General features: G+C 44.4%; 1 protein-coding gene across 1 annotated transcript; it reads left to right on the top strand.

Annotated features, from left to right (window-relative positions):
* Window positions 1–9,236: 9,236 nt before the first annotated feature.
* On the top strand, window positions 9,237–24,300 carry SSTR2 (somatostatin receptor 2). Its single transcript, XM_069750720.1, has 2 exons — window positions 9,237–9,479; window positions 18,388–24,300. Exon 2 carries the CDS (start codon window positions 18,475–18,477, stop codon window positions 19,588–19,590), a length of 1,116 nt encoding a protein of 371 aa, XP_069606821.1. The 5' UTR covers window positions 9,237–9,479; window positions 18,388–18,474; the 3' UTR covers window positions 19,591–24,300.
* Window positions 24,301–72,089: the final 47,789 nt, after the last annotated feature.

Below are 72,089 nucleotides of genomic sequence, written 5' to 3' on the forward strand. Positions count from 1 at the left end.
TGCTCTAAATAGTTTTCACTTCTAGAAATTTCAATCCTATTATACTAATGAGCGTTATATAGTATGATTAGTTTTTTTGGTAGGGGAAGAGAAAGATTGAGCTTGTAAAGCGACAACCATATTTCTGGATTGGAAATGCGCTTCAAGCAGTTGTCACTTTCATTCTCCTAGATCAGGATAAAGACACTGAAATATGTGCTCTGTTATAGAATTGTTGATGGTGACTTTTTGTTATATAAAAAGCTATTTTCCAAACCATTTATAATTGTTGACCACCTCTTTTAAGTATTATGTTTTTTTTAATAAACTAGAGGCCCTACACATACAATTTTGTGCATTTGTAATGATTAATAGATAATACATGTCCCTTTTACAGCAGCTGCCTGGAACTAGTTACTACAATTCACTTTACTTTCTCCTAATATCTCTTGAGTCAATTATTATATCAGTTTCACCCACTTAAAATGTAATTAGGACATTTGTTATCACATTCTAAGTACTAAACCACACTGAATTTCATTTGCAGTTTCTTGTACTATCCTTCCAATTTCTCTAAATCCCTCTGTAGAAAAATAATATCCTCCGGGTAATTAAACTACATAGTTTAGCCTCTTCATCTGTAGATATGGAATTGTGAGTTCAAAAGGTAGTCATCAGGACATTAATAAATACATAAAAAGGACATGGAAGCAATAGGGATTAAGAGGCTATCTGAGAGAGGGGCCGAGGTACACTCACCACGTCCTGCTCCAGCATCCTGGCCGCGCCTGTCCCGTCACCGTTGGATTCCTCCGACAATACAGCTGAGCACTCCAGCTCACGGCACAGCCTGCATTTCCGGCGCAGGCTCCTTTGGGGCAGTTGCTGTTTCCTGCTCGCCGGCCTCCAACTCTTGATGATGTTGTTCCTAGTCCCGAGAAAGAGGTTCCGGCTCTGGCTCCTTTACAGGTACAAGGGAACCCTGTGGGCCACTACTTATCCACCACCATTCCACCCAGTCTTCTTGGTTGGATCTTCTCCTCCGTCTGACGCCATCTCCATTTAATGCGGCCTATGCAGCAGCACTGTGTGCATGAGTGGTCCATCGCTGCAGATGCCGTGCCTCGCAATGGCACCACGCTGCTTCTTCTGGACCTAACCCGTTCCAAGGTGGGGTCACTTCTGGCCGCTTCACCCATTTCTCTGTAATCTGTAATAAGGGGCGAGGCCTTATTCTTCTCAAACGCGCACACCATGGGCAGACCGGGCTAAGCACATGAAAACAATGTCCCTTTGTCAGCGTGCAGCGCCCCAGAGTCCTGGTCGTTGCAGTAATGTCGCTCTGCCACTAAGGGGAGTGATGTTATGTCTGATTGCACTAAAGGAGTTCACCTGACCAGGTATCACAGTCACACATTATACTTCACACTCCGGCCACCAGGGGGAGCAAAAGGCACTATGTATTAGGCCACTCCTCACACTCTGGTAAAACTGGGGGTTGGATAGGAAGTTAGGAGAAAGCAGCCTGGGAGAGCTCCAGGGAGGACCTGACAGGGGTGGGTTCCTGGCAGGTACCTAGCAGAAAGGACAGAACATTACGGAGCCGCGCCTGCACTACCTTGCGGCGGCATCCTAAGAAAGGACAAGAAGAGAAGGATATTGTGGAGAAGTGAGAAACGAGATCAAAGCACAAAGGAGAGCCAGTAGGAGTCGTGCCCCGAGAACGGCAACATCCTACTGAGGCACGTAGCCGGTGGCCGGAACGCCAAGGAAGTAACAGACTTCACGCATTACTTCAAACAGTGGCAGGACAGTTGATTATAGGTTGGCTGTCTAACTTAAATCACCTAAGCAGACATTGGGGGCAAACGTGGAGAGGGGCATCTCTAGGGTCCCAGAATAGCTCCAAGCCTACCCGTCATACGGGTGCATCCTAGCCAGATAAACTGGGGGACGGAGAAGAGAAAGAACTTATACGAGAGTTGTGAGGACTATCCCGTGGAGCTCAGCAGGGAAGGACTACAACACACAGGCGCTAGTTGGTAGGCACTGATTTCCACCTGGAAAGGGAACTCTGGATGTGCCTTCGGACCGGCCGGTCTCAGCCAGCCCTGTTAACAGTGTTCTGGATTGTGGATCCCGAAGTCTTCAGTAAAAAGGTAAAGAGACTGCAACCCTGTGTCCTCGTTATTATCTGCGTCTCTCATCATCACCACCTACACTACTGGGAAGCCCTGGGGAAGCACTTCACCTGTGGGAAGGTATACCATCTAGCTGCCATAACATCACCCCAGTGGACCCCAAAGCAGCATCGGTCACCCTCACCGAATACCACAGGTGGCGTCACGAACCCTTGACAGACTTTCATCACCTTTCATTGGACGCCCCTTAGCAGGGTCATGGACCGGGTCTAGCCACCGTGACAACCCCAGGACCGAGACAGAGAGGACCGGTACTGAGTACCCCATGGCCCTGCATCTGGGGGCGCTCCAAGCGTACCTGTCTCTCCATTCCCTGAGCCATCAGAGTCACCTTTGGATTGTTGCAGGCTCACTCCCGACGATTGCACACAAATAGAGACAGAGTCCAGTTCCAACTTTAAGTGAGTAACTTTACTGGTTTCCTTCCTCAGCCCGTCCAAATCAATTATAGCATTGACATAGGGTTCCACACAGTTTATATCCTTCACTTTCCGTCATGTCCTTCAGCACGTTCCCAGGTCATGCCATCTTGTCCGGTACCGCAGCATCCTCCCTGTACAGCTTCACTACTTTTAGGTGTTCCCCTGTCCGTTTCACACCGGACATAAGGGTATCTGCCCATGTAGTAAGCTGCCACATGATAGAGCCATCTGCGTTCCTGTGCTGCTGCAATTTCTGGCCTACTGGCCTTGGACGGCTGGGCTTCTAGCTTTAACATTACAGTGCTGACCGCCCTGTCCGGACTCCAAGGCCCTACTGCTAAAATGAGGGATACTCACCATCTTACCCGCAGTTAGCTCCTCCTATGTTAACTATTTACAGGGTTAAACTAGTTGATCCTAATGTGCCACCTCTAGTGGACCAACTTAGGTACTACACTTTCCCTAACATTCTATATAAATATAGCAGCATACAGGGCCACATGAACATATCCAGACAAATAAGGTATACATGACAATATTTACAGATCAATAAAGTAATTACTTAACCGGGACGTGTTTAGGGTACAGGGCAGTCTCTGTGACCCCCTACAGCTACGTAGCAGCCAGGAACAGCTAATCAAATGTCATTGATTAATTGTTCATCAGAAAGTCTGATCACCTCTATAAAAGCTAGAAATGTAACCACTTTGTTGATCTTAATTAAAGACATCAGGAATGATGCTAGAATAGCAACTGTTGCTGCCGATCAATCTGGGTAGAGCTATAAGTCCATTTTCAAACAATTTTGAGTCCATCATTTTAAAGTGAAGATTACTCTCAAGTGGAAAACATTTAAGAAAGCTCACAAACTTTTCAGGAATGGACATTCTAGCAAATTCACCCCAAAGTCAGACCGATCAATCCTCAGAAAAATTGCAGAAAACACCCAAGAGCTGCCACTCAGACTCTAGAGGCCTCAGTTAGCATTTTAAAGTTTTAAGAAAGAGAACCTGAGTCATGACTATATAGAAATTATAAAGATTTTATCATTACATCAAAAATGCCAATGATCAACTATTACATAATAAAAATTACTATGGGTACAAAGGTTTTGATCCATAGATGAGATGAAAGAACAGTGGCTGAAGGCCAGGTCAGGATTATATAATAAGAAGAAGTATGCGAGCTACCCCTAAATTTTAACAACCCACACAAAAGACATCAGCATCATTTAGCGTTCTTATGTCAAATTGTTTTGTTTGTTACTCTATATCAAAATATGGCAGAAGAGCAATCTAGCAAGGACGCTATCACGCAAGGTCTATTGTGAAATCCTTGGTATATATTTGGTGCACGCCAAACATGTGATACAATAGTAGTGAATAAAAGGTTAATTACACATTAGGTGAATGATTCTTCCTGGACTGTGGCCAAGAACCCCAACGTGCGTTTCATGTTAAAGGGTTCTTCGCTTTCAGGAAAGTCAACCCCAAATTGTGTAAAATGCAAGCTCAATGGGTAAATCAATCAGCACCATCTGACCCCTTGCCATGGTTGATGGGCACACATAAATTGGCCAATTTATGTGCTAAGAACCTTAATTTTTGTAAGTACATCTTACTGAGTAATAACACAGTTTAGATTCAATGTCTTCAGTGTTTGCAAATATCTTGGCTCCTATGCAGTGCTGCTGTATTTTCTTTCTATATAATGCAGCTATCACAGCTTCCACCTGTTCACAATTAGCAGGTGCTTGTCTGGATTTTTCTCTATAGATAGATAGATATGAGGATAGATATATCAATAGATAGATACATAGATATATGATAGATAGATAGATAGATAGATAGATAGATAGATAGATAGATAGATAGAGAGATAGATAGTCAGGTAAATGGGAAAAGTGTTAAAGGTTCTAGAAAAAATATTGACCAAACTTAAAATACTATCCATGTTTCCTTTGTAGCAGAGTACAGTTTTCTGTTCTCTGTGATTTGCCAGTTGTGGCTGATTGTAGGGTTTACCATTTAGATTTTGCCATCTCCCTGCAGGTTATATCTGATTGTTGGGGGTTACAGCAGGAGGACACCCTGTTATCTGTGTATTTGTGACATTGACCACCATTCTATAATGCTGGATTTTGGATCTGCCCATTAGACCTGTACAGTTTATAATACACGTCTGGAAAAATGAAATGTTCACTTGTTGCCGACATTTCCTTATCAGATCAAAGAATAGGGATGTCAGGATCAAAGAGTGTTGAATGTGTGTCCTTCATTCAACAACTTCCGCTTGGTGCACTGGTCCATCAGACTTCAGTAAAAATGCCCTGCGGGGTGAGACTTGTGCCAACCAGAGACCCTGCCGCTTCTCCTATAATTACTTGCCAATGTTTCCATGACCTCATTCAGACCTGTCCTCACTTAGCTGTATACAGATAAATTATCAACTAACACTACAATGCTCTGTGATGCTGTGAGCATTATGATGAGCAACTACCTACATATCCTGATGAAGATGTAACAAAGTGGCACGGGGTGGTAGTCGTGGGCGAGTTCACTAAACAACAGTCAGTGAGCACCCCGGCCCCTTGCACACAAACAGACAAGTGATGTCCCAGTCCTGCGGTACAGTCATTTACCTCCATCACATGCTTAGGGTATGTGCACACGTTGTGGATTTGGCTGCGGATCCGCAGCAGTTTTCCATGCAGTGTACAGTACCATGTAAACCTATGGAAAACCAAAATCCACAGTGCACATGCTGTGGAAAATTCCGTGCAGAAACACTGTGGTTTATTTTCCGCAGCATGTCAATTCTTTGTGCGGATTCCGCAGCGTTTTACACCTATTCCATAATAGGAATCCGCAGGTGTTAAAATGCAGGTGAAATCCGCTCAAAATCTGTATAAAATCTGCAGTGAATCCATAGGTAAAACACAGGGCGTTTTACCTGCGGATTCTGCAGAATCCACGTGGAAAAATCCGCAATGGAATCCTCAATGTGTGCACATACCTTTATCTAGCTGCTGGGGATGAGCACTCAGGAAGACACCACAGGCCACAGTTCTATTCCAACGGGAAAACTATAACGATACAATGCCTCCTGCTCTTTCCCTGTGGTTTCAATAGACTGTACGACAGCACAGTCTCAAAAGCTCCCATCCAGGCTGGGAACCACAACAGTCCTTCTGGGATCGGTCCCACAACAACAGGGCCCGTGCACACTGCCCGACAGTCTGTGGCAGCCGGTGTCCCCCCAGATCAGGGCACCCTCTGCTCCTGGCTGGGTAGAGCGTCCTGCCCTGAGCAAGCCTGCCCGGGCTCTGCTGCAGAAACAGGAAATTCCTTCCCTTTCAGCCTGTTGGACTGGCCCCCTTTTGTTAACTCCTTCTATCCCTGAGCTAATTATGTACAGCACATTACACATAAAACATTGCACATAAAACATTACACATAAAACTTGAGGGAACCATTAGGGTGCCGCATGGGTTCAGTGTGTAGGAGAGAAGAGGCAACTGAGGTTCCCCACCACCTCCTTACAAAGACACGGCGAAACGCGCGTAGGGCGGCAGGCTGGGATCCTATTACTAGTTGAAATTCAGTAAGTTCTTAACTGGTATATGCACTTTGTTACACCCAATGTTCTGAACTTGATGCACTTTACTTCACACAGCCACATGTATACAGCTATGTGCTGTCACTTACTCCCTCACATGAGGGTATTGCCGTACATATTAAGTTATAGCTCTAAATAGCATCTCCTGGGTGGCTAAATATATATATAAAAAATTATATATATTTTTTCTTTTTTCTTTTTCTGGGTGCATACACTTATGGAGCTTATAATCTCCTCCTGATATTCATATACATATTGTTGATTGTACAATTTTAATATGGATCCCTAATTATTTCCTGCTTTGGCAGTGTTATTCTGTTTGTATATTTTAATGATGTGTTCAATTTTGCCTAATAATTTTCTCCTTCAAACTTTGCTTTTGTCAAAGAATGCTACCTTTGCAGCAATAACAGCATTGCAGACCTTTGGCATTCTAGCAGTTGATTTGCTGAGGTAATCTGGAGAAATTTCACCCCATGCTTCCAGAAGCCCCTCTCACAAGTTGGTTTGGCTTGATGGGCACTTTTTGCATACCATACAGTCAAGCTGCTCCCACAACAGCTCAATGGGGTTGAGATCTGGTGACTGTGCTGGCCACTCCATTACAGATAGAATACGAGCTGCCTGCTTTTTCACTAATTAGTCTTGCATAATTTGGAGGTGTGCTTTGGGTCACTGTCCTGTTGTAGGATGAAATTGGCTCCAATCAAGCGCTGTCCACAGGGTATGGCATGGCGTTGCAAAATGGAGTGATAGCCTTCCTTAATCAAAATCCCTTTTACCTTATACAAATCTCCCACTTTACCAGCACCAAAGCAACCCTAGACCATCACATTACCTCCACCATGCTTGACAGATGGCGTCAGACATTCTTCCAGCATCTTTTCAGTTGTTCAACGTCTCACAAAGGTTCTTCTGTGTGATGAAAACACCTCAAACTTGGATTTGTCTGTCCATAACACTTTTTTCAATCTTCCCCTGTCCAATGTCTGTGTTCTTTTGCCCATATTAATCTTTTCCTTTTATTAGCCAGTCTCAGATATGGCTTTTTCTTTGCCACTCTGCCCTGAAGGCCAGCGTCTCGGAGTCGCCACTTCACTGTAGATGTTGACACTGGCTTTTTGCGTACTATTTAATGAAGCTGCCATCAGAGGACCTGTGAGGTGTCGATTTCTCAAACTACAGACTCTAATGTGTACTTGTCTTGTTGCTCAGTTGTGCAGTGGGGCCTCCCACTTCTCTTTCTACTCTGTTAGAGCCTGTTTGTGCTCTCCTCTGAAGGGAGTAGTACACACCGTTGTAGGAAATCTTCAGTTTCTTGGCAATTTCTCACATGGAATAGCCTTCATTTCAAAGAACAAGAATAGACTGTCGAGTTGCACATGAAAGTTCTTTTTTTCTGGCCATTTTGAGAGTTTAATGGAACCAACAAATGTAATGCTCCTGATTCTCAACTAGCTCAAAGGAAGGTCAGGTTTATAGGTTCTCTAATCAGCCAAACTGTTTTCAGCTGTGCTAACAAACTTGCACAAGGGTTTTCAAGGGTATTCTAACCATCCATTAGCCTTCTTACACATTTAGCAAACACAAAGTACCATAAGAACATTGGAGTGATTGTTGTTGGAAATGGGCCTCTATACACCTATGAAGATATTGAATTACAAACCAGTTTGAGACTAGAACAGTCATTTACCACATAAACAATGTATAGAGTGTATTTCTGAATCATTTAATGTTAGCTTCATTGGAAAAAACTGTGCTTTTCTTTAAAAAATAAGTAAATTTTGGAGTGACCCTAAACTTTGGAACGGTAGTGTATATTATAACAATGTGTTATTTTTAACATTTATGTCAGATTTCAACAAAAATGGGAAAAATACTATTATTTTCTTAAAATATAATACATTTGCTTGGGGGATAACAGGTTCAATACTGGACTAGCGGAAGAGACTCTTGAAGCGCTAATTGTGTCCGAGTTAGGGGGTTGCAAAATAAGTGCCTTGTGTCGGGAGCAGGCAACTCACGCTCTGCCACTGCTGTAAGTTATCACCTATCTGAAAAACAACTTTTAATCTTGTAGGAAAATAGATGCAAATTGGTACAGGAGAAATTATCAGCTTCCATAGATTGCAAGAATATGTATAGATGTAGCAGAGCTGAATTTGTCTTTTCACTGTTTAGATTTGCCAGAATTCAGGTAGGTTGATATGCCAGTTTATGATCATGATAATGCTGTTATATTACAACATATTGTATAAAACTGTCAGCACGGTGGCTCAGTGGTTAACACTGTATGGTGGTTCAGTGGTTAACACTGTATGGTGGCTCAGTGGTTAGCACAGTATGGTAGTTCAGTGGTTAGCACTGTATGGTGGCTCAGTGGTTAACACTGTATGGTGGCTCAGTGGTTAGCACTGTTGCTTTGCAGCGCTGAGGTCCAGGGTTCAAATCCCACCAAGGACAACATCTGCAAGGAGTTTGTATCTTCTCCCTGTATTTGGTGTTTTTCCTCTGGGTTCTCCGGTTTCCTCCCAATCACCAAAAGCATATTGTGAGCCCCAATAGGGACAGTGATAATTGATAATGTCTGTAAAGCGATGGAATTAATGGCACTATAATAAGTGAGTAAAATAGATAGATAATTGTAGAAAATGGCAACCATCTATAGGTTAGACACAACCTTACACTTAATCGATACAGCTAGGGTGAGGCCATATGTGGCCGATTTGTCCATGCATGTGAATTGGGTCGTTTCTGCAGCATGAGCGCAGATTTCTGCAAGCCCCATGTAGAGGAATGAGAAGATGGCATACATTTCTGCTACTAATACACAATGATTGACTGCTGTCAGTGGTGACGCAGAACTGGGGGGGTTCGGTGTTCGCGGAGAGACAGACTGCTGTCTCCATCTTCCTGGCTTGCCATAGACTTGAGTGCTATTGTATGGCTTGAGCACCATCTGTGTGTGAACAGGAGGAATTCTGCGAGTCCTCCTCTAACTCCTGGATACAACCTCAGATGTAGAGGGAGCTTCAGACCGAGCGCACACGCACTGGGAGAGCTGTGACCAGCTGGAGGGAAGTCACTGTACAACCAGAGAGCTCCTCTCCCATCAGATCCCATAAATGTATTGTAGGATTCCTTGCAAGATCCTGAAACCTTCTGCAAGGATCTACCGCTGGTGGAAAACTTCAGGATAATGGACTAAAACAAAGCCAATTCCCTTGGGCTTCTTGAACCCTTAGATGACCCTATAGAGGTAAGTGACCTACTGACTGTTCACTTGCTGCAAATTATCCTATATATCTGTAATGTCCATATTGCAGTAAGATATATATATATATACATATATATATATATATATACCGTGGGTGTATGTATATTGTATATATATATATATATATATATGTGTATATATATATATATTTATACCGCAGCACTCTGTGTGAACTAAGATGTGTGCAAACATTGAATATATGAACAATTTTAATGACCATACTTGTGAAATATATATATATATATATATATATATATATATATATATATATTCAGCTACAATTGTAGCTCTTAGACTTTCCCACACCATGGGCATAGATGCAGTTTGGTGCCCTAGCCCTATGTCTGTCTGAATACACTGACTACAGCAGAGTGACTAGTTGGCATCACCCTTCATCCATGGCACCTAGCACCCAGTAGGTGCTACTACTTTCCTGGCTCTATGGGTCTGTGAGTTTTTCCCCCAATATGTTTGCTTAAATTATAACTTCTACTAATCTTATCAGTGGCTTTAATGACGAGGAGCTATTTTGCCACTTGTATAAATGAGACTAGTTGGCACACTGCAGGGCACACAATGGATTGGTCATTTCAGCATTTAGCTTTAGGATGCAATGAGTAACATATCAGCGAGACACAATATTAACAAATCCCCTCCTCTGACTGCCCCAACAATCCCACCAAGGATGGCACTGGGTAGTCTATCATGATATCTAGCAGCAGAGATTTTGGATACTTTGTTGCAGAGAGCTGACAATGTGATTGCAACAAGTGTTTGCCGACTGTCATCATAAGGGAATGTCATTTGTCCTCTACCAGTCTCATCAGCTGGCATCTCACCATAAGTCCCAGCAAGGCTTGGAGAAAGAGTGTATCGGTCATTTCTAGTATTCCAAAAAATATTAATAAAAAATTGGAGAGAAAGTTAAGAGTAGGGGAAAGGCTGGAATGACATCACAGATCCCTTTTTCAGGTAACAAGCTAGATAGTTGTGAATTCCCTTTAATTACACCCCAAATATTGGGGACAGAAAGGACAAAAATATAGGAATTTTCTGGACATTAAAATCAGTAGAAACTTAATTTCATTACATGACTCAAAATGTTCATTCTGTAGGGTTAAGAAGTAAAAAAAAAAATCTTATACCTTAGGGTCATGTTCCTCATCGAGAGCCCTCAAGAGCCACCCACAGACCATGAAATAGGATCTGTTGGTGGCTTTTGAGGACTGAAGTTGGGGAACATTGCCTTTGGGAGTCACTACTTTGCCAGGGCACAAAAAAAAAAAAAACGAGTGTGAAGATCCTGGCAAACAACTCCCCATATCTCAGCTTCTTGGACATGCATCATAAACAAACAGAATAGGTTTTCAGCAGAGTTAAGAAGCCCACACACATTAGCTTGAGGATTACCCGACAACCAAATGAGCATTTGGCCAACATATATTGAAGGTGTAAGACAGTAAAGGGTCAACGCCAGGAAAAGAAAATGCCAAACTGGGTAAGTGTGAAGGGTTAAGCTCTACCCTCCTCAGATCTACGTATCACCTAAGACTACTAAATACAGGTGTAGGAGAAGATGAAGCGTTCTGTCCTGTGATCTGTCCCATTATAGTATCCAGGGAAAGATGAGCTGATGAGTCTGGTCAGACTGGTGTCCTGCTCTTCATCCAATGACATGATCCAGACCTATGCAGAGAGCAGCACATAGAGAATTATTGCACTTTCTCATGTGATACGGACCTATGAGGTAAAAGGGTCCGGTAAATAATCCCCCTTGTCCAGGCCAGGTCTTTAGCCATGGTACTATAATAACTTGCTTACTGTTATTACCATCTTCTCTTCTGGTCAGTTCAAAGTCTTGATGGCCATGACTTCTCCAGAATGTGCTATCTATCCCACTACTTGGATCTTCTTCAGTCTTCTTGAAGACGTACTCGTGGTAATTCTTGCAAACGTACCCCTCTTCCTCCTTACTTGAGTTGGGTCTTGCCATAATAGGTCATCAATAAAATCAAAATCTGTCCTTGTCCTTTCGAGGAGAAGGTTGAGTTTGACTTGGTCAAGTTTCCAACCATCCCTTCTCCTTTCCTTCCATAGTCTTGCTCTAGTTTATGACTACACAACCCAAAAAATGAATCCATCTCTGATAAAGAGGATGCCAGAAGTTTGTCACCCCCACCAATCTTATAACTGTTATATAAAATGTCTAACTAAAACCCTTCACAATTAATACAATTACTTAATATATGGATGTGTTATTTGGTCACTGTATTGTGGTATTATTTGACCGCTATATGGTGGCATTTACTTAGCAAGTTTGTGACCAGCACCAAACTTAATGGTATAGTGATATTATTCTGACATTTTACATCACCGTTATTATATTAGTTTATATATATGGCTATTATTTGGTCACTGTCTGGTGGTTATATATGGTGCTATGATTTTGTCAGTGTACGGTGATATTATTTGAGTACTATAAGGCGGTATTTACTTATGAAGCTTGTGAACAATGATGTTAAAATTAATTGCATAGTGAGATTACTTATACTTATCGTATAACAGGTCAATTTATGTATGGGCTATTTGGTATCTGTATCGTTTAGGACGATATGACGGTATTAAGCTTGTGTACATCAGTCTTGATATTAATTGTATAATGCCTTAATTCGACATTTTATTTAGCTGCTATTACATTAGTACATATATATATATATATAAATATATATATATACCTGGATGTCCAAATATAACACCCAGAAAGGATTAAAGTCATAATTTAGCCAGAACATGCAAGCTCAACTAAGCAGGCAGTAGTAACAGAGAATATCATTACCAGTAGTGCACAGGACCAGGAACCCACCACACCCGACGCGCGATTAGCTTGTGGAAAGCTTCGTCCAGGGGGGATGGGCAGCTGGTGAGTAGAATATTTAACTAGTCATTGGCCAATGACAGAGAGGCAAACTGCCTCTCCTAATTATTTACCGGTGTGAACAGTCCGACACAGAGTACTTCCTGGTTGTGCGGAGAAAAGCTGGCATGTGACCACATCTTTAATTTGGTTACCATATGTTGGTATTATTTGAGTACTATGTGGTGCTGTATATTATTTTTGCAGTATATAATGATGCCGGTATTGTAGAGCTTTATTTAGGAAATGTTATTTGGCCAACATTTGGCACTTGTAATTGGGAACCTTACTGCACGTTGCAGAAAATTGGGCACTATACGGTAGCTTTTTTATACATTGTCTAAACATATGTCATATGTAGGGAAATGGTAAGAGAAAACAATGTACATGTAGAGCTGACAATGAGAGATGCCAAGGTACCACATGGGGCACCATGCAGCATAAGGCGGGCTCTACTGTAGTTAATGCTTCTGTATTAATGGTTGTACATGAATAATGGCGCAAACTATCTACACAAAGACCATGAATTTCCAGTTTAATATTTTCTGCTTGATAAATATGTTAGACAAGTGCCAGTACAGTGCAGACTAGTGGCAGGAGATCCATCCACACCACAATCCGGATTTATTGAAGTGTTTGAAATGTTTCCTATTAGAGCGAGAGAGTGAGACAAAATCAATAGTCTTTTCAGCTGGCTGGAAACAACTGCTTTCTGCGTCTGCCAGACCTCTGTAGTGAGAGAGACGAATCAGGGCTGGGTTATTATAACTGGGCAAAATGGACTAATATCGGTATCCAGATAATGTAGAGACGAGCGTGAGAATTGTGAAACGAATGCATTGCTCCCCTGCTTACGCAGTACAAAGTCATTATCACCGTCATGCAGGTTACATGCAGCTCAGGGACTGGAGGAATTAAAGCGGCGTGTTATATGGAGTTATGTAAGGACAGTCAGAGATATATTAGTGAAGATACGCTACTAAAAAGATTGTAAAAAGTATAGATATCTTATGTGTTGGCTGCAGTTTACAGTCTAGACACCTCAGTAGGGCATGGCTGATGGAAACCAATGCCAATGGTGTGTATCAATTTAAGTAGGTGGAAGCCTTTACTGCACATCTATATGATTAGATTTATCTTTTGATGGCAGCTTATCATAAGGCAAACAGGTCACACAATTGCACCTGGTTAGATACCTTCTTAAAGGGGTTGAAAGTTTTGGATATTCCCTTTTTATTGGAGGGGTGCAAGCTAGTTAGCAATTGAATTCAAACATGGATCCCCGCGTGAGGATGGGGCAGAGTTGATACGACAGGGTTAAACTGGAACTGGATTATACTCAACTTAAGATACATCATCAGATTGATTACAGTTTCTCAATGTAGGCTCAAAATTCTTGGTCACAAGATGTTGGCAAGGAGCTTGGTGGTTACACTATAAAGGTTATACAACGCTTGGTGGTTACACATTACTACTGAGACACTGACCTTGGTGGTTACACAAAGTATAATATGCTTGGAGGTAACAATGAGGCACCGATCTCACCTTTGGTTAGACACCTAGCTTGGTGGTAACAGAACAATAATAATACAACACTTGGTGGTCACACCTTACTACTGAAGCACTGAGCTTGGTGGTTTCATAAAACATATAAAATGCTTGGAGGTTTCACTTGGTGGAGGCACCTAGCTTGATGGTAACACAACAAAGATTATGCAATTCTTGCTGGTTACATCTTAAAATTGAGGCACAAAGCTTGATAGTTATACAATGATTATATAATCTTTCGCCATTACAATTTGTGGAGGCACAAAGCTTGGTGGCTACACCTTAATAATGAGGCACTAAGCTTGGTGGTTAAATAACAATTATACATTGCTTGGTGGTTACACTTCAATACTGAGGCACTTAGCTTGGTGGTTACACAGCAACAATTATACAACGCTTGGTGTTTACACCTTAAAAATGAGGCACTGAGCTTGGTGGTTACACAACAACAATTGTACAATGCTGGAAGGTTACACTTGGTGGAGGCACCTAGCTTGGTGGTAACACAACAATGATTTTTTAACACTTGGTGGTTAAATCTTAATACCGAGGCACACAGCTTGGTAGTTATACAACAATGATCATATAATGCTTCATCATTACAGGTGGTGGAGGCACAAAGCTTGACGGTTACACCTTAATAATGAGGCACCAAGCTTGATGGTTACATAACAATTATACAATGGTTGGTGGTTACACTTCAATACTGAGGCACTGAGCTAGGTGTTGTGGTAGACCAGCTCTCTCAGCGGTATACGTAGGTAGAAACAGGAACACTGTCTCTTTAAATCTTCCATTGGTTTATTATACAGGGAGCATAAACCAACTTGAAGTGAAAATAAGCACAGTCCTTTGAGCAAAACAGGAGCAATAAGACAAAATGGTAAACAGTCTCTACATCTGCAGGGATCTGTGCGCTCCGAAGAACTTAGCATCTACACATTCAGTTTTTGCTCCTCAGGACACAAAACACTTGAGTTTTCAGCCCTATGGGAACATGGACTGCCTCTGGAGGCTGACAATTTAAGCCCCAGACCATACTGTACACTGAGGTGGAGATAAGGTGGACAACCTCCCACCGCTCTATGGTTGGCCACAAAAACCCAGTCCTCAACAAAATGGCTAATTAACACCTCACAACACTTAATGTGCTGGAGGAACACTTCTGGGTTTTAAATCACTGAAGCCATTAGCCTCAGCGAAACACATCTCACCTTCAGCACCTTGCCAGTGACTTTGACACAGTGGTTATACAATAATTATATAATTATTGGTGGTTATACTTGGTGGAGGCACCTAGCTTCGTGGTAGCACAACACCGATTATACAATGCTTGTTGGTTATACCTTGATACTGAGGTACTGAGCTTCGTAGTCATACAAAACAATTATACAAAGCTTGGAGGTTATACTTCAATAGTGAGGCACCAAGCTTGGTGGTTACACAACATGGTGATTGTCTTTGACAGGTGCAAAGTAGATATTGGCACTGAGCTTGGCGAGTACACTATACTGTCTATAAGGTGGCATTGAATTTAGCAGTAATACTTTTATACTGAGGCACAAAGCTTGTCAGTTACACAATAATATTTGGCACTGAACTTGATGGTAACAACGATGTAACACTGAGTGGCATTATGCTTGGCGATTTATGATAAACACCATAAACAATCTTCCTGGGAAAGCAGGAGTTTAGGGTAATTACCATAATACATCTTACAGTTGATAACAATCAGAAGAGTCCACATTTTATTTTTCAAAAGCGAGGCAGTCTGCAATTTCACTGATAGATGAAGGTGACAGTAGAACTTGATGATGCAATCCACAGCAGATTGGTGGTCATTAAGGAGTGATCTGTATCTATATACCTCCTCCAGGGCAACTTCTTTCTGGGGTTCTTCCCCCAGCAGGCCCACCTAATTTGGCACTCTAGACTCAGTCTCATTGCAAGGTTCTGGCTCTCTGCTTCTCGGCCAGGCCTAACTTCATCGCTAGAAACTCTCAGTTGTAACTCCCATTGGGTGCTCTGATTTGGTGCACAGTCGCTGCTTTTTTATAAAAAAAAGTCCACCTGCTCCTAGAACAGAGCTAGTAGGGGTATATGGGCCTTTATGTCCTTAGATGTGAACTCAACAGGTATTTGTACCCAGCGCTCGCATACAGGTTAAAAGCACACTGCCTGCATAAAGCATCCTAATATTTTATGTTCCCTGCAATAAAACGGTTAGATAGCACATAAATAATACACAGCGGGTTTGCCTAGCTAAATTTCCAGTTCCAAGAATGTTTCATTTTCTCTCAATTTGCTAACTCAATATGGGAGCTAACCCAACATCTGAGCTCATCAGAAAATATCCCAATGCTGAGACCGCCAGTGATCAGCTTTAAGCCATGAGGACATTTTACAAAGTATTTAGTTCCAAAGCAGCAACACCACTGGTGAATTTAAGCATTACTTGGTGATCATTGAAGTAAATTACCTGGTCAAGTAATGCTTTGATTTGCCAGGTTCTGACACATTTTTTGGTGGTGCCCTCACATTTAAAACTGTCAGGAACCATAATTCTTTTCTGTATACGATAGCAACTACACTGGAGCTATCAGACTTTTGGATTGCAATGTCTACGTGTATCAGATAAGTACAGAGGCTGCCAAAGCTCAAACAAGTCACCGAAATCCTGTAAAGGGCACCACCACTGTTAATATGCATGTTTATGAACATAGCAGTGCCTAGTGTCTTCTACATTTGCATCCATAGGTAATATTAAACTGGTTGTCTCATGATAACAACCACTGCGCATGGTCTATTAGTTCTCCAGGGGACACCACTTTTCATTGTTCACACCACCAGCCAGAATAGGGAGTCTTACAGGCCAGGCAATGCTTCTTCTTGATTTGCAAATTAGCTCTCCTATAGAAAAAATGGAATTGCCTATCAAGGCTCTGTGATGGGTCAAAGAATGACTTAGATGGTAGCTACCTACTGTATAAGCGGCACTAGAAAGGCAGTTATCTTCCTTCTGGAGGACAGCTAAATTGCATATTTTTTTCATAGAGAGCCTGGCATACAATACTTCGTGTGACAGCTGATGGTTTCCACAAGGAGAAACACAACCCCTCAAAGTTATTGGCCTCTCATCCAGGTCTCATTCTGCCAACCAGCACCTAGGCTTTGGTTTGGAAAAACTCCCTAATGATGACTCAAGGTTCCTTAACAGTGGGGGACTGCTTGGTTCTCCTTAAAGAGACATTCAGCCGAACTTGTCAATATTGGCATCATTAATCTAATGTCCCCGCCTTAATGAACCTTGCAACTTTACCAGGGATAAATGCCAGGTCAGAAACTCATCTAAAAACAGCCTGTTTGGAGGGGCAAATACTCTGATACAATCTGTCTTTAGACGAGCTTCTGGCTTAAGCTATTATCCTTGGTCAAGTTGCAAGACTTATTTAATGTTCAGACATTGACTTGTAGGATAGCCACCTCTCCTAGTTGGTACTTGTGAGAAACTTACCGTATATTCTGTGAGAAAGCTAATTTTCAGGCTCTTTAACAGATCGGACATCGGTTGACAAGGTAACTACAATATTGGTTGCATTAAAGACACAGTTTTCTTCCTTCTGGAGAAACCTTATTTCCATGTATTGTATACTGTCTTAGAGCATCTTGAAGGAGAAGTCATGATTGACAGCCACTTATTGAAATCTTCTTCTGCTCTGTCATTTTGAGGCACAGCATGTGATGCTAAAATCTATGGCTGGCTATAGTTTCCCTGAGTGATTGCCGGAGGTTAGAGAAACAAGACCAATGATGATCTTTTCATGACACAACTACTTTGAAGGATTTTGTTGGCTACTACAAAGCAGTTCATTGAAGATAATTATATTTATTCTAGAGATGAGTCCATCACTTCACTCAACCCCGGACCACGATCCAGGTCACCATTCTCTGGCCATGGACATGAGCTGTGCAAATTTCCGGAGTGTCTAGGTTCTCCAATTCAGTGCTTGATTAGCCGGCTTCGTGTAACATCATCTGTGTGGATGATTTCTCGCCAGCCCAGCTAATCAAACTATAAGCCAAGCCTGGGATTCCGTTGGGTAAGGAAATTCGCACAACTCCTCTCCACGGTGAGGGAGCACTGACCTGGACCATGGAGCGGGGTTGCAGAAAAGCGATCTGCTCATCTTTAATTTATTCCCTTAGAACTAAGCTATAACATCACATGTCTGACAGTTGGAAGACCAGAAATTAGTACATTTTATGGTTATGAACAGAGCAAAACTCTGGTATACATGTAAGTTCAAGATCAATAATGTACAGTCATAGAAACATGGGCTTTTGTGTAGTTAATAGATTTGTCAATTCGTTGCTACTTACAGTTGCTAGCTTTTAATGATTTTTTTGCTTTTATGTGTTTTGTTTTAGTACTCACCAGACTACAAAGAACGGAAGAGTCTACCATGAGAATGGAATAGACAGACATTATTTGATGTGAAACGACAAAACAAGAAAATGGAGCAGGATTACTCAGATTTACCAAACATCACGGAGTTGTACTTTTCTCCTGTTTCGCAGGGGTACATTATGGAGACCACAAGCAATGCATCCACAAATGAAACATCACAATACTTCGACATGACAAGCAATGCCATCCTTACCTTCATTTACTTTGTGGTGTGCATTGTAGGACTTTGTGGAAATACACTGGTGATTTATGTCATACTCCGATATGCCAAGATGAAGACCATCACCAATATCTACATCCTAAACTTAGCTATAGCTGATGAACTCTTTATGCTCGGCTTGCCCTTTTTGGCCATGCAGGTGGCTTTGGTTCATTGGCCCTTTGGCAAAGTTATTTGCAGAATTGTCATGACAGTGGATGGCATTAACCAATTCACCAGCATCTTCTGCCTTACAGTCATGAGTATAGACCGGTACCTTGCAGTGGTTCACCCAATCAAGTCAGCAAAATGGAGGAGACCAAGGACTGCTAAGATGGTTAATTTTGCAGTATGGACCATCTCTCTTTTAGTCATTATGCCCATAATGAATTATGCTGGGGTACAATCTAACCATGAAAAAAGAGGCAGCTGCACCATTATTTGGCCAGATAGTTCTGGTACCTGGTACACTGGTTTTATAATTTATGCCTTCATCCTAGGATTTCTCATTCCACTCAGTGTTATCTGCCTTTGCTATTTGTTCATCATTATCAAAGTGAAGTCCTCTGGGATAAGAGTTGGCTCCTCCAAAAGAAAACGATCAGAAAAGAAAGTGACGAGGATGGTGTCTATAGTGGTAGCCGTTTTCATATTTTGCTGGCTTCCATTCTACATCTTTAACGTCTCCTCGGTATCTCTTTTAATAGTGCCAACTCCAGGCCTAAAAGCAATGTGGGACTTTGTCGTGGTTCTCAGTTATGCCAATAGTTGTGCCAATCCCATACTTTATGCCTTTCTATCTGACAACTTTAAAAAGAGTTTTCAGAATGTCCTTTGCTTATCCAAGGTCAGTGGCATGGATGAAGCTGACAGAAGTGATAGCAAACAAGACAAGTCCAGGTTAAATGAAACAACTGAAACGCAACGCACGTTGCTTAACGGTGATCTTCAAACCAGCATCTAGGGATATGTGAAAGTATAAAATAAAGCTGTACATATGAGCAAACTCACCTAAAAAATCTATAGGTTATGAGGTTAAGTGTAGGAACCAGCTTATGGATGAAAGTTCTTTGAAGGCTCCTTAGTTTACAAGTTTATTTAGTGCTTGAAGAATTTGTAGATGTTTGCACTCAGTACAGTTCTAGAGTCATGGCCTTTCTCCAAACACTTCACTGCCAGATCTTGTGTGTAGTGTCCAAAGTTACTAAATAACTTATAGTACATAATGAATGTACTGTAGGGTACAGAGGAACAATATTTTCTGTGTGGTGATATAGACTTTAGTTGGTGAACCCAAACTTAAAAATATTTCACTTGAAATTTTTGGCTAAGACCTTACTCAACAGCAGAATATATATCCTGGAGGTGAAGACCTAGAAGATCCACATCTACATCAATAGTGGTGGATTAAGGTTGCATTTTCATTTTAAATTACTCAATTACCAATATTATACAAGACTACAGGTCACCATACCATCTTATGGGATTCTTTAACTTTTTGAAAAATTGAAAACCTTGTACACAGTGGAAAGTATGTCAAGAAAGTGAAGACCTACATCTATGTCAATATTGTTGGATTATGGCAGCAGTTTCAATTTCAGTATAAACTACCCAAATGACAACATTTTGCAAGACTACAGGTCAAAAGACCACCATATGGGATTCACTAGCTTGTTTTCAAAAATTGAAGGATCCGCCTTGCCCAATAGTGAAATGTATCTTGAGGAGGTAAAATCTACATCAACGTCAATGTTTCTGGGTTATGGTCACACTTACAATAACAACAGCCCCATTCCCAATGTTTTGTGAGACTATATATCACATGTCGTCATATGGGATTCACTAAACTTTTTGCGAAATTGAAGATCTTGCTCAACAGCTGAAAGTATCTCAAGGAAATGAAGACAATATTGCTAAGTTATGGCTGCATTTTCAGTATCAGCTCCCCGATGGCCAACATTTTACAAAACTACAATTATGCAGACCAATTTAAGGAACTTCCTAATTGCTTTGAAAAATCCAGCTAAAGATTTTGCTCACCAGAGAAAAATATCTTAGCAAATTCAATGTTGCTGTGTCATGGTCCCATTTGCAGTAAAAACTGCCCCACTGCCAACATTTTGCAAGACTGCAGGTCATCATACCATCATATAGTATTTACTAAATTTTTGAAAAATCGTATTAAGCACTTTCATAAAGCATACTGCATAATTCTGGTACAAGATTCTACATTGACTGTTTATTACGTTTTTTTATTAAAGAAGTGAGGCACCAGCCTAAAGTGTTGTGTCGGGTTATCTCAGATATGTTTGCCTAGCTCTTAGTATACTGTATATATCTATATAAAACATATTCATACACAAAAAACACAATTAGTTTAATGGCTTCTTTTCATTTCTAGCAATAACCCGAAGATTAGTGGTTTTATTTATTTGTTTTTTTTTATTCTCTTAGCTTGGCATAAAATATTTACTTTCTTGAAGTAAGTGCACTTTATATTCATGAAGTAACACACTGCACTTTACATTCGGGCACAATTGCTTTGCCCTTCTTCTGGAGTAAAGCACTAAGTGGAAAAAGTTGACTTTTTGGACCAAATCTGGCATAATAAATGGAAAAATGTCATCAAACAAGAGAGACAATAATGTAAAAAAAATGGAATCTCTTACATTTTCCAAAGTGTCTATCAAGACCAGGGTGGAACAATTAACCCACTATAGTACAGTACTTGGACATATCTTCATACACCAGGTGGTCTACTCTGACCCTACTAAAAAGTCTTGGTACCAAATAGGCTGCTATTTGCAACAGGATTGGAGCTGCTAATAGTTCTACCCACATAAGGATCGGCACTTAACCAGGTTGTGCATATCTGCTGGTCCCTAATTCAAAGACGAAACCCAAGACTAGTATTAATCTCTGCAGGGTAAAGTGATATTGTGCCTACATATATAAATAGTACTAATAGAGAATCTAGTATTTCTACAGTTTTGCCAACTTCGTTACTGATACTAGCACCTTTAGAGGAACCAAATGAACCTGATTTCATTTTATTTATTGACTTCAGCTAATACACAGATCTCTGGGTCAAGCATGTCCAGGTTCACATTTACAAATCCTGGCGTTAAACTTTATGCTATTTGGTAAAAATAATCTAATTCTACTTTTTTGGCATTTTATACAGATGTGTCCACACTTACCTTTCCAAATTTCAATCACTACACTTCAGAATACAGTTGTGCTCAAAAGTTTACACACCTCGGCAGAATTTTTTATTTCTTGGCCTTTTTTTCAGAGAATATGAATGACAACACCAAAACTTTTTCTCCACTCATGGTTAGTGGTTGGGTGAAGCCATTTATTGTCAAACTACTGTGTTTTCACTTTTTAATCATAATGACAACCCAAAACATCCAAATGACCATGATCAAAAGTTCACATACCCCATTTCTTAATACTGTGTATTGCCCCCTCTAACATCAATGACAGCTTGAAGTCTTTTGTGGTGGTTGTGGATGAGGTTCTTTATTTTCACAGATGGTAAAGCTGCCCTCTTTTCTTGACAAAAAGCCTCCAGTTCCTGTAAATTCCTGGGTTGTCTAGCATGAACTGCGAGCTTGAAATCTCCCCAGAGTGGCCCAGTGATACTGAGATCAGGAGACTGAGATGGCCACTCCAGAATGTTCACTTTGTTCTGCTATATCCAATGACAGGTCGACTTGGCCTTGTGTTTTCGATCGTTGTCATGTTGGAACGTCCAAGTATGTCCCATGCGCAGCTTCCGGGTGGATGAGTACAAATTTGCCTCCAGTATTTGCTGACAATGTGCTGCATTCATCTTTCCTTCAACTTTGACCAAGTTTCCTGTGCCTTTGTAGCTCACACATCCCCAAAACATTAGCATCCACCTCTGTGCTTTACAGTAGGAATGGTGTTCCTTTCATCATAGGACTTGTTGTCCTCTCTCCAAATGTAATATTGATGGACGTGGCTAAAAAGTTCAATTTTGGTCTCATCACTCCAAATTACCTTGTTCCAAAAGATTTGAGGCCTTTCTCTGTGCTGTTTTGTGTATTGTAGGTGAGATACTTTGTTGAATTTGCATAATAATGGCTTTCTTCTGGCGACTCAACCATGCAGCCCATTTTTCTTTAAGAGCCTCCTTATTGTGCATCTTGAAACAGCCACACTGCTAATTTTCAGAGAGTCCTGTATTTCAGCTGATGTTATTTGTGGGTTTTTCTTTGCATCCTGAACAATTTTCCTGGCAGTTATAGACAACATTTTTGTTGGTCTACCTGACCGTGATTTTGTTTCTACAGAGCCCCTAATTTTCCATTTGTTAATCACAGTTTGAATGCTGCTGACTGGCATTATCAATTCCTTGGATATCTTTTTGTATTGCTTTCCTGTTTTTTTCTACAGTTCAAATACCTTTTCCCGTAGATCCATTAACAATTCTTTTGCTTTCCCCATGACTCACAATCCAGAAACGTCAGTGGCTGGATGAAAGATGCAAGAGTCTGTCTGGATCCCAGAACCTCACTCAGCTTTTCTGCACACACACTGATTACAAGCAAACAGGTCACAAGTGAGGATGTTACCTTTAATAGCCATTCAAACCCATTTGTGTCAACTTCTGTGCATGTTACCAGGCCAAAATCACCAGGGTATGTGAACTTTGATCAGGGTCATTTGGATGTTTTGGGTTGTCATTATGATTTAAAAAGAGAAAACACAGTAGTTTGACAATAAATGGCTTCACCCAACCAATAAGTGGAGAAAAAGTTCTGGTGTTATCATTCATATTCTCTGAAAAAAGGCCAAGAAGGCAAAAATTCTGCCAGGGTATGTAAACTTTTTAGCACAACTGTAGGCTCTGTAAACCTGTGCTGGACTCCTAGGCTCCAGTTCATCAAAGCGTTCTTGCCAGAAATCTGTGGAACACTACAAGATTTTTGTGTAACCTTGTGTTGAGCAAAAATGTGCAACTTTTGGTGTTTTCACGACAGTTTTGCCTAGCTCTGCCAAAGTGCACAGACGTGGGGCACAACGGAGGCGGAATTGAGACATGACCACATGGCTCATCTAATACATGATGAGCAGTAGCTTTCCTTACACCAGAAATTTTACTCCAGTGATTGACCGGAGTAAGTTTTGTGGTGAGGTGCATGCCACTTTTCAGATACGTCGGATTCATTAAAACATGTCTTAATGAATCTGGAATCTCAATCTCAGACTCTAGTTCGCCCCCTCATCAAGACCGGCGAGAACAATTGATGAATTGGTGTCTTCAGGCACCACAGTGTTCGCAGTGGAAATAGGGCAACAACTCCTCCTGTCCAGGAAAGAATTCTGATATTTTCTCTTGGGTTCCCCTCACCTCTATGTAATATTTTGGGGTAAACCACAGCCTACTATAAATATACTTTACCAGAAATGTGTGATACAACGTTCCAGATGTTCTCTATTTGTCATATTTAAATTTTGTAATATATTTTCAGAAAGTGCTTAAATTATAAAATTGCTTGTGGCAATGTTAAAAAAAACAAATGTTGTATTCTTCTTTTTGGCTGTTTTACTTTGGAACTGACGATCATTTAAACAGTGACTGTAATTTTAAATTGTTTTTCCATAAATCAATAGTACACATGAAATAAGAGCATTTGTAGTATAACTTAATAGAGAAATGTGCTTATTTCTCCTCTTGGATTGATCCTTCATTCTCAAAATTCTCAATTCACATGTAGAATTTGTCTTCAGTGTATACAGATTTTCTGATTACTGAGATAGTAGATGACAGTTGGTGCTCATAAAGTTCTATGAAGAACTGTAACTATTGTTTCAGAAATTGCAGCAATATAGGGTTAACAGCAAAAGAAAGGAAGTCAGCACTTCAAGATTCCAAAAAAGACATTTATTGATCTCATAAAGTGCAAGGTTTTGGCTCATAAACATTGATCCTTTCTTAGGCTTCTTTCACACTAGCGTCGGAATCTCCCCGTCGCAATGCGTCGGGGAGAGATTCCGACGCTAGCGTTTAACGCTTTGCACAATGGGTGCAGCGGATGCATTTTTCCGGCGCATCCGCTGCCCCATTGTAAGGTGCGGGGAGGTGGGGGCGGAGTTCCGGCCGCGCATGCGCGGTCGGAAAAAGCGGTCCGTCGGGAGAAAAAAACGTTACATGTAGGGTTTTTTTTTCCCGACGGTCCGCCAAAGCACGACGCATCCGTCGCAAGACGGATGCGAAGTGTGCAAATCCGTCGCAAATGCGTCGCCAATAGAAGTCTATGGGGAAAAAACGCATCCTGCAAGCACTTTTGCAGGATGCGTTTTTTCTGCAAAACGACGCATTGTGACGGGTTTACAAAAAACGCTAGTGTGAAAGTACCCTTAAGCAACAACATGGTGTGCTGACAAGGTTTAGGCTTGGGCTACGTGGCAACTTTGGCCGTGACACCTATCATGTGACCAGAGCTCGATAGGTATCACTTCTACATCGCTGCACAAGTGACAGGGGCCGCAGTGCAACTTCAGGGGTACGGTGACAAGCAAGTCACAAAAAAAACTGACATCGTTAGATGGTTGGAGAACCTGTCGTATGTATAATAGTAAGTTCCATAAAATCATGTCCCGAACACACCTGATAAAGTACAGACAATGTGGTCAACCCTGTTAGCTCATTCTGCAGTCAGCAATAGACAGTAATACAGGGGCTATAGAAGGCAAGTGGTGCAAGATTTTTAATAAAGCCCAGTTGCAAAACTTATTTTTAGCTCCAAATGCATGCATTTAAAGAAGTTGTCCATTACTTGTACTTTGATGACCTATCCTGATCAGACACTCGACACCCCCACCGATCAGCTGTTATTGGTGTTGGTGGCAGCCGCCAGCCAGAAGTACTCACTTGCAGAGTTGCTCCATCTTCTGGTAGTGGCCAAAACTTCGTACTGCACATCCACCTCCTATTCAAATCATTTGAAGGCAGATGTAAAGTGTCCTGCTGTGGCCACTATCTGTAGACAGCCATCTCTGCAAGTGAGTACTTCCGGTCGACGGCCACCAACACCGATTACACCTGATCGGCAGGTGAGGCAGTGTCGGATCCCGGCCATTAAGCCATTGATGACCAATAATAAGGATAGGTCATCAATGTAAAAGTAGTGGACAACCTCTTTAACTAGGAAACAAAATATTCCCAAAGAGGACAACCTCTTTAATTGACATAATTAAATAAGTTGTCCAACACCTAAATGAATTTATTATCTATTTAATGTAAAATAAAAATTAAACACTTTTCCAACATACTTCAATTAAAATTTCCCCACAATTCCCCCTCTACTCTAGCTTCCTATCCTATCTGTGTTTTTCTGCTTACAAATGACAAGTCGGCAAGCATGAACTGGGGATTCTTAAGCTGCTGTCCCTACCCTGAAAAGGATCGTTATCAGGGACGTCCCTTTTAGGGGCTGGGCTAGACTCTGCAATACCGACCATTTGTCAGTTGTCACTTTACTGATGTATGTTCACCATTTTGTCCCTGCTCGCTGCTGTGTCATTTTCATTATGCACTGACAGTGAGTTCCCTCAGCTCTAAAGGGACGTGACAAAAGAGCGCTCTCTTGCCGGCTTATCACTGACCGTGCACTTCCTCACTGGCTATGGGTAGAAGTGACAATCAAGCTCATCGCTTTTTTTTATAGTTGGCAATACTGGGTGCTGAGGTAAGAAGAGGCTGCTTACTTTGTAGTCCACCCAGTCTATTTGATCTAATACTGGAGATTTGAGAAGTGCGGAGGTAAGAAGAGGCTGCTCACACTGCTGTCCACCCGGTGTATCTGATTTAATACTGGAGATACCAGAAGAGCTTCCTTGTTTTTCTGAATAACACTATACAGATGCTTCTCACAAAATTAGAATATCATCAAAAAATTTATTTATTTCAGTTCTTCAATACAAAAAGTGAAACACATACTGTATATTATATAGAGTCAGTACAAACAGAGTGATCTATTTCAAATGTTTATTTCTGTTAATGTTGATGATTGTGGCTTACAGACAATGAAAACTCAAAAGTCATTATCTCCGAAAATTAGAATAATTAACAAAAAAAAACCTGCAAAGGCTTCCTAAGCATTTAAAAAGGTCCCTTAGCCTGTTCCAGTAGGCTCCACAATCATGGGGAAGACTGCTGACTTGACAGATGTCCAGAAGGCAGTCATTGACACATTCCACAAGGAGGGTAAGCCACAAAAGGTCATTGCTAAAGAAGCTGGCTGTTCACAGAGTGCTGTATCCAAGCATATTAATGGAAAGTTGAGTGGAAGGTAAAAGTGTGGTAGAAAAAGGTGCACAAGCAACCTGGATAACCGCAGTCTTGAAAGGATTGTTATGAAAAGGCCATTCAAAAATTTGAGGGAGATTCACACAGAGTGGACTGCTGCTGGACTCATTGCTTCAAGAGCTACCGCACACAGATGTATCCAGGACATGGGCTACAAGTGTCACATTCCTTGTATCAAGCCACTCATGACCAATAGACAACACCACAAGCGTCTTACCTGGGCCAAGGAGAAACAGAACTGGACTGTTGCTCAGTGGTCCAAGGTGTTGCTTTTAGATGAAATAAGTATATTTTGCATTTCATTTGATAATCAAGGTCCCAGAGTCTGGAGGAAGAGTGGAGAGGCACACAATCCAAGCTGTTTGAGGTCTAGTGTGAAGTTTCCACAATCAGTGATGGTTTGGGATGCCATCTCATCTGCTGGTGTAGGTCCACTATGTTTTATGAATACCAAAGTCAGCGCAGTTGTCTACCAGGAAATTTTAGAGCACTTCATGCTTCTCTCTGCTGACAAGCTTTTTGGAGATGGAAATTTCATTCTCCAGCAGGACTTGGCACCTCTCCACCCTGTTAAAAGTACCAATAAAAAAAACAACAGTATCACTGTGCTTAACTGGCCAGCAAACTCATCTGACCTTAACCCCATAGAGAATCTGTGGGGTATTGTCAAGAGGAAGATGAGAAACACCAGTCCCAACAATGTAGATGACCTGAAGGTTGCTATCAAAGCAACCTGGGCTTCCATAAAACCTCAGCAGTACCACAGGCTAATTGCCTCCATGCCACACCGCATTGATGCAGTAATTGATGCCAAAGGCGCCCCGACCAAGTATTGAGTACATTTACTAAACATGCATTTCAGTAGGCCAACATATTGGATTTTAAAATCATTTTTCAAGCTGGTGTTATAAAGTATTCTAATGTACTGAGATAATGGCTTTTGAGTTTTCATTGGCTGTAAGCCATAATCATCAACATTAACAGAAATAAACACTTGAAATAGATCACTCTATAATGACTCTATATAATTTGAGTTTCACTTTTTGTATTGAAGAACTGAAATAAATTAACTTTTTGATGATATTCTAATTTTCTGAGAAGCACCTATATATACAGTATCCCCAGGTAACAGTAGTGGAGCTTGCTACTGCACATGCTCACAGGCATCTTTCCTAACATTCCAGTGTAAAAAACTGATGGCCCTTATAATTCTATAGTGATTACCCCAGTAGACAAAACAATTGTGATTTGATAATTTCCAAATATATATATATATATATAATGACATTTCCTTAGGTTATTTTTTTTTCTATTCGTGGAGAACTCCTTTAAATTGCCCATAGTGAGAGCAATATGTTACAGTCCACCAATCTGATATTGATTACCTATCCTATAAAAGTAGTGAAACTACCGAAGTACAAACTCAACTCTGCCATGTGTGTATTAACATTAAACAGCAGTGTCCTGACATAAATAGGTGGAATTTCTCCCTTCATGTTGTAAAGTGCGTTAATAAAGCTGTCATGATGTCCACATGGGAGCATAAACCCAATCTCCACATCAAACACCTGCTCTACTCCGCCTGACCAGTCCGACTCCAAATCGTGCTTTATAAGGAGTGAGGCAAATATTGACACAGCCCTTTACTTTGCGTTTTGAAGCCAAGCATAAAATCAAATACTGGAAGGTGCAATAAGAGATAAGAAAAAGCAGGAAAGGCACATGACACTCTGTAAAATACAAAAATTGGATTGTAGCTCTATCACAAATACTGATAACGCCGTCGATAATAGTAATGCATTGCTCTCCGGGTTCTTTTTCTGCTCCATTTTATATTTTAATCAAGCTTTCTGTTTTGGCTATGCAGAAGAGACAAAAATTGTCACCCTCAAAGTAGAGTCTTAATTTTGAAAATTCTGGACCCTACAACTCCGTCTGCCAAGTACCATTTGTAATGTTGATGTCTTTTAATATGTTAGAGGGGCTCATGGGACCCCTTATGCAGCATGGACCAGTTAAGACTGCTATCTCACTAACCCCATAGCTACACCCCTGCACCAAACACATTTCATGATGCATAGGAAAAATTGCCGATTTTGGTTGAACGTAGTATATCAAAAAGAAATCCTTCAAATTGCCAGTTCTATAATAAAGATACTTTCCGTCTAAAGAGGGAATCCCTTTTCAGATGATTGATGAATGTCTTCACCTCCATCTCCCTTCTCCTCCATCTCTATTCTCCTCCATAATTGCAATTTCCCGCTGGATAAACCACAAGATTAAATGCTTGTTTAATGGAAGCAATATATGAAGCCAAATAAAATCAATAACTATTGATTCATTGTAATGAATGCCAATGATCCTTCCTGATAGATGGCCGAGATTGCTGACCCAGGTGTAAGCAGTGACTAAATGTTCTCTATGCGGTTTCTTGAAAAGATTATTGCCTAAAATTTTTAGGATCCATTTGCATATGTGGATAAACTGTCACGTACCTCTCTACCAGGGTAAATTAATCATCCGCACCTTGTACTAATCAAGATGTCCTTCTTTGTGCCCTCTTCTGCTCTCTTTTTAAGGACTGGAGCTTAAAACTGAGCTACAACCTCATGGTGCAGTGGTACTACAGTAGTCCATTATTAAGGTGGACTATAATTTTTTTTCTCTTGAAGCCATGCTTTTCTTAATGAATTATAATACAGTGGGGAATAAAAGTATTTAGTCAGCCACCAGTTGTGCAAGTTCTCCCACTTAAAAAGATGAGAGAGGCCTGTAATTGACATCATAGGTAGACCACAACTATGAGAGTCAAAATGAGAAAACAAATCCAGAAAATCACCATGTTTGATTTGGCAAGATTTATTTTGCAAATTATGGTGGAAAATAAGTATTTGGTCATTAACAAAAGTTCATCTCAATATTTTGTTATATATTTTGTTGGCAATGACAGTGGCCAAACGTTTTCTGTAAGTCTTCACAAGGTTGGCACACACTGTTGGTGGTATGTTGGCCCATTCCTCCATGCAGATCTCCTCTAGAGCAGTGATGTTTTGGGCCTGTTGCTGGACAACACAGTCTTTCAACTCCCTTCAAAGGTTTTCTATGGGGTTGAGATCTGGAGACTGGCTAGCCCACTCCAGGACCTTCATATGCTTCTTACGAAGCCACTCCTTCGTTGCCCTGGCTGTGTGCTTGGGATCATTATCATGCTGAAACACCCATCCACGTTTCATCTTAAATGCCCTTGCTGATGGAAGGAGGTTTGCACTCAAAATCTCACGATACATGGCCCAATTCATTATTTTATGTACACGGATCAGTCGTCCTGGTCCCTTTGCAGAGAAACAGCCACAAAGCATGGTGTTGCCACCCCCATGCTTCACAGTAGGTATGGTGTTCTTTGGATGCAACTCAGCATTCTGTCTCCTCCAAACACGACGAGTTTTGTTTCCACCAAACAGTTCTACTTTGGTTTCATCAGACCATATGACATTCTCCCAATACTCTTCTATATAATCCAAATGCTCTCTTGCAAAATTCAGACGGGCCCGGACATGTACTGGCTTAAGCAGGGGGGTACATCTGGCACTGTAGGATCTGAGCCCCTGGCGGCATAGTGTATTGCTGATGGTAGCCTTTGTTACGGTGGTCCCAGCTCTGTGCAAGTCATTCACTAGGTCCCCCGTGTAATTCTGGGATTTTTGCTCACCGTTATTGTGATCATTTTGACTCCATGGGGTGAGATCTTGTGTGGAGCCCCAGATCGAAGTAGATTATCAGTGGTCTTGTATGTCTTCCATTTTCTTATTATTCCTTCCACAGTTGATTTCATCACACAAAGCTGCTTGCCTATTGCAGATTCAGTCTTCCCAGCCTGGTGCAGGGCTACAATTTGTTTCTGGTGTCTTTTGACAACTCTTTGGTCTTCACCATAGTGGAGTTTGAAGTATGACTGTTTGAGGTTGTGGACAGGTGTCTTTTATACTGATAACAAGTTCACACAGGTGCCATTACTACAGGTAATGAGTGGAGGACAAAGGAGCCTCTTAAAGAAGTTACAGAAATCTTGCATGTTTTTAGGTGACCTGTACGATGCTAGCAGGAATGCGGGATGCAATGACAGACGGAAAGCAGAGCAAGGGTTAACGGAGGGATTAAATTTAACAGCGTTACTCCATGCAGGGAGGTAAAGGGTCAGACAGCATAAAGGGAAAAGGATGTCGGGAGACAAAGGGTTATACAGGGGAGACAAACAGTACATTAAGTCAGAGGATATACTTGAGGTGAAGAACAATGGTTCAAAATAATGGCAGTTCATTAACACTTGCGTCAGGAAGTCCTTAAACTGCAACTCCTGCTGCGAACTCAATAATGCCGGCAACGGCTGGCGTGATATCCTTTCCAGGAAAACACTGTGGCCTGTTAGTCCGTCTTCTGGCGATAGTGATTGGTGTACCTTCCACTTCTCCTTGTCCATATACAGATGTGGCACCTGATATTCTTTGGCTGTCACTGGACACACACCGCTCGTCCCACTCTCCCTGGTCCCCGCTGTTGGCGGCGGTTGACGCTGGTCTGTTTAGCGCTGATGCTTTTGGCCAGAGCACTACTCTCTGTGACTGCTGCAACCCCCCGGCTCTGCTCCACACAGCTTGGCTCCACAAGGCTCTGTTCTTCATGGCTTGGCTCGACAAGGCTCTGTTCTTCATGGCTTGGCTCGACAAGGCTCTGTTCTTCATGGCTCTCTCTGCTGGTAACGGGGGCTGCTTCTATATGGCCCATCGCCAAGTCAATCCTCTCAGGTGGAGGATGCAGAGCGCGCTGCTCACCGCTCTCCGTGCTGCTTCCTGCGCTGCCCTCTGCACTGCTCTGTGCCAGACTCACTCCTTTGGCGTGGTTTTTTGTTATGAACAGGTAATTCAGAACCACAATGGACCTTGAAGTTCAGAGCATACAAAGTGACCTGACATTTACCAAAAACATATGACGAGCTCTGAGACGTGGAAACTCTGCTGACCGCAATCCCTAATCCTATCACACCACACTAGAGGTAGCCGTGGATTGCGCCTAACGCTCCCTATGCAACTCGGCACAGCCTGAGAAACTAACTAGCCCTGAAGATAGAAAAATAAGCCTACCTTGCCTCAGAGAAATTCCCCAAAGGAAAAGGCAGCCCCCCACATATAATGACTGTGAGTAAAGATGAAATACAAACACAGAGATGAAATAGATTTAGCAAAGTGAGGCCCGACTTACTGAATAGACCGAGGATAGGAAAGATAGCTTTGCGGTCAACACAAAAACCTACAAACAACCACGCAAAGGGGCAAAAAGACCCTCCACACCGACTAACGGTACGGAGGTGCTCCCTCTGCGTCTCAGAGCTTCCAGCAAGCAAGAAAAACCAATATAGCAAGCTGGACAGAAAATATAGCAAACAAAATAACATAAGCAGAACTTAGCTTATGCAGGATAGACAGGCCACAGGAACGATCCAGGAGGAAGCAAGACCAATACTAGAACATTGACTGGAGGCCAGGATCAAAGCACCAGGTGGAGTTGAATAGAGCAGCACCTAACGACTTAACCTCATCACCTGAAGAAGGAAACTCAGAAGCCGCAGTACCACTCTCATCCACCAAAGGAAGCTTATAGACAGAACCAGCCGCAGTACCACTCACAACCACAGGAGGAAGCTTGGCCACAGAATTCACAACAGTACCCCCCCTTGAGGAGGGGTCACCGAACCCTCACCAGAGCCCCCAGGCCGACCAGGATGAGGCACATCATGAAAGGCACGAACCAGATCGGCAGCATGGACATCAGAGGCAAAGACCCAGGAATTATCTTCCTGACCATAACACTTCCACTTAACCAAATACTGGAGTTTCCGTCTCGAAACACGAGAATCCAAAATCTTCTCCACAATATACTCCAATTCCCCTTCAACCAAAACCGGAGCAGGAGGATCAATAGATGGAACCACAGGTGCCACGTATCTCTGCAACAATGACCTATGGAACACGTTATGGATGGAAAAAGAAGCTGGAAGAGTCAAACGAAAAGACACAGGATTAAGAACCTCAGAAATCCTATATGGACCAATGAAACGAGGCTTAAATTTAGGAGAGGAAACCTTCATAGGAATATAACGAGATGACAACCAAACCAAATCCCCAACACGAAGTCAGGGTCCCACACAGTGCCTGCGGTTAGCGAAACGTTGAGCCTTCTCCTGGGACAAAGTCAGATTGTCTACTACATGAGTGCAAATCTGCTGCAACCTATCGACCACAGTATCCACACCAGGACAGTCCGAAGACTCAACTCAAGAGAAACGAGGATGGAACCCAGAATTGCAGAAAAACGGCGAAACCAAAGTAGCCGAGCTGGCCCGATTATTAAGGGCGAACTCAGCCAAAGGCAAAAAGGACACCCAATCATCCTGATCAGCAGAAACAAAACATCTCAGATATGTTTCCAAGGTCTGATTGGTTCGTTCAGTCTGGCCATTTGTCTGAGGATGGAAAGCCGAGGAAAAAGACAAATCAATGCCCATCCTAGCACAAAAAGCTCGCCAAAACCTCGAAACAAACTGGGAACCTCTGTCAGAAAAGATGTTCTCTGGAATGCCATGTAAACGAACCACATGCTGGAAAAACAACGGCACCAAATCAGAGGAGGAAGGCAATTTAGAAAAGGGCACCAAATGGACCATCTTAGAGAAGCGATCACAAACCACCCAAATGACCGACATTCTTTGAGAGACGGGGAGATCCGAAATAAAATCCATAGAGATATGTGTCCAAGGCCTCTTCGGGACCGGCAAGGGCAAAAGCAACCCACTGGCACGAGAACAGCAGGGCTTAGCCCGAGCGCAAATCCCACAGGACTGCACAAAAGAACGCACATCCCGCGACAGAGACGGCCACCAAAAGGATCTAGCCACCAAATCTCTGGTACCAAAGATTCCAGGATGACCAGCCAACACCGAACAATGAACCTCAGAGATAACTTTATTCGTCCACCTATCAGGGACAAACAGTTTCTCCGCTGGGCAACGGTCAGGTCTATTAGCCTGAAATTTTTGCAGCACCCGCCGCAAATCAGGGTAGATGGCAGACAAAATTACCCCCTCCTTGAGAATACCCGCCGGCTCAGACAAACCCGGAGAATCGGGCACAAAACTCCTAGACAGGGCATCCGCCTTCACATTTTTAGAGCCCGGAAGGTACGAAACCACAAAGTCAAAACTGGAGAAAAACAGCGACCAACGAGCCTGTCTAGGATTCAACCGTTTGGCAGACTCGAGATAAGTCAAGTTTTTGTGATCAGTCAAGACCACCACGCGATGCTTAGCTCCTTCAAGCCAATGACGCCACTCCTCGAATGCCCACTTCATGGCTAGCAACTCTCGATTGCCAACATCATAATTTCGCTCAGCAGGCGAAAATTTCCTGGAAAAGAAGGCGCATGGTTTCATCACCGAGCAATCAGAACTTCTCTGCGACAAAACAGCCCCTGCTCCAATTTCGGAATCATCAACCTCGACCTGGAACCGAAGCGAAACATCTGGTTGGCACAACACAGGGGCAGAAGAAAAACGACGCTTCAACTCCTGAAAAGCTTCCACAGCAGCAGAAGACCAATTGACCACATCAGCACCCTTCTTGGTTAAATCAGTCAACGGTTTAGCAATGCTAGAAAAATTAGCGATGAAGCGACGATAAAAATTAGCAAAGTCCAGGAACTTCTGCAGACTCTTCAGAGATGTAGGCTGAGTCCAATCATAAATGGCCTGAACTTTAACAGGGTCCATCTCGATAGTAGAAGGAGAAAAAATGAACCCCAAAAATGAAATCTTCTGAACACCAAAGAGACACTTTGACCCCTTCACAAACAAAGAATTAGCACGCAGGACCTGGAACACCATTCTGACCTGCTTCACATGAGACTCCCAATCATCTGAGAAGACCAAAATATCATCCAAGTATACAATCAGGAATTTATCCAGGTACTCTCGGAAGATGTCATGCATAAAGGACTGAAACACTGATGGAGCATTAGAAAGTCCGAATGGCATAACCAGGTACTCAAAATGGCCTTCGGGCGTATTAAATGCTGTTTTCCATTCATCGCCCCGTTTAATACACACAAGATTATACGCACCACGAAGATCTATCTTGGTGAACCAACTAGCCCCCTTAATCCGAGCAAACAAATCAGACAGCAGCGGCAAGGGGTACTGAAATTTGACCGTAATTTTATTTAAAAGGCGGTAATCAATACAAGGTCTCAGCGAACCATCCTTCTTGGCCACAAAAAAGAACCCCGCTCCCAATGGCGACGATGACGGGCGAATATGACCCTTCTCCAAAGACTCCTTCACGTAACTCCGCATAGCGGCGTGCTCAGGTACAGATAAATTAAACAGTCGACCCTTAGGAAACTTACTACCAGGAATCAAATCGATAGCACAATCACAATCCCTATGCGGAGGTAGGGCATTGGACTTGGGCTCATCGAATACATCCCGGTAATCAGACAAGAACTCTGGGACCTCAGAAGGGGTGGATGATGAGATAGACAGAAATGGAACATCACCATGTACCCCCTGACAACCCCAGCTGGACACAGACATTGATTTCCAATCCAATACTGGGTTATGGACCTGTAGCCATGGCAACCCCAACACGACCACATCATGCAGATTATGCAACACCAGAAAGCGAATATCCTCCTGGTACGCAGGAGCCATGCACATGGTCAGCTGGGTCCAATACTGAGGCTTATTCTTGGCCAAAGGCGTAGCATCAATTCCTCTCAATGGAATAGGACACTGCAAGGGCTCCAAGACAAACCCACAGCGCCTAGCAAACTCCAAGTCCATCAAATTCAGGGCAGCACCTGAATCCACAAATGCCATGACAGAATAGGAAGACAAAGAGCAGATCAAAGTAACGGACAAAAGAAATTTCGACTGTACTGTACCAATGGTGGCAGACCTAGCGAACCGCTTAGTGCGCTTAGGACAATTGGAGATAGCATGAGTGGAATCACCACAGTAGAAACACAGCCCATTCTGACGTCTGTGTTCTTGCCTTTCAGCTCTGGTTAAAGTCCTATCGCACTGCATAGGCTCAGGTTTATGCTCAGATAATACCGCCAAATGGTGCACAGATTTACGCTCGCGCAAGCGTCGACCGATCTGAATGGCCAAAGACATAGACTCATTCAGACCAGCAGGCATAGGAAATCCCACCATGACATCCTTAAGGGCTTCAGAGAGACCCTTTCTGAAAATAGCTGCCAGCACACATTCATTCCATTGAGTGAGCACGGACCACATTCTAAACTTCTGACAATAAATCTCTATCTCATCCTGACCCTGACACAGAGCCAGCAAATTTTCGTCGTACAGCAATCCGAGCGCCAGAAAAAACGCATCAATATTACATAATGCAGGATCTCCTGGCGCAAGGGAAAATGCCCAGTCTTGAGGGTCGCCACGTAATAAAGAAATAATAATTTTAACTTGTTGAACTGGGTCACCAGAGGAGCGGGGTTTCAAAGCCAGAAATAGTTTACAATTATTTTTGAAATTCAAAAACTTAGCTCTATCTCCAAAAAATAACTCAGGAATAGGAATTTTAGGTTCTAACATAGGATTCTGAACCACTAAATCTTGAATGTTCTGTACTCTTATAGTGAGATTATCCATCAAAGAGGACAGACCCTGAATGTCCATGTCCACACCTGTGTTCTGAACCACCCTGATGTATAGGGGAAAAGAAAGACAGAACACAGTGCAAAGAAAAAAAAATGGTCTCAGAACTTCTCTTTTCCCTCTATTGAGAAGCATTAGTACTTTGGGCCTCCAGTACTGTTATGAACAGGTAATTCAGAACCACAATGGACCTTGAAGTTCAGAGCATACAAAGTGACCTGACATTTACCAAAAACATATGACGAGCTCTGAGACGTGGAAACTCTGCTGACCGCAATCCCTAATCCTATCACACTACACTAGAGGTAGCCGTGGATTGCGCCTAACGCTCCCTATGCAACTCGGCACAGCCTGAGAAACTAACTAGCCCTGAAGATAGAAAAATAAGCCTACCTTGCCTCAGAGAAATTCCCCAAAGGAAAAGGCAGCCCCCCACATATAATGACTGTGAGTAAAGATGAAATACAAACACAGAGATGAAATAGATTTAGCAAAGTGAGGCCCGACTTACTGAATAGACCGAGGATAGGAAAGATAGCTTTGCGGTCAACACAAAAACCTACAAACAACCACGCAGAGGGGCAAAAAGACCCTCCGCACCGACTAACGGTACGGAGGTGCTCCCTCTGCGTCTCAGAGCTTCCAGCAAGCAAGAAAAACCAATATAGCAAGCTGGACAGAAAATATAGCAAACAAAATAACATAAGCAGAACTTAGCTTATGCAGGATAGACAGGCCACAGGAACGATCCAGGAGGAAGCAAGACCAATACTAGAACATTGACTGGAGGCCAGGATCAAAGCACCAGGTGGAGTTAAATAGAGCAGCACCTAATGACTTAACCTCATCACCTGAGGAAGGAAACTCAGAAGCCGCAGCACCACTCTCATCCACCAAAGAAAGCTTATAGACAGAACCAGCCGCAGTACCACTCACGACCACAGGAGGGAGCTTGGCCACAGAATTCACAACAGTTTTCCCTTTCATCTCTCAGCTGCTGCACACACTTTCCTGGCTCTCCTGGGTCAGCAGGAAGCTCTGTCTCTCTTCCTTCCCTCCTGCAGCAGGGGGAGGGTCCGTCTCCCTTAGGCAACGACCCCCCCCCCCCTTCCTCCCCGGCAACAGAGGATGCAGCCCTTTCAGTTCTGGACCCGGCAGGTACCTGGGGTCTGGTCTATCTCTCTATGGACCAAATATTTATTTTATACCATAAATTGCAAAATAAATCTTGCCAAATCAGACAAGGTGATTTTCTGGATTTGCTTTTTCATTTTGACTCTCATAGTTTTCCCTACTGTGTATTGGTGGATTTCAGTGCAGCAGACTGACATTGAGTGTTAAAATTTAGATTATTACAAAGAATTGCACTTGAATCTTTTTTCTCACCACCTGAAGGCATGGCCAGGGTGTACATACAATAGAAGCTGACCATGCAGTGATTTGGGGCTCCTGGAGAATTGGGTCCCAGTCTTAGTCTATCCTATTGCCAGAGCCTGTGCAGGAGTTATGGTTAATTATGTACTGTATTGCTAGTCAGTATGGGCTGAGAAATTGGCCAAAATATCATAGAAAAGTCTTTTTATCTTAGATGGCAAAAATCTGGTTCCATAATAAGAGGTACGTTTTTATCCTTGCTCTGAGACCCCCCATTCTTCTATGTATGCCTATGACTACAAAGGACGTAGTACATTGTATGATACTAGACCAGGTAGATACGCACTGCAGATTATTGGGCTATTACGTCTCTCTGACATCTGCTTTCTGCAAAGACATGTTTTATTACAGTAGTGAGACTTAACAAGCCGCGTGTCGCCATATTTGTTTAATGTGATATTAACCAGGAAAAGGGGAGGGGGGGAGGCGTACCTAGAAAAACAGAGAGATGGCAATTACAAAAAATGCTAATTATTCCTCGTTTATGGTGGATTTCTGCACAGGTCTTGTATAACAAAACTAGGCCCCGTTTCCATAGGTACCATAGCAATTGCATGGTTCTCTATATGGTAAGTATGATCTTGATACACGGGTAATCCACTCCATAGAAGCAAAGCAGATAAACAGAGATAGGCAGGCGATGCTGAAAGGGTGTGGATAATCTTAAAGTAATTCAGGTGTAGCTCAGTGCTGTCATATATTGATGAAAAACTCACCTACACACTTAGTTATCGAAAGCCATATTCTATTAGAAGAATTTGAGGACATTCAATCCCTCATCTACTTTGCAATGTACTTTGTCTGCTTAAAGGTCCATGTACATGGCACTGGAGCGCCCCCAGTAGGGCTAGGGGTTACTTGGATCCGGGCCCTTCTGTTGTCAATGGGGATGTTACGGTGGCTGACCAGGTCCGTGGCCCTCTGGAGGTCCATTGATGAAATGGGGAAGGTCTTTAAAGGGATAATGCTCTTGATGTCACCTGTGGTATTAGGTCAGAGTGACCGACGCTGCTTAGGGGTCCGCTAGGGTGATGTTATGGCAGCTAGACGGTATGTTTACCTTTACTGAAGGCTTCAGCATCCACAGTCCAGGGTAGGGACCACAGGGTAGGCAGAGTCTGGCCGGTCTGAAGGCAAATCCAGAGTCCCCTTATCCAGGTGGAATTCAATAGCCTTCCTCTAGCGCCTGGGCGTTGTAGTACCTCCCTGCTGAGCATCTCGGTAAGGTCCTCACAACTATTTCAGATGTTAAGTCTCTTCTCTCTGTCCCCCTGACGGATAGGACAAACCCATATGACTGGTGACCTGAGGCTTTTTATAGGGACCTGTTGTGAATTCTGTTATCGAACTCCCTCCTGTGGTCATGAATGGTACTTCGGCGAGTTCTGTCCATGGACTCCCTCTGGTGGCTGTGAGTGGAGCTGCTGCATCTGAGGTTCCTTCCACAGGTGACTTAGTTTATTCTTTGGCTGGCTGCTCTATTTAACTCCACTCAGATCGTTACTCCATGCCAGCTGTCAATGTTCTTGTACTGGTTCAGTTCGCTCCTGGATCTTTCTGGTGACCTGTCTACTCCAGCAGAAGCTAAGTCCCTGCTAGTTAATTATTTGTTCATTGTTTTCTTGTCCAGCTTGCTATCATGATTTTGCCTTGCTAGCTGGAAGCTCTGGGATGCAGAGTGGCACCTCCGCACCGTGAGTCGGTGCGGAGGTCTTTTTGCACACTCTGCGTGGTCTTTTTGTAGTTTTTTGTGCTGACCGCAAAGTTACCTTTCCTATCCTCAGTCTGTTTAGTTAGTCTGGCCTCCTTTGCTGAAACCTGTTTCATTTCTGTGTTTGTGACTTTCATCTTAACTCACAGTCAATATATGTGGGGGGCTGCCTTTTCCTTTGGGGAATTTCTCTGAGGCAAGGTAGGCTTTATTTTCTATCTCTAGGGCTAGTTAGCTCTTAGGCTGTGAAGAGGCGTCTAGGCAGAGTTAGGTACGCTCCACGGCTATTTCTAGTGTGTGTGATAGGATTAGGGGTTGCGGTCAGCAGAGCTCCCACTTCCCAGAGCTTGTCCTGTGTTAGTTTAACCATCAGGTCGTTCCGGGGGCTCCTAACCACCAGGTCCATAACAGTACAGCTGGCCCAAAGTGTTAATGCATCTCAATAGAGGGATAAGAGAAGTTCTGATACCATTTTTTTTTCTCTGCAGTGTGTTTTGTCTTTCTTTTCCCCTTAACCTCTGGGTGGTTCAGGACACAGGTGTAGATATGGACATTCAAGGTCTGTCCTCTTGTGTGGATCATCTCACTGCAAGGGTACAAAACATTCAAGATTTTGTGGTTCAGAATCCGATGTTAGAGCCTAGAATTCCAATTCCTGATTTGTTTTCTGGGGATAGATCTAAGTTCCTGAATTTCAAAAATAATTGTAAACTGTTTCTTGCTTTGAAACCCCGCTCCTCTGGTGACCCCGTTCAACAAGTAAAAATCGTTATTTCTTTGTTGCGTGGCGACCCTCAAGACTGGGCATTTTCCCTTGCGCCAGGAGATTCTGCATTGCGTGATGTAGATGCGTTTTTTCTGGCGCTTGGATTGCTTTATGATGAACCAAATTCAGTGGATCAGGCAGAGAAAATCTTGCTGGCTTTGTGTCAGGGTCAGGATGAAGCGGAGGTATATTGTCAGAAGTTTAGAAAGTGGTCTGTGCTTACTCAGTGGAATGAGTGTGCCCTGGCGGCAATTTTCAGAAAGGGTCTTTCTGAAGCCCTTAAGGATGTCATGGTGGGATTTCCCACGCCTGCTGGTCTGAATGAGTCTATGTCCTTGGCCATTCAGATCGATCGGCGCTTGCGTGAGCGCAAAGCTGTGCACCATTTGGCGGTATTCTCTGAGCATAGGCCTGAGCCTATGCAATGTGATAGAACTTTGACCAGAGCTGAACGGCAAGAACACAGACGTCGGAATGGGCTGTGTTTTTACTGTGGTGATTCCACTCATGCTATCTCCGATTGTACTAAGCGCACTAAGCGGTTCGCTAGGTCTGCCACCATTGGTACGGTACAGTCTAAATTTCTTTTGTCCGTTACTCTGATTTGCTCTTTGTCGTCCTATTCTATTATGGCATTTGTGGATTCAGGCGCTGCCCTGAATTTGATGGACTTGGAGTTTGCCAGGCGCTGTGGTTTTTTCTTGGAGCCCTTGCAGTATCCTATTCTATTGAGAGGAATTGATGCTACGCCTTTGGCCAAGAATAAGCCTCAGTACTGGACTCAATTGACCATGTGCATGGCTCCTGCACATCAGGAGGATATTCGCTTTTTGGTGTTGCATAATCTGCATGATGTGGTCGTTTTGGGGTTGCCATGGCTACAGGTCCATAATCCAGTATTGGATTGGAAATCTATGTCTGTGTCCAGCTGGGGTTGTCAAGGGGTACATGGTGATGTTCCATTGCTGTCAATTTCGCCTTCCACTCCTTCTGAAGTCCGGAGTTTTTGTCGGATTACCGGGATGTATTTGATGAGCCCAAATCCAGTGCCCTACCTCCGCATAGGAATTGTGATTGTGCTATTAATTTGATTCCTGGTAGTAAGTTTCCTAAGGGCCAACTGTTCAATTTATCTGTGCCAGACCACGCCGCTATGCGGAGTTATATAAAGGAATCCTTGGAGAAAGGTCATATTCGCCCGTCGTCATCACCGTTGGGAGCAGGGTTCTTTTTTGTGGCCAAGAAGGATGGTTCTTTGAGAACTTGTATTGATTACCGCCTTCTTAATAAGATCACAGTCAAATTTCAGTACCCTTTGCCGCTGCTGTCTGATTTGTTTGCTCGGATTAAGGGGGCTAGTTGGTTCACCAAGATAGATCTTCGAGGGGCGTATAATCTTGTGCGTATTAAACAGGGCAATGAATGGAAAACAGCATTTAATACGCCCGAGGGCCATTTTGAGTACCTGGTTATGCCATTCGGGCTTTCTAATGCTCCATCTGTATTTCAGTCCTTTATGCATGACATCTTCCGAGAGTACCTGGATAGATTCATGATTGTATATTTGGATGATATTTTGGTCTTTTCGGATGATTGGGAGTCTCATGTAAAGCAGGTCAGAATGGTGTTCCAGGTCCTTCGTGCGAATTCCTTGTTTGTGAAGGGGTCAAAATGTCTCTTTGGAGTTCAGAAGGTTTCATTTTTGGGTTTCATTTTTTCCCCTTCTACTATCGAGATGGACCCTGTTAAAGTTCAGGCCATTTATGATTGGACTCAGCCGACATCTGTGAAGAGCCTGCAGAAGTTCCTGGGCTTTGCTAATTTTTACCGTCGCTTCATCGCTAATTTTTCTAGTGTTGCTAAACCGTTGACTGATTTGACCAAGAAAGGTGCTGATGTGGTCAATTGGTCCTCCGCGGCTGTAGAGGCTTTTCAGGAGTTGAAGCGTCGTTTTTCTTCTGCCCCTGTGTTGTGCCAGCCAGATGTTTCGCTCCCGTTTCAGGTCGAGGTTGATGCTTCTGAGATTGGAGCAGGGGCTGTTTTGTCGCAAAGAAGTTCTGATGGCTCGGTGATAAAACCATGTGCCTTCTTTTCTAGAAAGTTGACGCCTGCTGAGCGCAATTATGATGTTGGCAATCGAGAGTTGTTGGCCATGAAGTGGGCGTTCGAGGAGTGGCGACATTGGCTTGAAGGAGCCAAGCATCGCGTGGTGGTCTTGACGGATCACAAGAATTTGACTTATCTCGAGTCTGCCAAACGGTTAAATCCTAGACAGGCTCGATGGTCGCTGTTTTTCTCCCGTTTTGATTTTGTGGTTTCGTACCTTCCGGGCTCTAAGAATGTGAAGGCTGATGCCCTGTCAAGGAGTTTTGTGCCTGACTCTCCGGGTGTTCCTGAGCCGGCGGGTATTCTCTGCCGGCGGTGATTTTGTCTGCCATCTCCCCTGATTTGCGGCGGGTGCTGCAGAAGTTTCAGGCTGATAGACCTGACCGTTGTCCAGCGGAGAAACTGTTTGTCCCTGATAGATGGACTAGTAGAGTTATCTCTGAGGTTCATTGTTCGGTGTTGGCTGGTCATCCTGGAATCTTTGGTACCAGAGATTTGGTGGCTAGATCCTTTTGGTGGCCTTCTTTGTCACGGGATGTGCGTTCTTTTGTGCAGTCCTGTGGGACTTGTGCTCGGGCTAAGCCCTGCTGTTCTCGTGCCAGTGGGTTGCTTTTGCCCTTGCCGATCCCTAAGAGGCCCTGGACGCATATTTCCATGAATTTTATTTCAGATCTCCCTGTCTCTCAAAGGATGTCGGTCATTTGGGTGGTTTGTGATCGCTTCTCTAGGATGGTCCATTTGGTACCCTTGTCTAAATTGCCTTCCTCCTCTGATTTGGTGCCATTATTTTTCCAGCATGTGGTTCATTTGCATGGCATTCCGGAGAACATCGTCTCGGACAGAGGTTCCCAGTTTGTTTTGAGGTTTTGGCGGTCCTTTTGTGCTAAGATGGGCATTGATTTGCCATTTTCTTCGGCTTTCCATCCTCAGACAAATGGCCAAACCGAACAAACTAATCAGACTTTGGAAACATATCTGAGATGCTTTGTTTCTGCTGATCAGGATGATTGGGTGTCCTTCTTGCCTTTGGCTGAGTTCGCCCTTAATAATCGGGCCAGCTCGGCTACTTTTGCTTCGCCGTTTTTCTGTAATTCTGGTTTCCATCCTCGTTTCTCTTCAGGGCAGGTTGAGCCTTCGGACTGTCCTGGTGTGGATACTGTGGTGGACAGGTTGCAGCAGATTTGGACTCATGTGGTGGACAATTTGACGTTGTACCAGGAGAAGGCTCAACGTTTTGCTAACCGCCAGCGCTGTGTTGGTCCCCAATTTCGTGTTGGGGATTTGGTTTGGTTGTCGTCTCGTTATGTTCCTATGAAGGTTTCCTCTCCTAAGTTTAAGCCTTCTTTCATTGGTCCCTATAAGATTTCTGAAGTTCTCAATCCTGTGTCATTTTGTTTGGCCCTTCCAGCTTCTTTTGCCATCCATAATGTGTTCCATAGGTCGTTATTGCGGAGATACGTGGCGCCTATGGTTCCCTCCGTTGATCCTCCTGCCCCGGTGTTGGTCGAGGGGGAGTTGGAGTATGTGGTGGAGAAGATTTTGGATTCTCGTATTTCGAGACGAAAACTCCAGTACCTGGTCAAGTGGAAGGGTTATGGTCAGGAAGATAATTCCTGGGTTTTTGCCTCTGATGTTCATGCTGCCGATCTGGTTCGTGCCTTTCATTTGGCTCGTTCTGATCGGCCTGGGGGCTCTGGTGAGGGTTCGGTGACCCCTCCTCAAGGGGGGGGTACTGTTGTGAATTCTGTTATCGAACTCCCTCCTGTGGTCATGAATGGTACTTCGGCGAGTTCTGTCCATGGACTCCCTCTGGTGGCTGTGAGTGGAGCTGCTGCTTCTGAGGTTCCTTCCACAGGTGACTTAGATTATTCTTTGGCTGGCTGCTCTATTTAACTCCACTCAGATCGTTACTCCATGCCAGCTGTCAATGTTCTTGTACTGGTTCAGTTCGCTCTTGGATCTTTCTGGTGACCTGTCTACTCCAGCAGAAGCTAAATCCCTGCTAGCTAATTATTTGTTCATTGTTTTCTTGTCCAGCTTGCTATCATGATTTTGCCTTGCTAGCAGGAAGCTCTGGGATGCAGAGTGGCACCTCCGCACCTTGAGTCGGTGCGGAGGTCTTTTTGCACACTCTGCGTGGTCTTTTTGTAGTTTTTTGTGCTGACCGCAAAGTTACCTTTCCTATCCTCAGTCTGTTTAGTTAGTCTGGCCTCCTTTGCTGAAACCTGTTTCATTTCTGTGTTTGTGACTTTCATCTTAACTCACAGTCAATATATGTGGGGGGCTACCTTTTCCTTTGGGGAATTTCTCTGAGGCAAGGTAGGCTTTATTTTCTATCTCTAGGGCTAGTTAGCTCTTAGGCTGTGAAGAGGCGTCTAGGCAGAGTTAGGTACGCTCCACGGCTATTTCTAGTGTGTGTGATAGGATTAGGGGTTGCGGTCAGCAGAGCTCCCACTTCCCAGAGCTTGTCCTGTGTTAGTTTAACCATCAGGTCGTTCCGGGGGCTCCTAACCACCAGGTCCATAACAGTACAGCTGGCCCAAAGTGTTAATGCATCTCAATAGAGGGATAAGAGAAGTTCTGATACCATTTTTTTTTCTCTGCAGTGTGTTTTGTCTTTCTTTTCCCCTTAACCTCTGGGTGGTTCAGGACACAGGTGTAGATATGGACATTCAAGGTCTGTCCTCTTGTGTGGATCATCTCACTGCAAGGGTACAAAACATTCAAGATTTTGTGGTTCAGAATCCGATGTTAGAGCCTAGAATTCCAATTCCTGATTTGTTTTCTGGGGATAGATCTAAGTTTCTGAATTTCAAAAATAATTGTAAACTGTTTCTTGCTTTGAAACCCCGCTCCTCTGGTGACCCCGTTCAACAAGTAAAAATCGTTATTTCTTTGTTGCGTGGCGACCCTCAAGACTGGGCATTTTCCCTTGCGCCAGGAGATTCTGCATTGCGTGATGTAGATGCGTTTTTTCTGGCGCTTGGATTGCTTTATGATGAACCAAATTCAGTGGATCAGGCAGAGAAAATCTTGCTGGCTTTGTGTCAGGGTCAGGATGAAGCGGAGGTATATTGTCAGAAGTTTAGAAAGTGGTCTGTGCTTACTCAGTGGAATGAGTGTGCCCTGGCGGCAATTTTCAGAAAGGGTCTTTCTGAAGCCCTTAAGGATGTCATGGTGGGATTTCCCACGCCTGCTGGTCTGAATGAGTCTATGTCCTTGGCCATTCAGATCGATCGGCGCTTGCGTGAGCGCAAAGCTGTGCACCATTTGGCGGTATTCTCTGAGCATAGGCCTGAGCCTATGCAATGTGATAGAACTTTGACCAGAGCTGAACGGCAAGAACACAGACGTCGGAATGGGCTGTGTTTTTACTGTGGTGATTCCACTCATGCTATCTCCGATTGTACTAAGCGCACTAAGCGGTTCGCTAGGTCTGCCACCATTGGTACGGTACAGTCTAAATTTCTTTTGTCCGTTACTCTGATTTGCTCTTTGTCGTCCTATTCTATTATGGCATTTGTGGATTCAGGCGCTGCCCTGAATTTGATGGACTTGGAGTTTGCCAGGCGCTGTGGTTTTTTCTTGGAGCCCTTGCAGTATCCTATTCTATTGAGAGGAATTGATGCTACGCCTTTGGCCAAGAATAAGCCTCAGTACTGGACTCAATTGACCATGTGCATGGCTCCTGCACATCAGGAGGATATTCGCTTTTTGGTGTTGCATAATCTGCATGATGTGGTCGTTTTGGGGTTGCCATGGCTACAGGTCCATAATCCAGTATTGGATTGGAAATCTATGTCTGTGTCCAGCTGGGGTTGTCAAGGGGTACATGGTGATGTTCCATTGCTGTCAATTTCGCCTTCCACTCCTTCTGAAGTCCGGAGTTTTTGTCGGATTACCGGGATGTATTTGATGAGCCCAAATCCAGTGCCCTACCTCCGCATAGGAATTGTGATTGTGCTATTAATTTGATTCCTGGTAGTAAGTTTCCTAAGGGCCAACTGTTCAATTTATCTGTGCCAGACCACGCCGCTATGCGGAGTTATATAAAGGAATCCTTGGAGAAAGGTCATATTCGCCCGTCGTCATCACCGTTGGGAGCAGGGTTCTTTTTTGTGGCCAAGAAGGATGGTTCTTTGAGAACTTGTATTGATTACCGCCTTCTTAATAAGATCACAGTCAAATTTCAGTACCCTTTGCCGCTGCTGTCTGATTTGTTTGCTCGGATTAAGGGGGCTAGTTGGTTCACCAAGATAGATCTTCGAGGGGCGTATAATCTTGTGCGTATTAAACAGGGCAATGAATGGAAAACAGCATTTAATACGCCCGAGGGCCATTTTGAGTACCTGGTTATGCCATTCGGGCTTTCTAATGCTCCATCTGTATTTCAGTCCTTTATGCATGACATCTTCCGAGAGTACCTGGATAGATTCATGATTGTATATTTGGATGATATTTTGGTCTTTTCGGATGATTGGGAGTCTCATGTAAAGCAGGTCAGAATGGTGTTCCAGGTCCTTCGTGCGAATTCCTTGTTTGTGAAGGGGTCAAAATGTCTCTTTGGAGTTCAGAAGGTTTCATTTTTGGGTTTCATTTTTTCCCCTTCTACTATCGAGATGGACCCTGTTAAAGTTCAGGCCATTTATGATTGGACTCAGCCGACATCTGTGAAGAGCCTGCAGAAGTTCCTGGGCTTTGCTAATTTTTACCGTCGCTTCATCGCTAATTTTTCTAGTGTTGCTAAACCGTTGACTGATTTGACCAAGAAAGGTGCTGATGTGGTCAATTGGTCCTCCGCGGCTGTAGAGGCTTTTCAGGAGTTGAAGCGTCGTTTTTCTTCTGCCCCTGTGTTGTGCCAGCCAGATGTTTCGCTCCCGTTTCAGGTCGAGGTTGATGCTTCTGAGATTGGAGCAGGGGCTGTTTTGTCGCAAAGAAGTTCTGATGGCTCGGTGATAAAACCATGTGCCTTCTTTTCTAGAAAGTTGACGCCTGCTGAGCGCAATTATGATGTTGGCAATCGAGAGTTGTTGGCCATGAAGTGGGCGTTCGAGGAGTGGCGACATTGGCTTGAAGGAGCCAAGCATCGCGTGGTGGTCTTGACGGATCACAAGAATTTGACTTATCTCGAGTCTGCCAAACGGTTGAATCCTAGACAGGCTCGATGGTCGCTGTTTTTCTCCCGTTTTGATTTTGTGGTTTCGTACCTTCCGGGCTCTAAGAATGTGAAGGCTGATGCCCTGTCAAGGAGTTTTGTGCCTGACTCTCCGGGTGTTCCTGAGCCGGCGGGTATTCTCTGCCGGCGGTGATTTTGTCTGCCATCTCCCCTGATTTGCGGCGGGTGCTGCAGAAGTTTCAGGCTGATAGACCTGACCGTTGTCCAGCGGAGAAACTGTTTGTCCCTGATAGATGGACTAGTAGAGTTATCTCTGAGGTTCATTGTTCGGTGTTGGCTGGTCATCCTGGAATCTTTGGTACCAGAGATTTGGTGGCTAGATCCTTTTGGTGGCCTTCTTTGTCACGGGATGTGCGTTCTTTTGTGCAGTCCTGTGGGACTTGTGCTCGGGCTAAGCCCTGCTGTTCTCGTGCCAGTGGGTTGCTTTTGCCCTTGCCGATCCCTAAGAGGCCCTGGACGCATATTTCCATGAATTTTATTTCAGATCTCCCTGTCTCTCAAAGGATGTCGGTCATTTGGGTGGTTTGTGATCGCTTCTCTAGGATGGTCCATTTGGTACCCTTGTCTAAATTGCCTTCCTCCTCTGATTTGGTGCCATTATTTTTCCAGCATGTGGTTCATTTGCATGGCATTCCGGAGAACATCGTCTCGGACAGAGGTTCCCAGTTTGTTTTGAGGTTTTGGCGGTCCTTTTGTGCTAAGATGGGCATTGATTTGCCATTTTCTTCGGCTTTCCATCCTCAGACAAATGGCCAAACCGAACAAACTAATCAGACTTTGGAAACATATCTGAGATGCTTTGTTTCTGCTGATCAGGATGATTGGGTGTCCTTCTTGCCTTTGGCTGAGTTCGCCCTTAATAATCGGGCCAGCTCGGCTACTTTTGCTTCGCCGTTTTTCTGTAATTCTGGTTTCCATCCTCGTTTCTCTTCAGGGCAGGTTGAGCCTTCGGACTGTCCTGGTGTGGATACTGTGGTGGACAGGTTGCAGCAGATTTGGACTCATGTGGTGGACAATTTGACGTTGTACCAGGAGAAGGCTCAACGTTTTGCTAACCGCCAGCGCTGTGTTGGTCCCCAATTTCGTGTTGGGGATTTGGTTTGGTTGTCGTCTCGTTATGTTCCTATGAAGGTTTCCTCTCCTAAGTTTAAGCCTTCTTTCATTGGTCCCTATAAGATTTCTGAAGTTCTCAATCCTGTGTCATTTTGTTTGGCCCTTCCAGCTTCTTTTGCCATCCATAATGTGTTCCATAGGTCGTTATTGCGGAGATACGTGGCGCCTATGGTTCCCTCCGTTGATCCTCCTGCCCCGGTGTTGATCGAGGGGGAGTTGGAGTATGTGGTGGAGAGGATTTTGGATTCTCGTATTTCGAGACGAAAACTCCAGTACCTGGTCAAGTGGAAGGGTTATGGTCAGGAAGATAATTCCTGGGTTTTTGCCTCTGATGTTCATGCTGCCGATCTGGTTCGTGCCTTTCATTTGGCTCGTTCTGGTCGGCCTGGGGGCTCTGGTGAGGGTTCGGTGACCCCTCCTCAAGGGGGGGGTACTGTTGTGAATTCTGTTATCGAACTCCCTCCTGTGGTCATGAATGGTACTTCGGCGAGTTCTGTCCATGGACTCCCTCTGGTGGCTGTGAGTGGAGCTGCTGCTTCTGAGGTTCCTTCCACAGGTGACTTAGATTATTCTTTGGCTGGCTGCTCTATTTAACTCCACTCAGATCGTTACTCCATGCCAGCTGTCAATGTTCTTGTACTGGTTCAGTTCGCTCTTGGATCTTTCTGGTGACCTGTCTACTCCAGCAGAAGCTAAATCCCTGCTAGCTAATTATTTGTTCATTGTTTTCTTGTCCAGCTTGCTATCATGATTTTGCCTTGCTAGCAGGAAGCTCTGGGATGCAGAGTGGCACCTCCGCACCTTGAGTCGGTGCGGAGGTCTTTTTGCACACTCTGCGTGGTCTTTTTGTAGTTTTTTGTGCTGACCGCAAAGTTACCTTTCCTATCCTCAGTCTGTTTAGTTAGTCTGGCCTCCTTTGCTGAAACCTGTTTCATTTCTGTGTTTGTGACTTTCATCTTAACTCACAGTCAATATATGTGGGGGGCTACCTTTTCCTTTGGGGAATTTCTCTGAGGCAAGGTAGGCTTTATTTTCTATCTCTAGGGCTAGTTAGCTCTTAGGCTGTGAAGAGGCGTCTAGGCAGAGTTAGGTACGCTCCACGGCTATTTCTAGTGTGTGTGATAGGATTAGGGGTTGCGGTCAGCAGAGCTCCCACTTCCCAGAGCTTGTCCTGTGTTAGTTTAACCATCAGGTCGTTCCGGGGGCTCCTAACCACCAGGTCCATAACAGTACAGCTGGCCCAAAGTGTTAATGCATCTCAATAGAGGGATAAGAGAAGTTCTGATACCATTTTTTTTTCTCTGCAGTGTGTTTTGTCTTTCTTTTCCCCTTAACCTCTGGGTGGTTCAGGACACAGGTGTAGATATGGACATTCAAGGTCTGTCCTCTTGTGTGGATCATCTCACTGCAAGGGTACAAAACATTCAAGATTTTGTGGTTCAGAATCCGATGTTAGAGCCTAGAATTCCAATTCCTGATTTGTTTTCTGGGGATAGATCTAAGTTTCTGAATTTCAAAAATAATTGTAAACTGTTTCTTGCTTTGAAACCCCGCTCCTCTGGTGACCCCGTTCAACAAGTAAAAATCGTTATTTCTTTGTTGCGTGGCGACCCTCAAGACTGGGCATTTTCCCTTGCGCCAGGAGATTCTGCATTGCGTGATGTAGATGCGTTTTTTCTGGCGCTTGGATTGCTTTATGATGAACCAAATTCAGTGGATCAGGCAGAGAAAATCTTGCTGGCTTTGTGTCAGGGTCAGGATGAAGCGGAGGTATATTGTCAGAAGTTTAGAAAGTGGTCTGTGCTTACTCAGTGGAATGAGTGTGCCCTGGCGGCAATTTTCAGAAAGGGTCTTTCTGAAGCCCTTAAGGATGTCATGGTGGGATTTCCCACGCCTGCTGGTCTGAATGAGTCTATGTCCTTGGCCATTCAGATCGATCGGCGCTTGCGTGAGCGCAAAGCTGTGCACCATTTGGCGGTATTCTCTGAGCATAGGCCTGAGCCTATGCAATGTGATAGAACTTTGACCAGAGCTGAACGGCAAGAACACAGACGTCGGAATGGGCTGTGTTTATACTGTGGTGATTCCACTCATGCTATCTCCGATTGTCCTAAGCGCACTAAGCGGTTCGCTAGGTCTGCCACCATTGGTACGGTACAGTCTAAATTTCTTTTGTCCGTTACTCTGATTTGCTCTTTGTCGTCCTATTCTATTATGGCATTTGTGGATTCAGGCGCTGCCCTGAATTTGATGGACTTGGAGTTTGCCAGGCGCTGTGGTTTTTTCTTGGAGCCCTTGCAGTATCCTATTCCATTGAGAGGAATTGATGCTACTCCTTTGGCCAAGAATAAGCCTCAGTACTGGACTCAATTAACCATGTGCATGGCTCCTGCACATCAGGAGGATATTCGCTTTTTGGTGTTGCATAATCTGCATGATGTGGTCGTTTTGGGGTTGCCATGGCTACAGGTCCATAATCCAGTATTGGATTGGAAATCTATGTCTGTGTCCAGCTGGGGTTGTCAAGGGGTACACGGTGATGTTCCATTGCTGTCAATTTCGCCTTCCACTCCTTCTGAAGTCCGGAGTTTTTGTCGGATTACCGGGATGTATTTGATGAGCCCAAATCCAGTGCCCTACCTCCGCATAGGAATTGTGATTGTGCTATTAATTTGATTCCTGGTAGTAAGTTTCCTAAGGGCCGACTGTTCAATTTATCTGTGCCAGACCACGCCGCTATGCGGAGTTATATAAAGGAATCCTTGGAGAAAGGTCATATTCGCCCGTCGTCATCACCGTTGGGAGCAGGGTTCTTTTTTGTGGCCAAGAAGGATGGTTCTTTGAGACCTTGTATTGATTACCGCCTTCTTAATAAGATCACAGTCAAATTTCAGTACCCTTTGCCGCTGCTGTCTGATTTGTTTGCTCGGATTAAGGGGGCTAGTTGGTTCACCAAGATAGATCTTCGAGGGGCGTATAATCTTGTGCGTATTAAACAGGGCAATGAATGGAAAACAGCATTTAATACGCCCGAGGGCCATTTTGAGTACCTGGTTATGCCATTCGGGCTTTCTAATGCTCCATCTGTATTTCAGTCCTTTATGCATGACATCTTCCGAGAGTACCTGGATAGATTCATGATTGTATATTTGGATGATATTTTGGTCTTTTCGGATGATTGGGAGTCTCATGTAAAGCAGGTCAGAATGGTGTTCCAGGTCCTTCGTGCAAATTCCTTGTTTGTGAAGGGGTCAAAATGTCTCTTTGGAGTTCAGAAGGTTTCATTTTTGGGTTTCATTTTTTCCCCTTCTACTATCGAGATGGACCCTGTTAAAGTTCAGGCCATTTATGATTGGACTCAGCCGACATCTGTGAAGAGCCTGCAGAAGTTCCTGGGCTTTGCTAATTTTTACCGTCGCTTCATCGCTAATTTTTCTAGTGTTGCTAAACCGTTGACTGATTTGACCAAGAAAGGTGCTGATGTGGTCAATTGGTCCTCTGCGGCTGTAGAGGCTTTTCAGGAGTTGAAGCGTCGTTTTTCTTCTGCCTCTGTGTTGTGCCAGCCAGATGTTTCGCTCCCGTTTCAGGTCGAGGTTGATGCTTCTGAGATTGGAGCAGGGGCTGTTTTGTCGCAAAGAAGTTCTGATGGCTCGGTGACGAAACCATGTGCCTTCTTTTCTAGAAAGTTTTCGTCGTGGTGCAGCTCCGTGTACCTTCGTCTTCCGCAGGCCGCAGTCTGGAGCTGGCTGGAACCCACTCCAACCAGCCTCTGCCAAACTCGGTCGGGACTCACTGACTATCTCCTTCTCCCTCCAGTCAGCTTCTGTCTAACTTCCTAACCAACCCACCAATTTTACCTAAGTGTGAGGAGTTCCCTAATAGATAGAAGCATGGCTTCCCCTGGCGGACTGGAGTGTGAAGTGTGTTTTGTGGTTGTGATACCTGGACAGAAGATCTCCTTCATTGCCTTCAGATGTAACATCACTCTCCCTGGTGGAAGAATAACATTACTGTAACGAACCAGGACTCTGGGGCGCTGCACTCCCCCCCTTCCCCCCCCCCCCTTCCCATTAAATCCAGTACTCCCGGACTGGGGGAAAGAAAGCAACAATACATCAGCAAAAGACATGCAACATTTTTGAAATGCTGTAAATTAAGTTAATATATACTAAGCTTCCATTTATGGGAGGTGAGAACACTTGAACGTTGCAAACAGTAACATATTTACATTGTGCACACAACTTTCAAAGGCAAATAGAAAACAATTACTATCTAACTATGGAACATAATTACCCATACAGGTATTCTATCTACTAAGTGCAAGTACCCTCTAAGGGTATACTATCATTAACCCTTAAAGTGCTAATCAACATTTTCCTTATCTCTCTTCTACACATGCAGGACTATCTGTCTACCCACACGGGCCTACTGCATTTCCTTTCCTAAAACTTCAATTTTATTTAAAGTACATCAATTTATAATTTTTATTCTCAACATTATAAAACATTCCATCACTATTTAACCTGCCACATACTATCGGCTATGTAAACATTATTGCTATCTAACTTCTTAAGGCAACATTATCACTCTTTAGCAAGGTGCAACAAACGAACATTCCCTTTAAGAGGAAACTCAAGTCTTTTCCGAGGTAGTGCAAACAATCAACAAGTCATCAACTTTTAAAACAGCAAAACTTTCATGTCGTCATCAGGAACAGGCTCTTCGCAAAAGCTTCTTCTTGTAAAACCAGTAGAGAGCACCTTTAAGAAGGAGCAAACTATATACAGGGGACAGTTTGTGATCACGCACAGTTCATGATTCTGCAGTTCTTTTAAAACAATGATGGAACTTTGTGCAAACTGAGGATCCCTTTAATGCGGGACCCCTTTAAGGAATAACCCTAGAAGAGTTTTTAAAGCAGCAAAACAAGAAATGTTTTTAAGAACTATTTACAGTCTTCAGGTTCTTCGAGGTTTATTTAGACGGCTTTAAGGGCTTTACCTGGCACACAACCCTTCCTGGCCTGGAAAGGGCAGAATCCATTGCTACACCCGGTGCTGGATAGACACCATTAGTCTGTCTCTCAGGAACGGTAAGGTCATGGGCCGCAATGGAAGTCTGAGTAGCTTGATGGTGAGCAGCGGCTACAACAGGGGTCGCAGCTGCTGCAAGATCAGTCACGGAAACGGAATCAGTAGCGGTGGCACGAGCAGTCGCTGGAGTGGTGTCGGTTATCAGGGCAGGGTCGTTTTTCATACCTGCTTCAGATGCGGTCCCTCCGGTGCCGGTCTGCTCCGCCTCTGCTGAGGACTGGAATGCTGGTTGCAGGGCCTTGCGCTGCGGCGTTGTCATCTCCGTTTGCGGCATCTCACTTTCCGGCAGGGCCTTGCTTTCTGGCTTCGGAGCGCCGGAACTTCTTTCTTGCTCCGGACCAGACGAGGCTGCCGACAGACGTCTGGTGAGACTCCGGATGAAGGTCTCCTTCCACCCAGCCACAGCTTCCAGGTCCTGGCGCACAAGCTGACATGTGCATTCTTCCTCTTCCTTCCGCAGGAGGTCCGGATTCGTCGTCGGTGAAGGGTGCAGTTCTTGTAGGCCCTGGCTGGGAGAGTCCTCGTGCTCCATCCCATGCTCTGGGGTCTGCTCACCTCCCTTCGCCATGTTGGTTTTCGGCACCTCCTCCTTCCTCACATCACAGTCTTGGCAGAGGGCGGGCATATTTTTCACGCCACTCTGCTGGACCCGCCCACGATGGCACGCCCTCCTTCTTCTCCTGCGCTCCTCGTGGCATGGTAATGGCGGCGGTTTTGGCGGGAATTTTGGCGGTAAATGGCAATACACAGTCTTTGCAATAAATCACAGTTCAAATATGATTCTGGCACAGTTCTTAGGCGCACATGACCTGATTTTCAGGCTTAAGTACATCCTGTTCGTGACGCCAAGTTGGAGCGCCTCCAGTAGGGCTAGGGGTTACTCGGATCCGGGCCCTTCTGTCCTCAATGGGGATGTCACGGTGACTGACCCGGTCCGTGGCCCTCGGGAGGTCCGTTGATGAAATGGGGGGAAGGTCTTTAAAGGGATAATGTTCGTGACGCCACCTGTGGTATTCAGTCAGGGAGATTGACGCTGCTTAGGGGTCCGCTGGGGTGATGTTATGGCAGCTAGATGGTATACCTTTCCACAGGTGAAGTATGTCCCCAGGGCTTCCCAGAATGTAGATGGTGGATGGTGGATGATGTAAGGCGCAGTGAATAACGAGGACACAAGGTTGCAGTCACTTTACCTTTACTGAAGGCTTCAGCATCCACAGTCCAGGGTAGGGACCACAGGGTAGGCAGAGTCCGGCCGGTCTGAAGGCAAATCCAGAGTCCCCTTATCCAAGTGGAATTCAATAGCCTTCCTCTAGCGCCTGGGCATTGTAGTACCTCCCTGCTGAGCAACTTGGTAAGGTCCTCACAACTATTTCAGATGTTAAGTCTCTTCTCTCTGTCCCCCTGATGGATAGGACAAACCCGTATGACTGGTGGCCTGAGGTTTTTTATAGGGACCCTAGAGACGCCCCGGCCCCCACAAGTTGCCACCCTGCCTCCTGAGTATATGGTCGGGCAGTCAACGTGGAATCAACTGTCCTGCCAGTTTCTGAAGTAACGGCATAGAGAATCTTACGCTCTTGGTGTTCTGGCTACCGGTAGTGCGCTTCAGAAGGAGGCAGCCTGCTTCTACCTGGTCTCCCACTGATGTTCCTCTCCTTTTGTTATGACTTCGTTGCTCACTCACTGCAACACAATTCCTTTCGTGTCCTTTCTTAGGATGCTGCCGCATGGGATGCAGGCGCAGCTCCGTGTACCTTCGTCTTCCGCAGGCCGCAGTCTGGAGCTGGCTGGAACCCACTCCAACCAGCCTCTGCCAAACTCGGTCGGGAATCACTGATTATCTCCTTCTCCCTCCAGTCAGCTTCTGTCTAACTTCCTAACCAACCCACCAGTTTTACCTAAGCGTGAGGAGTGCCCTAATAGATAGAAGCATGGCTCCCCCTGGCGGACTGGAGTGTGAAGTGTGTTTTGTGGTTGTGATACCTGGACAGAAGATCTCCTTCATTGCCTTCAGATGTAACATCACTCCCCCTGGTGGAAGAATAACATTACTGCAACGAACCAGGACTCTGGGGCGCTCCAGCACTACTACATGCCGAGTTCCTACGGTGATACTAGGACCGAATTATAGAGCTATAGGCATTTTGTGTACTACTCTATTGAAAATACCATGTGTGCCTCTGTATAAAGCTATAAACACGTTCAGGTACCATATGCGCCTACTGCGGGCCACGGGTGATGTTTCGGTACAACATGGATCGGTAATATGGCAGAATAAATAAAAATGCCCATCTTGGTTTACCAAAACTCGTTCAGGGGGACATGGCTTAAGCAGAGGGACACGTCTGGCACTGTAGGATCTGAGTCCCTGGCGGCATAGTGTATTACTGATGGTAGCCTTTGTTACGGTGGTCCCAGCTCTATGCAAGTCATTCACTAGGTCCCCCGTGTGGTTCTGGGATTTTTGCTCACTGTTATTGTGATCATTTTGACTCCATGGGGTGAGATCTTGTGTGGAGCCCCAGATCGAGGTAGATTATCAGTGGTCTTGTATGTCTTCCATTTTCTTATTATTCCTTCCACAGTTGATTTCATCACACAAAGCTGCTTGCCTATTGCAGATTCAGTCTTCCCAGCCTGGTGCAGGGCTACAATTTGTTTCTGGTGTCTTTTGACAACTCTTTGGTCTTCACCATAGTGGAGTTTGAAGTATGACTGTTTGAGGTTGTGGACAGGTGTCTTTTATACTGATAACAAGTTCACACAGGTGCCATTACTACAGGTAATGAGTGGAGGACAGAGGAGCCTCTTAAAGAAGAAGTTACAGAAATCTTGCATGTTTTTAGGTTACCTGTACGATGCTAGCAGGAACGCGGGATGCAGTGACAGACGGAAAGCAGAGCAAGGGTTAACGGAGGGATTAAATTTAACAGCGTTACTCCATGCAGGGAGGTAAAGGGTTAGACAGCATAAAGGGAAAAGGATGTCGGGAGACAAAGGGTTATACAGGGGAGACAAACAGTACATTAAGTCAGAGGATATACTTGAGGTGAAGAACAATGGTTCAAAATAATGGCAGTTCATTAACACTTGCGTCAGGATGTCCTTAAACTGCAACTCCTGCTGCGAACTTAATAATGCTGGCAACGGCTGGCGTGATATCCTTTCCAGGAAAACACTGTGGCCCGTTAGTCCGTCTTCTGGCGACAGTGATTGGTGTACCTTCCACTTCTCCTTGTCCATATACAGATGTGGCACCTGATATTCTTTGGCTGTCACTGGACACACACCGCTCGTCCCGCTCTCCCTGGTCTCCGCTGTTGGCGCGGTTGACACTGGTCTGTTTAGCGCTGATGCTTTTGGCCAGAGCACTACTCTCTGTGACTGCTGCAACCCCCCGGCTCTGCTCCACACAGCTTGGCTCCACAAGGCTCTGTTCTTTACAGCTCTCTCTGCTGGTAACGGGGGCTGCTTCTATATGGCCCATCGCCAAGTCAATCCTCTCAGGTGGGGGATGCAGAGCGCGCTGCTCACCGCTCTGCCTGCTGCTTCCTGCGCTGCCCTCTGCATTGCTCTGTGCCGGTGCCAGACTCACTCCTTTGGCGTGGTTTTCCCTTTCATCTCTCAGCTGCTGCGCACACTTTCCCGGCTCTCCTGGGTCAGCAGGAAGCTCCGTCTCTCTCTTCCTTCCCTCTTGCAGCAGGGGGAGGGTCCGTCTCCCTTAGGCTCCCTCCCCCTTCCCCCGGCAACGGAGGACGCAGCCCTTTCAGTTCTGGACCCGGCAGGTACCTGGGGTCTGGTCTATCTCTCTACAGACCAAATACTTATTTTACACCATAATTTGCAAAATAAATCTTGCCAAATCAGACAAGGTGATTTTCTGGATTTGCATTTTCATTTTGACTCTCATAGTTTTCCTTACTGTGTATTGGTGGCTTTCAGTGCAGCAGACTGACATTGAGTGTTAAAATGTAGATTATTACAAAGAATTGCACTTGAATCTTTTTTCTCACAACCCGAAGGCATGGCCAGGGTGTACATACAATAGAAGCTGACCATGCAGTGATATGGGGCTCCTGGAGAATTGGGTCCCAGTCTTAGTCTATCCTATTGCCAGAGCCTGTGCAGGAGTTCTGGTTAATTATGTACTGTATTGCTAGTCAGTATGGGCTGAGAAATTGGCCAAAATATCATCGAAAAGTCCTTTTATCCTGGATGGCAAAATCTGGTTCCATAATAAGAGGTACGTTTTTATCCTTGCTCTGAGACCCCCCATTCTTCTATGTGTGCCTATGACCACAAAGGACGTAGTACATTGTATGATACTAGACCAGGTAGATACGCACTGCAGATTATTGGGCTATTACGTCTCTCTGACATCTGCTTTCTGCAAAGACATGGTTTATTACAGTAGTGAGACTTAACAAGCAGCGTGTCGCCATATTTGTTTAATGTGATGTTAACCAGGAAAAGGGGAGGGGGGGTGGCGTACCTAAAAAAAACAGAGAGATGGCAATTACAAAAAATGCTAATTATTCCTCGTTTATGGTGGATTTCTGCACAGGTCTTGCATAACAAAACTAGGCCCCGTTTCCATAGGTACCATAGCAAGTGCATGGTTCTCTATATGGTAAGTATGATCTTGTTACACGGGTAATCCACTCCATAGAAGCAAAGCAGATAAACAGAGATAGGCAGGCGATGCTGAAAGGGTGTGGATAATCTTAAAGTAATTCAGGTGTAGCTCAGTGCTGCCATATTTTGATGGAAAACTCACCTACACACTTAGTTATCGAAAGCCATTTTCTATTAGAAGAATATGAGGATATTCAATCCCTCATCTACTTTGCAATGTACTTTGTCTGCCTAAAGGTCCATGTACATGGCACTGGAGCGCCCCCAGTAGGGCTAGGGGTTACTCGGATCCGGGCCCTTCTGTTCTCAATGGGGATGTTACGGTGGCTGACCTGGTCCGTGGCCCTCGGGAGGTCTGTTGATGAAATGGGGGAAGGTCTTTAAAGGGATAATGTTCTTGACGCCACCTGTGGTATTCGGTCAGAGTGACCGACGCTGCTTAGGGGTCCGCTAGAGTGATGTTATGGCAGCTAGATGGTATATTTACCTTTACAGAAGGCTTCAGCATCCACAGTCCAGGGTAGGGACCACAGGGTAGGCAGAGTCTGGCCGGTCTGAAGGCAAATCCAGAGTCCCCTTATCCAGGTGGAATTCAATAGCCTTCCTCTAGTGCCTGGGCATTGTAGTACCTCCCTGCTGAGCATCTCGGTAAGGTCCTCACAACTATTTCAGATGTTAAGTCTCTTCTCTCTGTCCCCCTGATGGATAGGACAAACCCGTATGACTGGTGGCCTGAGGCTTTTTATAGGGACCTGTTATGATGCGGTGGCCTAGGAGCAACATGGAACGAGCTCTGAAGGAAGTGGTAACTGTACTGACCGCAGTCCCTAAGCTCAACACAACACTAGAAGTAGCCGTGGAATGCTCCTAACTCTCCCTAGGCATCTCGTCACAGCCTAAGAGCTAACTACCCCTAAAGATAGAAGCAGGAAAACTATCTTGCCTCAGAGAAAATCCCCAAAGGATAGATTAGCCCCCCACTAATAATGACTGTGAGTGGAGAGGAAAAAGACATACACAGAATGAAACCAGGATGAGCACAGAAGGCCAGTCTAGCTTGACAGATAGGACAGGATGGAATACTGTGCCGTCAGTATAAAACACTACAAAAATCCACGCAGAGTTTACAAAAAAATCTCCACACCTGACTAAAGGTGTGGAGGGTAAATCTGCTTCCCAGAGCTTCCAGCAAGACAGAATTAATTCATACTGATAACGCTGGACAAACATAGAAAGTACTGAACGGATAAGTCCACAATCTGTGAACAGAAAAGCGCAAGCAAAAACTTAGCTTAGCTGAACTGGTCAGGATAACAGGGAAATCCAAAGAGATGTGAATCCAACCAGGAACCATTTACAAGTGGCACTGGCTGAAGAAAGAGCCAGGCCTAAATTGCCGAACAGAAGAGACGATAAGTGAAGGCAGCTGATGACAGCTAACTCCAAGGAGCAGCCATACCACTAGAAACCACAAGAGGGAGCCCAAGAGCAGAACTCACAAAAGTGCCACTTACAACCACCGGAGGGAGCCCAAGAGTGGAATTCACAACAGTACCCCCCCCTTGAGGAGGGGTCACCGAACCCTCACCAGAGCCCCCAGGCCGATCAGGACGAGCCAAATGAAAAGCACGAACCAAATCGGTGGCATGGACATCGGAGGCAACAACCCAAGAAATATCCTCCTGGCCATAACCCTTCCACTTGACAAGATACTGAAGCCTCCGCCTCAAAAAACGAGAATCCAAAATCTTCTTAACCTCATATTCCAACTCTCCCTCAACCAACACCGGGGCAGGAGGGTCAACCGAGGGAACAACGGGCACCACATATCTCCGCAACAAAGATCTATGGAAAACATTATGAATGGCAAAAGAGGCTGGAAGAGCCAAACGAAAAGACACCGGTTTAATAATTTCAGAAATTTTATAAGGACCAATAAACCGAGGCTTAAACTTAGGGGAAGAAACCTTCATAGGAACATGACGAGAAGACAACCAAACCAAATCCCCCACACGAAGCCGGGGACCAACACACCGACGGCGGTTAGCAAAACGTTGAGCCCTTTCCTGAGACCACGTCAAATTGTCCACCACATGAGTCCAAATCTGCTGCAGCCTGTCCACCACTGAATCAACCCCAGGACAATCAGAAGGCTCAACCTGCCTAGAAGAAAAACGAGGATGAAAACCAAAATTACAAAAGAAAGGTGAAACCAAAGTAGCCGAACTAGCCTGATTATTAAGGGCAAACTCGGCCAACGGCAAGAAAGACACCCAATCATCCTGATCAGCAGACACAAAGCATCTCAAATAGGTCTCCAAGGTCTGATTAGTTCGCTCAGTTTGGCCATTAGTCTGAGGATGAAACGCCGAAGAAAAAGACAAATCAATGCCAATCCTAGCACAAAAGGCCCGCCAAAATCTAGAGACAAACTGAGAACCTCTGTCAGACACAATATTCTCCGGAATGCCATGCAAACGAACCACATGCTGAAAAAATAATGGAACCAGATCTGAGGAGGAAGGCAACTTAGGCAAAGGTACCAGATGGACCATTTTAGAGAACCGGTCACAAACAACCCAGATAACAGACATCTTCTGGGAAACAGGAAGATCCGAAATAAAATCCATGGAAATATGCGTCCAGGGCCTCTCAGGGACCGGCAAAGGCAAAAGCAACCCACTAGCGCGGGAACAGCAAGGCTTGGCCCGGGCACAAGTCCCACAAGACTGCACAAAAGCACGCACATCGCGCGACAAGGAAGGCCACCAAAAGGACCTAGCAACCAAATCTCTGGTACCAAAAATCCCAGGATGACCAGCCAACACTGAACAATGAACCTCAGAAATTACTTACTTGTCCATCTATCAGGAACAAACAGCTTCCCCACTGGACAGCGGTCAGGCCTATCAGCCTGAAATTCCTGAAGCATCCGCCGCAAATCAGGGGAGATAGCAGAAAGAATCACCCCTTCCTTAAGAATGCCAACCGGCTCAAGGACTCCAGGAGAATCAGGCGAAAAACTCCTAGAGATGGCATCAGCCTTAACATTCTTAGATCCCGGAAGATACGAGTCCACAAAATCAAAACTGGAGAAAAACAGGGACCATCGAGCCTGTCTAGGATTCAGCTGCTTGGCCGACTCGAGGTAAATCAGATTCTTATGATCGGTCAGGACCACAACGCGGTGTTTAGCTCCCTCAAGCCAATGTCGCCACTCCTCAAACGCCCACTTCATAGCCAACAACTCCCGATTGCCGACATCATAATTGCGTTCCGCAGGCGAAAACTTCCGAGAAAAGAAGGCACACGGTTTCATCAAGGAACCATCAGAATTCCTCTGAGACAAAACGGCCCCTGCCCCAATCTCAGACGCATCAACCTCAACCTGAAATGGAAGAGAAACATCCGGCTGACACAACACAGGGGCAGAAGTAATTCGGCGTTTAAGCTCCTGAAAGGCAGAAACAGCCGCAGAGGACCAATTCGTCACATCAGCGCCTTTCTTCGTCAAATCAGTAAGGGGCTTAGCCACACTGGAAAAGTTGGCAATGAAACGGCGATAGAAATTAGCAAAGCCCAAAAATTTTTGAAGGCCCTTCACAGATGTGGGTTGGATCCAGTCATGAATAGCTTGGACCTTAACAGGATCCATTTCTATAGACGACGGAGAAAAAATAAAACCCAAAAAAGAGACCTTCTGAACTCCGAATAGGCACTTAGACCCCTTCACAAACAAAGCATTATCACGAAGGATCTGGAACACCATCCTGACCTGCTTCTCATGAGACTCCCAATCATCGGAAAAAATCAAAATATCATCCAAATATACGACCATGAATTTATCAAGATAATTGCGGAAAATATCATGCATGAAAGACTGGAACACAGATGGAGCATTAGAGAGCCCAAATGGCATCACAAGGTATTCAAAATGGCCTTCGGGCGTATTAAATGCAGTTTTCCATTCGTCACCCTGTTTAATACGAACAAGATTATATGCCCCTTGGAGGTCAATCTTAGTAAACCAACTAGCCCCCTTAATCTGAGCAAACAAATCAGTAAGCAAAGGCAAGGGGTATTGGAATTTGACCGTGATCTTATTAAGAAGACGATAATCAATACAGGGTCTCAAGGAGCCATCTTTCTTAGCAACAAAAAAGAAACCCGCTCCCAATGGTGACGAAGAGGGCCGAATATGCCCCTTCTCCAAAGACTCCTTGACATAACTCTGCATGGCGGAATGCTCTGGCACAGACAGATTGAAAAGTCGGCCCTTTGGGAACTTGCAACCAGGAATCAAGTTAATAGCACAATCACAGTCCCTGTGCGGAGGAAGGGAACTGGACTTGGGCTCATCAAATACATCCTGGAAATCCGACAAAAACTCAGGGACCTCAGAAGAGGGGGAAGAGGAAATTGACATCACAGGAACGTCACTATGTACCCCTTGACAACCCCAACTAGTCACCGACATAGTTTTCCAATCCAGCACCGGATTATGTTCCTGTAACCCTGGAAAACCCAGTACAGCAACATCATGCAGGTTATGCAACACCAGAAAACGGCAATTTTCCTGATGTGCTGGAGCCATATACATAGTCATCTGTGTCCAGTACTGAGGTTTATCCTTGGCCAAGGGTGTAGCATCAATACCCCTCAAAGGAATAGGGCTCTGCAAAGGCTGCAAGGAAAAACCACAGCGCCTGGCGAATTTTAAGTCCATTAAGTTCAGGGCAGTGCCTGAATCCACAAATGCCATGACAGAAAAGGACGACAATGAGCAAATCAGGGTCACAGATAAGAGAAATTTAGGCTGTATAGTACTAATGGGAACAGACCTAGCGACTCTCTTAGTACGCTTAGGGCAATCAGAGATAACATGAGCAGAATCACCACAGTAAAAACACAGCCTATTCTGACGTCTGAATTCCTGCCGTTCTGTTCTAGTCAAAATCCTATCACATTGCATAGGTTCTGGACTCTGCTCTGAGGATACTGCTGTATGGTGCACAGCTTTGCGCTCGCGCAGACGCCGATCAATCTGAATGGCTAGAGACATAGATTCGCTCAAACCGGCAGGCGTAGGAAAGCCCACCATAACATCTTTAAGGGCTTCAGAAAGACCTTTTCTGAAAATAGCAGCCAGAGCCTCTTCATTCCATTTAGTAAGCACAGACCATTTTCTAAATTTCTGGCAGTATAACTGTGCCGCTTCCTGACCTTGACACAAGGCCAACAGGGTTTTTTTCTGCATGATCCACAGAATTAGGTTCGTCATACAATAATCCGAGCGCTTGAAAAAATGCACCAACATTCAATAATGCCGGATCCCCTGTTTCAAGAGAAAAAGCCCAGTCTTGAGGGTCACCATGCAGCAAGGATATGATGATTTTTACTTGCTGAATGGGATCACCAGAAGAACGGGGTTTCAAAGCAAAAAACAATCTGCAGTTATTTTTAAAGTTCAAAAACTTGGATCTGTCCCCAAAAAACAAATCAGGAGTAGGAATTCTAGGCTCTAAAGCCGGAGTCTGGACAACATAGTCCTGGATACTCTGTACTATTGCAGCAAGTTGATCCACACGAGAAAACAAACCCTGAACATCCATGCCAAAGTATATATCCTGAACCACCCAGATATCAAGAGGAAAAAAAAGACAAACCAGAGCACAGAAAAAAAAAATTGGTTCAGAACTTTCTTTTCCTTCTTTTGAGATGCATTTAATTCATTTTTGGCCGCTTGTACTGTTATGATGCGGTGGTCTAGGAGCAACATGGAACGAGCTCTGAAGGAAGTGGTAACTGTACTGACCGCAGTCCCTAAGCTCAACACAACACTAGAAGTAGCCGTGGAATGCTCCTAACTCTCCCTAGGCATCTCGTCACAGCCTAAGAGCTAACTATCCCTAAAGACAGAAGCAGGAAAACTATCTTGCCTCAGAGAAAATCCCCAAAGGATAGATTAGCCCCCCACAAATAATGACTGTGAGTGGAGAGGAAAAAGACATACACAGAATGAAACCAGGATTAGCACAGGAGGCCAGTCTAGCTTGATAGATAGGACAGGATAAAACACTACAAAAATCCACGCAGAGTTTACAAAAAAATCTCCACACCTGACTAAAGGTGTGGAGGGTAAATCTGCTTCCCAGAGCTTCCAGCAAGACAGAATTAATTCATACTGATAACGCTGGACAAACATAGAAAGCACTGAACGGATAAGTCCACAATCTGTGAACAGAAAAGCGCAAGCAAAAACTTAGCTTAGCTGAACTGGTCAGGATAACAGGGAAATCCAAAGAGATGTGAATCCAACCAGGAACCATTTACAAGTGGCACTGGCTGAAGAAAGTGCCAGGTGTTATGAACAGGTAATTCAGAACCACAATGGACCTTGAAGTTCTGAGCACACAAAGTGACCTGACAATTACCAAAAACATAGGACGAGCTCTGAGACGTGGGAACTCTGCTGACCGCAATCCCTAATCCTATCACACCACACTAGAGGTAGCCGTGGATTGCGCCTAACGCTCCCTATGCAACTCGGCACAGCCTGAGAAACTAACTAGCTCTGAAGATAGAAAAATAAGCCTACCTTGCCTCAGAGAAATTCCCCAAAGGAAAAGGCAGCCCCCCACATATAATGACTGTGAGTAAAGATGAAAATACAAACACAGAGATTAAATAGATTTAGCAAAGCGAGGCCCGACTTACTGAATAGACCGAGGATAGGAAAGATTGCTTTGCGGTCAACACAAAAACCTACAAACAACCACGCAGAGGGGAAAAAAAGACCCTCCGCACCGACTAACGGTACGGAGGTGCTCCCTCTGCGTCTCAGAGCTTCCAGCAAGCAAGAAAACCCAATATAGCAAGCTGGACAGAAAATATAGCAAACAAAAGTAACACAAGCAGAACTTAGCTTAATGCAGGATAGAGAGGCCACAGGAACGATCCAGGAGGAAGCAAGACCAATACTAGAACATTGACTGGAGGCCAGGATCAAAGCACCAGGTGGAGTTAAATAGAGCAGCACCTAACGACTTAACCTCATCACCTGAGGAAGGAAACTCAGAAGCCGCAGTACCACTCTCATCCACCAAAGGAAGCTCATAGACAGAACCAGCCGAAGTACCACTCTCGACCACAGGAGGGAGCTTGGCCACAGAATTCACAACAGTACCCCCCCTTGAGGAGGGGTCACCGAACCCTCACCAGAGCCCCCAGGCCGACCAGGATGAGCCACATGAAAGGCACGAACCAGATCGGCAGCATGGACATCAGAGGCAAAGACCCAGGAATTATCTTCCTGACCATAACCTTTCCACTTAACTAGATACTGAAGTTTCCGTCTCGAAACACGAGAATCCAAAATCTTCTCCACTATATACTCCAATTCCCCTTCAACCAAAACCGGAGCAGGAGGATCAATAGATGGAACCACAGGTGCCACGTATCTCCGCAACAATGACCTATGGAACACGTTATGGATGGAAAAAGAAGCTGGAAGAGTCAAACGAAAAGACACAGGATTAAGAACCTCAGAAATCCTATATGGACCAATGAAACGAGGCTTAAATTTAGGAGAGGAAACCTTCATAGGAATATAACGAGATGACAACCAAACCAAATCTCCAACACGAAGTCGGGGACCCACACAGCGCCTGCGGTTAGCGAAACGTTGAGCCTTCTCCTGGGACAAAGTCAAATTGTCCACTACATGAGTCCAAATCTGCTGCAACCTATCCACAGTATCCACACCAGGACAGTCCGAAGACTCAACCTGCCCTGAAGAGAAACGAGGGTGGAACCCAGAATTGCAGAAAAACGGCGAAACCAAAGTAGCCGAGCTGGCCCGATTATTAAGGGCGAACTCGGCCAAAGGCAAAAAGGACACCCAATCATCCTGATCAGCAGAAACAAAACATCTCAGATATGTTTCCAAGGTCTGATTGGTTCGTTCAGTCTGGCCATTTGTCTGAGGATGGAAAGCCGAGGAAAAAGACAAATCAATGCCCATCCTAGCACAAAAGGCTCGCCAAAACCTCGAAACAAACTGGGAACCTCTGTCAGAAACGATGTTCTCCGGAATGCCATGTAAACGAACCACATGCTGGAAAAACAATGGCACCAAATCAGAGGAGGAAGGCAATTTAGACAAGGGCACCAAATGGACCATCTTAGAGAAGCGATCACAAACCACCCAAATGACCGACATTCTTTGAGAGACGGGAAGCTCCGAAATAAAATCCATAGAGATACAGTGGGGCAAAAAAGTATTTAGTCAGTCAGCAATAGTGCAAGTTCCACCACTTAAAAAGATGACAGGCGTCTGTAATTTACATCATAGGTAGACCTGAACTATGGGAGACAAACTGAGAAAAAAAAATCCAGAAAATCACATTGTCTGTTTTTTAAACATTTTATTTGCATATTATGGTGGAAAATAAGTATTTGGTCAGAAACAAAATTTCATCTCAATACTTTGTAATATATCCTTTGTTGGCAATGACAGAGGTCAAACGTTTTCTGTAAGTCTTCACAAGGTTGCCACACACTGTTGTTGGTATGTTGGCCCATTCCTCCATGCAGATCTCCTCTAGAGCAGTGATGTTTTTGGCTTTTCGCTTGGCAACACGGACTTTCAACTCCCTCCAAAGGTTTTCTATAGGGTTGAGATCTGGAGACTGGCTAGGCCACTCCAGGACCTTGAAATGCTTCTTACGAAGCCACTCCTTCATTGCCCTGGCGGTGTGCTTTGGATCATTGTCATGTTGAAAGACCCAGCCACGTTTCATCTTCAATGCCCTTGCTGAGGGAAGGAGGTTTGCACTCAAAATCTCACGATACATGGCCCCATTCATTCTTTCATGTACCCGGATCAGTCGTCCTGGCCCCTTTGCAGAGAAACAGCCCCAAAGCATGATGTTTCCACCACCATGCTTTACAGTAGGTATGGTGTTTGATGGATGCAACTCAGTATTCTTTTTCCTCCAAACACGACAAGTTGTGTTTCTACCAAACAGTTCCAGTTTGGTTTCATCAGACCATAGGACATTCTCCCAAAACTCCTCTGGATCATCCAAATGCTCTCTAGCAAACTTCAGACAGGCCCGGACATGTACTGGCTTAAGCATTGGGACACGTCTGGCACTGCAGGATCTGAGTCCATGGTGGCGTAGTGTGTTACTTATGGTAGGCCTTGTTACATTGGTCCCAGCTCTCTGCAGTTCATTCTCTAGGTCCCCCCGCGTGGTTCTGGGATTTTTGCTCACCGTTCTTGTGATCATTCTGACCCCACGGGGTGGGATTTTGCGTGGAGCCCCAGATCGAGGGAGATTATCAGCGGTCTTGTATGTCTTCCATTTTCTAATTATTGCTCCCTCTGTTGATTTCTTCACTCCAAGCTGGTTGGCTATTGCAGATTCAGTCTTCCCAGCCTGGTGCAGGGCTACAATTTTGTTTCTGGTGTCCTTTGACAGCTCTTTGGTCTTCACCATAGTGGAGTTTGGAGTCAGACTGTTTGAGGGTGTGCACAGGTGTCTTTTTATACTGATAACAAGTTTAAACAGGTGCCATTACTACAGATAATGAGTGGAGGAAAGAGGAGACTCTTAAAGAAGAAGTTACAGGTCTGTGAGAGCCAGAAATCTTGATTGTTTGTTTCTGACCAAATACTTATTTTCCACCATAATATGCAAAAAAAATGATTAAAAAAACAGACAATGTGATTTTCTGGATTTTTTTTTCTCAGTTTGTCTCCCATAGTTGAGGTCTACCTATGATGTAAATTACAGACGCCTTTCATCTTTTTAAGTGGTGGAACTTGCACTATTGCTGACTGACTAAATACTTTTTTGCCCCACTGTATGTGTCCAAGGCCTCTTCGGGACCGGCAAGGGCAAAAGCAACACACTGGCACGAGAACAGCAGGGCTTAGCCCGAGCACAAGTCCCACAGGACTGCACAAAAGAACGCACATCCCGTGACAGAGACGGCCACCAAAAGGATCTAGCCACCAAATCTCTGGTACCAAAGATTCCAGGATGACCAGCCAACACCGAACAATGAACCTCAGAGATAACTTTATTCGTCCACCTATCAAGGACAAACAGTTTCTCCGCTGGGCAACGGTCAGGTCTATTAGCCTGAAATTTTTGCAGCACCCGCCGCAAATCAGGGGAGATGGCAGACAAAATTACCCCCTCTTTGAGAATACCCGCCGGCTCAGGCAAACCCGGAGAATCGGGCACAAAACTCCTAGACAGGGCATCCGCCTTCACATTTTTAGAGCCCGGAAGGTACGAAACCACAAAGTCAAAACTGGAGAAAAACAGCGACCAACGAGCCTGTCTAGGATTCAACCGTTTGGCAGACTCGAGATAAGTCAAGTTTTTGTGATCAGTCAAGACTACCACGCGATGCTTAGCTCCTTCAAGCCAATGACGCCACTCCTCGAATGCCCACTTCATGGTTAGCAACTCTCGATTGCCAACATCATAATTTCGCTCAGCAGGCGAAAATTTCCTGGAAAAGAAGGCGCATGGTTTCATCACCGAGCAATCAGAACTTCTCTGCGACAAAACAGCCCCTGCTCCAATTTCGGAAGCATCAACCTCGACCTGGAACGGAAGCGAAACATCTGGTTGGCACAACACAGGGGCAGAAGAAAAACGACGCTTCAACTCCTGAAAAGCTTCCACAGCAGCAGAAGACCAATTGACCACATCAGCACCCTTCTTGGTTAAATCAGTCAACGGTTTAGCAATACTAGAGAAATTAGCGATGAAGCGACGATAAAAATTAGCAAAGCCCAGGAACTTCTGCAGAATCTTCAGAGATGTTGGCTGAGTCCAATCATAAATGGCCTGAACTTGAACAGGGTCCATCTCGATAGTAGAAGGAGAAAAAAATGAACCCCAAAAATGAAACCTTCTGAACACCAAAGAGACACTTTGACCCCTTCACAAACAAAGAATTAGCACGCAGGACCTGGAACACCATTCTGACCTGCTTCACATGAGATTCCCAATCATCCGAGAAGAACAAAATATCATCCAAGTATACAATCAGGAATTTATCCAGGTACTCTCGGAAGATGTCATGCATAAAGGACTGAAACACTGATGGAGCATTAGAAAGCCCGAATGGCATAACCAGGTACTCAAAATGGCCTTCGGGCGTATTAAATGCTGTTTTCCATTCATCGCCCCGTTTAATACACACAAGATTATACGCACCACGAAGATCTATCTTGGTGAACCAACTAGCCCCCTTAATCCGAGCAAACAAATCAGACAGCAGCGGCAAGGGGTACTGAAATATGACCGTAATTTTATTTAAAAGGCGGTAATCAATACAAGGTCTCAGCGAACCATCCTTCTTGGCCACAAAAAAGAACCCCGCTCCCAATGGCGACGATGACGGGCGAATATGACCCTTCTCCAAAGACTCCTTCACGTAACTCCGCATAGCGGCGTGCTCAGGTACAGATAAATTAAACAGTCGACCCTTAGGAAACTTACTACCAGGAATCAAATCGATAGCACAATCACAATCCCTATGTGGAGGTAGGGCATTGGACTTGGGCTCATCGAATACATCCCGGTAATCAGACAAGAACTCTGGGACCTCAGAAGGGGTGGATGATGAGATAGACAGAAATGGAACATCACCATGTACCCCCTGACAAGGCCAGCTGGACACAGACATTGATTTCCAATCTAATACTGGGTTATGGACTTGTAGCCATGGCAACCCCAACACGACCACATCATGCAGATTATGCAACACCAGAAAGCGAATATCCTCCTGGTGCGCAGGAGCCATGCACATGGTCAGTTGGGTCCAATACTGAGGCTTATTCTTGGCCAAAGGCGTAGCATCAATTCCTCTCAATGGAATAGGACACTCCAAGGGCTCCAAGACAAACCTACAGCGCCTAGCAAACTCCAAGTCCATCAAATTCAGGGCAGCGCCTGAATCCACAAATGCCATGACAGAATAGGAAGACAAAGAGCAGATCAAAGTAACGGACAAAAGAAATTTCGACTGTACCGTACCAATGGTGGCGGACCTAGCGAACCGCTTAGTGCGCTTAGGACAATCGGAGATAGCATGAGTGGAATCACCACAGTAGAAACACAGCCCATTCTGATGTCTGTGTTCTTGCCTTTCAGCTCTGGTCAAAGTCCTATCGCACTGCATAGGCTCAGGTTTATGCTCTGATAATACCGCCAAATGGTGCACAGATTTACGCTCACGCAAGCGTCGACCGATCTGAATGGCCAAAGACATAGACTCATTCAGACCAGCAGGCATAGGAAATCCCACCATGACATCCTTAAGGGCTTCAGAGAGACCCTTTTTGAAAATAGCTGCCAGCGCACATTCATTCCATTGAGTGAGCACGGACCACTTTCTAAACTTTTGACAATAAATCTCTATCTCATCCTGACCCTGACACAGAGCCAGCAAATTTTTCTCTGCCTGATCCACTGAATTAGGTTCGTCGTACAGCAATCCGAGCGCCAGAAAAAACGCATCAATATTACATAATGCAGGATCTCCTGGCGCAAGGGAAAATGCCCAGTCTTGATGGTCGCCACGTAATAAAGAAATAATGATCCTAACTTGTTGAACTGGGTCACGAGAGGAGCGGGGTTTCAAAGCCAGAAATAGTTTACAATTATTTTTAAAATTCAAAAACTTAGCTCTATCTCCAGAAAACTACTCAGGAATAGGAATTTTAGGTTCTAACATAGGATTCTGAACCACTAAATCTTGAATGTTCTGTACATTTATAGCGAGATTATCCATCAAAGAGGACAGACCCTGAATGTCCATGTCCACATCTGTGTTCTGAACCACCCTGATGTAAAGGGGAAAAGAAAGACAGAACACAGTGCAAAGAAAAAAAAATGGTCTCAGAACTTCTCTTTTCCCTCTATTGAGAAGCATTAGTGCTTTGGGCCTCCAGTACTGTTATGAACAGGTAATTCAGAACCACAATGGACCTTGAAGTTCTGAGCACACAAAGTGACCTGACAATTACCAAAAACATAGGACGAGCTCTGAGACGTGGGAACTCTGCTGACCGCAATCCCTAATCCTATCACACCACACTAGAGGTAGCCGTGGATTGCGCCTAACGCTCCCTATGCAACTCGGCACAGCCTGAGAAACTAACTAGCTCTGAAGATAGAAAAATAAGCCTACCTTGCCTCAGAGAAATTCCCCAAAGGAAAAGGCAGCCCCCCACATATAATGACTGTGAGTAAAGATGAAAATACAAACACAGAGATGAAATAGATTTAGCAAAGCGAGGCCCGACTTACTGAATAGACCGAGGATAG

Source organism: Ranitomeya imitator, chromosome 2, assembly GCF_032444005.1.
Source record: "Ranitomeya imitator isolate aRanImi1 chromosome 2, aRanImi1.pri, whole genome shotgun sequence".
In the NCBI taxonomy this organism is placed as follows: Eukaryota; Metazoa; Chordata; class Amphibia; order Anura; family Dendrobatidae; genus Ranitomeya; species Ranitomeya imitator.

Excerpts from the sequence above, each read along its gene's own strand:
- SSTR2 (XM_069750720.1), top strand. The coding sequence starts at position 18,475 with ATGGAGCAGGATTACTCAGATTTACCAAACATCACGGAGTTGTACTTT.